At 43.1% G+C, this 72,089-nt stretch overlaps 1 protein-coding gene across 1 annotated transcript; it reads left to right on the top strand.

Moving 5' to 3' along the window:
• The first annotated feature begins 28,934 nt into the window (after positions 1–28,934).
• Positions 28,935–41,758, top strand: LOC128460302 (bcl-2-modifying factor). Its single transcript, XM_053445430.1, has 4 exons — positions 28,935–29,071; positions 31,973–32,218; positions 33,546–33,778; positions 37,372–41,758. The coding sequence occupies exons 2-4, from the start codon at positions 31,996–31,998 to the stop codon at positions 37,486–37,488; spliced, it is 573 nt and encodes a 190-aa protein (XP_053301405.1). The 5' UTR covers positions 28,935–29,071; positions 31,973–31,995; the 3' UTR covers positions 37,489–41,758.
• Positions 41,759–72,089: the final 30,331 nt, after the last annotated feature.

Genomic DNA, 72,089 nt, shown 5'->3' on the forward strand with positions numbered 1-72,089 from the left:
CTCACGACAGCTGCCACTGTTCCACACAGCTATGCCAAACTCTCTGCCATACAAAGCAGTACTGGATGCTGCAGCAAGGGACAAGAAATGCAAAGTCTTCCAAATTCTAGAAATCTATTTATTTGTACACATACACACTTATTTAAAGATGATTGTAAAGACAGATTATAACTTAATGCTGGTGGTAACATATCAACTTTAAGTCTATTGAAAATGAGGGGCCGTACTAGGTGCAATCCCAGGGTGTGTTGGAGGTGGGGCGGCCTCTGTTTGGAATAACTGCTTCTCACTTGAAAGTTCATCAATCAACTACTAAGAGACAAATGACTTCAAAGAGACTCAAAACATCTACAAAGACAATTCAAAACCACCACAAGCACTCACACAGAGACAAAACGACTACAAAGAGACACAACACAATTACAAAGAGGTGCAAAACGACCACAAAGAGACAAGAAACAACTACAAACAGACGCAAAATGACCATAAAGAGACTAAATCAAATTACTAGGAGACACTATCAATGAAAAAAGACACTCAAAAGAGCTACAAAGAGAATTAAACACTATCACAGACACTCAAACAGAAGCAAAATGACCCTAAAGAGACACAAAACAATTACAAAGAGATGCAAAATGATCATAAATAGACTAAATAAAACCACACAGACACCAAAAAAACCTAAAGAGACATGAAATACATGGAGAGACTCAAAATGCAACTGCAAAAAGATGCAAAATGACTATAAAGAGACAAGAAAACAACGATAAGGCGTCTCAAAACAACTAGTGATTCAAATTACCATAAAGAGCTAAACAAAATCCACAAAGTGACACAAACTGTCAACACAGACACACAAAGCAACAACAAAGGGATGTAAAAACAAAACATAAAGAAACAAGAAATCACCACAAGGAGACAAAACAACTCCTGAAAGATTCCAAATGATCATAAAAAGACAGAAAACAGCCACTAAAATATGCAAAACAACCATAAAGAGGAAAAAAAAAACTTGACAGAGATGCATAATGACCACAAAGAGACAAAATGACCATTAATAGACAGCGAACCACCACATAGATTCACAAAACACCTATAAAGACTTAAGAGAGAGACACAAAATGACTACAAAAAACACAAAGAGACACTAAGCTTCTGCAAAAAGATGCAAAATGACCATGAAAAGATCCACAAATACCAAAAACTGACACAAATTGTTCACAAAGAGACACAAAACCACTAAACAGAGATGCAAAATGACCATAAAGATGCACAAAGTGGCTTCAAAGATACATAAATGAATCCAGAGACTCAAAATACAGACAGAATCAAAGCATCCACAAGGATTAACATAAAGAGATGCAGAATTAAAAGATGACACGAAATGTCATCACAGAGACACAGTTAACCACAAAGAGACTTTGAACACTCACACACTTCCTATCTATAATCACCGCTGCAAACACAAAATGAGCAGAGCACGGCAAATTTCTAAATACTGCACTGAAACCTGCCATTGATGTATGACTTTTCATTAGTTTTTGGCATTGGAGGGCTGTGGCACAGAGGAATGAACTTAGGTTTCGGCTTCAAAGTTTGTAAGTAGGATTAAGTAATAGTTTTTTTGTTAATAAGAAAAATATATTATGTTTTTTATATCTAATTAATCGATGTAAAAGCAGCATTAGAATGTTGTCTTTGGCCAAGGACAAAGTTATTGAAACTACATATTGTCAAATTTCCTTGAAAATGTAGTCAGATGGAAATATAAAGTCACATAAAATGGAAATACTCAATTCAAGCATCTAGAATTGTACACAAGTGTGGTACTTGAGTAAATATACTTGATTACAAAGTGTAGATTCCCACAGTCATGGTCATGCTAGTGTTCTATAACAACAGTTCCTTCACTGTCCACAAGAGGATTCATAACACCAATTATTATAATTAATGGTGACGTATGAAATGTGTTTTTTTCATATATCCGTGAGCTTTGATTAATGTTGATTCTTCCCATGTGACGATTATGCTCAGAACATGTGACCTTGTTAACTTCCCCGAGAGCAAATATTTCTGCTGAACCTGCAGGAGACATTTTTGGGGTTGAATCGTTTTGGACCTATTTTTAGAGGTTGTTCTTTTATGAGGGATGAGGTGTAATAAAAGCTCAGATGACGCCCCCCCACACCCGTCCAAGCATCCCACCCAACACAACCCCACCCTCAACGGACCCTTTGATGTTACAGCTCGCACCCCCACCCACCTCCATCGAGAAATCCTTGAACCAACCATCTGTCTCGCTAATAATGTCCGAAATATTTCTCTTTCCCTCGATGGTCATTAAGTCCACATTCTCCCACCGTTAACCTCCGGGGTCAAAATGCTGTTGACGTCACTGCAGTGAGTAATGGACGTTTCTCTGTTTGTTCACCTTTTGACTTGTGGGACGGACACCTGCGAGACAAAGAGCTCGGAGTCCAGAGCGCCGGAGGAGGAATGGGGTGGGGTGGGGGGCGGTTATTTGGTTTGGGTAGCAGGTGTGTGGGTCTGTGTGTGTGCGTGTGTGTGTGTTGTGTAAAGGAGTGGTCCCTGAATCCCTTCCAAACTCAGCAGGAGTCGGCAGCGCTCACCGAGGTGTGAAGTGGCCCCAGCCAGGAGTGGATTATAAACCTGGCCTGCATCACAATGGAGGCGAGGAGCAGCAGGGGCCCCCCCCCCCGCTTTACAGGTTTTAGCAAACAAGTTAAAATGCACAGGAGGGTCCCTCGTGCTTCCTAAAGAGCTGCTCTGAATAGAGACCCGTTGTTTGAAATGATATACAATTAAGCCCCCCTGGAGGAAAGAGGAAAGGTCGAAGTGCAGGTTAAATGAGACCCTTTATAAAAGAGCAGGTCATTAAAGACAGGTCGGACTGGTAAACAACGAAGACAGATAAGGATGATTGTGTAACAAAAAGGACATTTAGATTCTCCCATTCAGGCTCAAATGTCAATTGAGCTTTAAATGATGAGCTTTTTAAAACTTAATCTCACCTGTTCTATTGTTAAACATTGTTTCAGTGAGTTAAAAGAAAACAAAAAGGATCAGGTGGGTGTATCGGATGATTAGGAACAGGACAACCTATTATTTTGTTGAAGAAATATGAAAATACAAACAACATAAATTAAATAATACACACAAAATCAGTGAGTGAAAATTATAATGTATCTATTCTTTGATATAGCACAGTGCAGGTATGAAGCATGAAAATAAATAAAATAACAGGTGCTGACTGGTATAGTAACCTACATAGAGAGTCATTGTAAACAGTGAAAAGAGAAGGAAGAAGCCATAAAAAGTAGTTTTTTTATCTTGCTTTACTATAACTTCGAAAGATGAGACTTAAAAACCGTGTTTCTAAGTTCCTGTGGTACATGAAGATACTAAAGTAACAATGACAAAAACACAATGATACAACTGGAGAAGGGACACGTGACTTCAAATAGAAGAGTGTTAGCAATTTGTATGACACACAAACATGAGGCTGAAGAGTCTTTCACTAAAACTGCATCAATTGCTGTGCTCCATAGTTGGTCGGGTGTGACCCATATTTGTGGGATGACTCACGCTGTATTAGTTCCAGGTCAACCACCTGTTATAAACGCCCAAATATGAAGCTTTTTTTTCTGATGTGGTAACTTAACCATTAAACAAAGTCCCTGCCCACGACCACACTCTTTATTTCCCTTTCCACTGACATCACAAGTATGGTTTCCCTCATATTAACTAAATCGTATAGATTGCTTCAGTAAAAACAACTGACAACATATTTATTTGAATTATTTACATATATATTTTTAAAGAGAATGTTTTCTTTCTGTCCTTTCAAAACAGACGAGAGAAGAGCTCACGTTAGCCGACACTGTTACCTGTCACCACCGCTCCTCCTCACACTATGAACTATTCATGGGATGTCATCCAGGGAGAGTGAGTTCAGTGAGTGCTGCGCGGGACACAGGGCGGTGAAGGCATGGCTGGCACGCTCCACTGGCTTTTATGAGCGTCAGCTGCCATGGGCATCAGATGGTGTGATAACATGACGCAGGTCAATCCTCACCGAGGTCCTCTGAGACACATGAGGACTAATGGATGAGGGTTAAGTTGTGAGGTTGTTTGTGTGTGTGTGGCGGTGACCTGCGAATAAGGATTGTGAGACGTTAATATAAGGCACTTGTATTATTGTGGCCTTATGATATACAATATGGAAAAGTACATTATGGTTAAATTATTTAATACTTTTATTAAATAGTCAGCAGCCGAGAAAGAGGAAATGAGACGGAGGAGAAATAAATACTGAAGATATTAGTCCAGAAACAAAGTAATGACTAAACCTATATAATAGGGGAGAGCGGGGTAATGTGGGACATCGGGTGATGTGAAACTAGGCAACGGAACACATTTGTGGTCGTGTGACTAATATGTTTAAAAGCCCCTCCCATTCCCCCCTTGCCATGAAGGATAAGTTGGTGCAGGTGCTGTGGTAAGTATGTTTTTTCGCAAAAATGTGTTTTTTGCATGTAAAAGTAAATGTTCTTGCTTTGAACTTAATTAACTGTTGTGTCAAAACAAATTGATTCAGGTAGAACAAATTATATCATACATGTTGATGAACTTCCAACATATAAAACCATGTGATTGATAAGAGATGTTGTTTTTCTAAAATTGTGGCTTCGGGGTAAAGTGGGACAAATGCTGTGGGGTAAAGTGGGACAGTGTCTCACTTTACCCCACCATGAAGCACAAGTTAAGTTTAGTCTTAAACATATTTTAGTGTTATATTACATTATATATGTTTTATTTTTAATGTCATTAACATTGTAGAAAAGCCATCATGACAGGAAACTATACACCAGGAAGACAACCTGGGGCCAAACAACCCTCGCAGAGATGGAGAGTGCAGCCGCTGAGGTCATGCAAGGAAAGAAGTCCTTAAGAAAAGCTGGAAGGGATAGAAATATTGATAAGACAACCCTCAAAAGATTCATAAAGAAAAAAGAGAAAGGGAAGTAAAATCAGTAGCCAGGGGTGCAGTAGCTGAGGTAAAGAGAATATTCACAGATGAGATGGAGGAGCTGGCCAAACACTTGAAACAACTAGCTGACCAGTTCCATGGCCTTGCTCCAGTTAAGTGCCGTGAACTGGCATTTGTATACGCAGAGAAAAACAATATCCCTGTCCCTGTGCAGATAAGCTAGGGTGTGCAAGAGATCACATGAATCATAATAATCATAAATGTGCTTAATTGACCAATCCCCATGATTCTGTTACTAGTCCGATATAAGTGGTTGTCAATCTAGCTGTCGGGATTTTAACTATTACAACATGTGTTGTTATGGTATTTTTAAAGTGGAAAAAGTAAGTGGACCACTTTACCCCGTAGCTGGGGTAAAGTGGGACACAAGACCACTTTTTGTAAAACAATCATATTTTCACTGCCCTTTGTCCTGAAGACATTCTGATCATTTCCATTGCTAGAAAACATCCTGAATTAATGGGAAATGTGTAAATTTTACTGATATATCATTTTAGCTCGACTAGAGGGGAGCAAATGTAAAAAAAGTCCCACATTACCCCGCTCTCCCCTACAGTTCGGTAAACTGCAGTATACTACAGTCTAGTGCAGTAGCCTACAGTATATCTTTGCTCAATAGTATAGTAGGATATAGTATAATAGGGCAGTTAGAACAGTACAGTAAAGCACACAACAATAACATATTACAATACAATACACTGTAGTATAGTATATTATAGTATGTACAGTACAGTATAGCATAGTATATTAACGTATAATAGTATGGTATAGTGGGCCTTTACTATAGTATACTACAGTATAGTACAGCACACCACACCTTAGTACACTACACTACAGTATAGTACTGTGCTATAGTATAATACATACAGTACATTCTATTTTAGTATTGTACAAGAGTTAAAATTGATAGAGAGCTCAAACACTCATGTGAATAGAGTTTGTTTTCGTTATTTTCAAATGAAAACATATGAATGTGTGTTTCATCCAAATATGTTCAGAATCTGCTCACTGTTGTTTTCAAAGATCAGTAAATAGATTGTTGATTGGATTTTGTGGGTTCTTAAAAGATAATCAGAACAAACATCTGTGCCACATTGATTATGTTTTTTTTAATTTTAGATTTGAATAATATGATCAAAAAAGAAGTTAGATAGGAAATCAATCATTTTGATTAACTACCTTTTCAATATTGTTAAACTGCTTCAAGTGACATATGTAAACAGTTAACTTGTTTACATATAATTCATCATAAGTATAAAAGGCTAATTGTTCATTATAAGTGTGACATATTTACATGAGCCTGAGAGACAAATTGTTATTGTATGAAGAGTCAACGAAGCTAAATCCATTTAAGTGTCACTGAATTGGCTTTTACTTTCTGTTGGTATAAAGGCATGAAAGAAGAAGCACAGACAAACATCCACTCAGGCTTGTGTGTCTTTTGAAAATGCTTTCCTGCGCGCGCACACACACACGCCTACATGCACACAAACAAACACACTGCCTCACCACACTCAGCCTCCGAGCGAGAGAACAGAGGGAGGAGGGGCGATGAGAGGATGATGTCACCTTTGTAGACAGCTAAGCTGAGGCTTGAGATAATGGTGACATTTCAGGGGAGGTGATGTCATTCTTCCACTGCTCCTCCTCCTCCTCCCTCTCTAGCCTCTGCTGTCCCCCTTCCCTCCCTCCCTCCCTCCCTCCCTCCTCTCCTCTCCTCATCCTCGTTGCAGGTGGCTGGCCAGGCTCTTTAAATCCCGGCACAGGAGAATTAGCTTCTGAATAGGCACAGAGCATCCAGGCAATGTGAACCCACCTCCCCCTCTCCACACTGAGCTGTGCTCGTGGCTGTGATGTGTGGGACTCTTAATGTGTGTGGGTGTACTGTGGGTGTTATGTGTTTTAACGTGTGGGTGTGTGTATGCATAGGATTCGGCCGCTCTCTCTTTGGCACCGTTTAACAGGCATCTCTTTCAGGATGTACTCGGGTTGAGTTTCATGTCAATTTGAACCATTTGTTTACATCACTTTAAGCACGGGCATGTGCCAGCTTGTGCATAGACCTGCATGTTGATGACAGCTGCGCGCATGCACGTGTACGTACACAGGATTTCTGCCCTCCGTCCCTGTTGCCCATTGAGACCAATCAGGCGGAGAGCTGCCAGGCTGCAGGGCTGGTTGGCACTGAGCTCCTCACCCTCATAATCTGCTCATTAAAGGTTTCCTTATTTCTCACAAGCACTATTACTCCCCAAATGTATTGTATCACACATTATAGTCAGTGTGTACTTCACACAATCCTCTTTTCTCTCACCAGAATTGTAATATCGCCGCCATCAGGGAGGTTATGTTTTTGCCAAAACTTAATAGGTTCTTCCTCGACCTGTACCGCATCCTACCCCACCAAGGTTTGTGGAAATCCTGCCTGTGGAATTTGTGTTATCCTGCTAACTATCAGACAAACAAACAAATGCAGATGTAAGAAGAAGAACCACAGAGACTGATTCCCCTTCTCACCATGTCGAAGCGATGTTTCCCATTAATGATCCGTTCTAGACTGTGACAGCCTGACATATTCAAATTTGTTCTGCCAAGGCTTCATAATGAATCTAATTATTTACTCCTCTCATAATAACAGGAGCTGTGTGAAGTGGTGTTTTGCTCCGTTGCTGCATTGTTATAGTTGTGTACGGCGCATATCTTCTGTGTGTGATGGCACAACCTATCTTCCAGAAAGTTTTTACTGTCCACGCAGACCTCATAGTTAGACCTCACATACGAGAATAGGTCTAGAAAAACTATTACTTCACCATTTTGTGTAGCTGATAAACCTAATCATAAGGTTTGTTTTAATCTAAGGGCTTGGCATGGGTATACGCTCTACTGAGTCCAATTCTAGTATCATATAACAGAGTCAGTGTATCCTTCATTCAACCTCTGCTGCTCTCCTGATGTCTCCTTTAAAATCAAAGACAGCAAATTATATAGAACAAAATCCAAAACAAAAACAGCAGATAAAATAATACAACATCATTTCAAAGTAATGGCCAAAGAAAAGGCTAACAACAAGCAATAACAAATAATTATCCAGCGAAGGATAAAGAGCATTTTTTGAGAGATGATTTAAAAACAGATACAAAGTGTGTGTTTCAAACAACCTCCGTTTCTAACCTGGAATGTATTATATCACATATTAAAGCCAGTGTATACTTCACAAAACCTTAATTTCCCTCTTGAAATCCATTATATCAGTATGAATGGTTTGGGTTTAAGAGGTTTAATCCACTCCAAAAAAAACAACCTTGTGCTGGCTGCAGACAAGTGCACACTGTGGAGGAGTTCTACACAAAAAGGATTCAGAAACAGAGTCTAATATATAACATCAACAATAACACATGACTCTTACAAACTGTTGTACGAAAAAGGCTACTTTATTTCCCCGTAAAGTTTAATCTGAAGACATATTTTTAATCCGAGGAGATTTGGTTTAACCCACTTCAGCACCTTGGGCCGACTGCCACAGATAGTGATGCTTCAAAGCCCGGAGGCTGCTGCACCTCTGGTCCAAAGCTCCGAGCTGGAGGCTGCAGCTCACCACCAGTATTTTTTATCCCTGACAAAACTCACCGCTGCACTTTCACTCTGCCAAGTTCTGCTACACGCCGCCTTTCTTCTCCTGTTGAGAGGACTCAAAGCAGCGTGAGTGAGCTGTAAACAAGTTCCCACCCCCCACCCACACTGCCACACACGTGCACACGTACACACACACACACACACACACACACACACACACACACACACACACACACAGAGAGACAGAACAGGCTGTATCTGGGCAAAAAGTGCTCTCTGGAACCGTGAGCATCTGTCTTATCATATGATTGCTGCTCGTACGTGTCACGCACTTGAGTCACGGGGGCACGAGGAGGCTTCCCTTCACACCTACACAGGAAGTCGAGCAGGAACAAGAGAGCATGTTTCAGAGAGAAGAACAACTGCCCACAGACGATTATGTGGAGACGTGACCATGAGCAACAACAAGGCAGCATGGCAACTAAATAACGCTGACCTGTAACACAAGGCTTAAACGCTCCGCTCCTTTAAAAAAAGGCACATTCTGTTTACATGTATTACTTTATTTTTTCCGTGAACAAATTTGAGGCTGCACACGGCACATTCACATCAGCGACTTTTAAATCGAATATGGAGTCAATATTTGACTTTCCTGCAGGAATCATTTCACTTTTTAAATACATTGCATGCAAAGTACAGTGTGTTACGTAAGGATTATTATCAGCTTCCTTCCGGAGCCGAGGGGTTGTTTTTAAATACGTGAGCTGTGCAAGATTCAGAGTGTGCTCAGTTAAATCCTGTTTGGAAAATCAAACGCTCCCCCAACGCCGTGTTTTTCTTTTTCATCTCATTTGACCTGGTTGTAATGTTTTGACGTGCACCTGCAAGAAGAGACACAAGCAAATGAGCGAATGATGACACGCAACATGATCTTTGCATGATACCAGTCAAGTCAACTGACTGATGAAAAAAAAACTCTCTCCGGCGTTATTCTGAAGGAGACACGGTGGAAAATATTTACTGTACTCTGAAGCAAAAGGAATTGACTTTTCCAGAGCATTGGCAGAATGTGAGAGTTGAAACCTTTCAGTGCAGAGAGCTCCTGAGAGGCTGCTGGTGTGTAGCGTGCAACAAGCTTTCACATTAGAGGAGTAACTGCCACGGCTCCCCGGGGAACAGTTTTTAATCCTGAAATGCAGAGTTGAGTTGATATACATCATTTTCAATTTGATTGCCTCACCTGATGTGTGAAAATTGTGTCGGTGACTAACGGGATGTGGTATCCATTATTGAAACTTGAATATACAGCAACCGCCTGAGCTCTTGCGTAGTAAATCATTCATATATCGGTGGCTTTTGACATTAATAGAGTCATATCTTATGGTCCTTTACAGAAACGCAACCAGATTTCAGACGTGACCACTGGAGAATGTCTGAAATCTCCTCTCAGAGGCGTTCACAAGAAGATATACACTTTCTCTCAGATCGGCCAATCTGAGCAGTGTGTAGGACGTAATTTATAAATTTGTGTTTTTGTTTACAACACATGAACACCAGGGGAAGGCCTTTATCAACAGACTCTCTCTTGACCTCTTCATCTAATCCTGAGATATTTGTTTTATTTTTGTTTTTCATTTCTGCGTCTGTCTCAGGACTGAAACATCATCAACGCTGTGAATCCTCCGGAGAACCTCCATCTTTTTTCTCACAAACGCTCATTCGGACATTATCCAGAGTTTTTCCTCAGGGGTCGGCAGGGGAAACTTTAGAGAATGTCCAGAGCCTCCCACTCGGATGTTTGTGTTCTGTCAGGAGATTATTCCGGAGTTCCGTGCACGACCAGAAGCAGCTACACACATTTGACTCGTTGAGAATTTCGAGGAAACGACCTGCGTGTGACATACAACGGGAGCTTGTATTTTTAATTTGCCAAAACAACAAGCAGGTGCGTTTGCACATGAGGTACCTTGAACGCCTCTTTTTTTGGTAAACACACAGTCAGATGTAATGACAGATGGCAATTCTCCATCCAGGAACCATCTTCTGTGATACCCTGGTAATGTTGAACACAGGGTCCCCCAGGACGCCCTGCTGTCAGACTGATGGACTCATTAGACAAGTGTAAACGTCTGCACGGGGCGGGGCCTGCGTCTATCACAGGCCCCGGGCTGTTTGTGACACAGTTTACTCGGGATGGAGAGCGGGAACACTAATTAAGATGTGGAGATATTCCTCAGCACCCGAGGTGTCACCGAGGTACAAGCAGCAAATACTCTCAGGGCTCCTGTTCAGATTAACAAGTGGCAGCGCAGGTGCATGCCAATCAATAACACTGTATCCACTTTGAACTATCTTATGGTTATTAGATACTTGATTCATGTTTAATAGATCAGCCGTGAGACATTAATCACAGACAGGGAAAAACATGTCTTGCATATGCTGCGTCTGTCTGGTTCATTGGTTCTGTGCCTTCTCAGTTATTAACGCTCCGCCCCCGCAGGATGCAATACGTACATGACCAGTAGGGGCAGTGTAAGGGCAGGTACTCGCCATTGTAAAGATATTGTTGATTTATAGGCCTCACATACAATCAGTGATGATGCCACGATCACTTTTTCTGCCATTTTTTTTTTTAAAGTAACCATATATGGTAGAAAATGGTTATTATAAAGCTCTTTTCCAATCTTATCAACAACTCAAAGCACTTTACATTGCAAGTTGCATTCAGCCATTAACATGCACATTCATTAAGCTTCTACATGTGGAGCGCTGTTTCTGTCACACACCAGTATTGCACAGCAGTCAGGAGCAATTTGGGCTCAGTATCTTGCACATTGACCTTCGACCTCCTGAGCCCTGAACCATAGCTCTTCTAGGGGTCGCCATGTTTACAAACCCTGAGGTCCTATACCGTCTGGTTTCTGTGGTGTGTCCTCTCGTGGAATACTCCAGTAACATGTTAAGTGCACGTACGAAGTATGAAAACAATTAAACTTACAAAGCAAAGGGAACTGTCTCTATTAAGCAAGTATATCTCGTGTGGTATCTCCTCCTTCCTCATTTTCTGTTGCTTCACGTTGATGTCTCAATGCAACGTGAGAAACCTTCTATTGACTCACTCACATGTTTAATTGCAGACTCGATGGCTTATGAGAAAACAAAGAAATTAACAAAGGGTTATGAACCTCTATCTCACAGTATATAAGAAGCCACCAGGCACCGTGTTAAATTAATAAATCCATGAAATACATAGGTTTTGGTTTAGTGTTATTCAAGTAGTTTTTATAATCGGTTTAATCTCAAATTTGACAGTGTGATCTAAAGTTTGAAGCTAACAAGGTGGCACAGCCTTTGTACTATCACATGTCAGAGCCTTAAAGGTCTAATCCTCAGTGACCTCACTCGTCACTCTGCAGGAATGTTGTGATGCATCGGTTTTGGCCCTTTACATCTCTGGGTCCCATTGTTGGCCATCTGAGCTGCGGACTTTCCGGTGAACCCCCCCTTGACATGCATGGACACGGGTGATACCGAAAAAGAGTCTATGAACTGCAGGTGGCTTCTGAGAGGTCACAGGGTTCTCCGAGGGAGACCACAGAAGAGCTGCTTAGAGGGATGACATCACCTAATCCCAACGCTGAAACGCCTCAATCACCACAGGAGCGGAGACTCTGCCCTGACGTGTGTGTGTCCGTGTGCGTGTGTGTGTACGAGTGTGTGTGTGCGAGTGCGAGTACTTGGTCTTGATCCTGATGTCATTGTGGCCCCAAAGCCCTGTCCGCCCACCTGAAAGAGCGGCAGAAGTTGTCTTATTGTTCTTCTATTCCTGTCCGCCCTCATCCCTCTCCCTGGACTTTCTGTTGAGCAGACATTTATTACCTCGGCTAAATCAGGGCGAGGACTTCAAAGAAGACCTGTGAGGGGCTTTTCATCGGGAAAAGCCCCTCACAGGGGATGTGGATGTGTTGGTATTCTGATAGTCCGGTTTGGAAAGATGACGTTTGAGTTTGGGAATCTGCACCGTAAGAAGTTCATGATTATAAACTTGACCCAGCACTAAAAATACCAGCTCAGGATTCAGGTTTAAAATTAAGATTCGAGATTCGGTTTATAAATGGAAAGAGTTTGAAACTAACAAGGTTGCACAGCCTTTGCATTGTCAAGTCCTGACTTCAAAGGTCTAATCCTCGGTGACCCGACTGGTCTCGGCCAAAGTCCCCAGCATTCCTTAGGTGGATTTCCCCCGCACCAGGTTGACAACACTCTACAGGAATGTTGTGATGCGCCGGTTTGGGCCCTTTATATCCCTGGGCGGGGCTGCGGACTTTCCTGTGAACACCCCCCCCCCCCCCGATATACGTGCACACGGGTGATGTTTGTGAACTGCAGGTGGCTCCTGAGGGGTCCCAGAGGGAGACCACAGAAGAGCTACTTAGGGGGGATGACATCACTTAATCCCGACGCTGCAGAACCTCCATCACCACAGGAGCGGAGACTCTGCCCTAACGTGTGTGTGTAGTGGTGTGTGTGTGTGTGTGGTGATTCTGATGTTATTGTTGCCCCAAAGTCCTGTCTGCCCACCTGAAAGAGCGGCAAGAGTTGCTGCAGCTATTTCGGTTCACCCTCACGCCTCTCCCTCGACTCTGTGTTGAGCAAACATTCACTTCCTCGGCTAAATCAGGGAGGACTTCAAAGCCATGTCTCCAAAAATGATTACTCTGACGAAGTGTGAGGGCTTTTCATTGAAAAATGTGTCAGTGTGTGGATGTTGTGGTAATCTGGACAGACGACCTTCAAAACCCTGAACCAGCATTGAAAACACCAGTCTAAGGGTCTGGTTTAAAATTCAGCTTACGAGAAGGTTTATAAATGGATGAGAAGCTATTTTTATGTTGTTTTCCTTCTCACTGAGAAATACAGCAAAGAAAGATCATTGGTTGGTTGACGATGACGCACTTTTGCTCTGAGATCATTGTTGGGCTGAAGGTCTAATCAGCTTTTAGCTTTATACATCATTGTGTACATTTGAATGTTTTAGTGTTTAGAACAGCTGCAGCTTTCACTAATATCTCAAAGTGAAAGAGTAACACATATTTTCACTTCCTCACAAGAACTCGAAAACATAAAAATAAATGAAAGGAAATAATAAAATAATCTTGTCATGGACGTTGTCGACGATGATGACACGTGATGGATAAAAATAACAGCGGCGTCTGTGAAGGCGTAAAAATAAAACTCAAAACTTGTTTGGTTTTGTCTATTTTTGTGCCGCTTTATGAGAAACGAGCCGATGCCTGCTTCCTGATCAAGAAGGTGACAGTTTCACAGACAAGGTGAAAGGTCACCTAATGCATGTGACCTCCGGGGCCGCCTAATAATCCTTCAGCATTTAAGCCACACATGTGACTTTAGCTGTGGACTTCTGGGCATCAGAGGCACCTACAGGGATGACACATTTTTACTCACTTAAATGTAAATCACACATGTTTAATTCTCTTATAACCTGTTTCTGTTGCTGATCATTGTGTAGCCCCGTAACAGCCGGCATCGTCTGGCTGTGTATCTCTCCAGACTCCGCTTCGTGTGGAAGACACTGTAATTAAGTGATGGTGTCATCCGTAACACAACCCTTCTCATGGCTTGTTTACACAACTTCTTTTGATCTCACACCAGTTGTGCTACCAGACGCCGCCGCGCTCGCAGGGAGGGGCGGGGCACACGCCGATTCAGAGAGACGCCGCAGACAAACAATGGAGAGAGTCATTCAAATCAGTAGCGTGCAATATGAAGCATGAAGGTTCGTGTTAACAGGCGAGAGACGTTTTTATTTACACGGCTTGAACCGAATTGATGTGGATGATGATTTTGAAAACTGTTGCTCGTGAGACAAATTTGCTCTCAGGTGTTGTTTTTCCCTGACAAGCATAAAATCCATTCATGTACAGGATGTAGTGTAGCTTTGACAAATGCATAGACGCCACTGTGCATTCAGGGGCATGTTTATGTGTCTGTCACGTATTTACAGTGAACCGGCTTACTCCTACATAACGGTAATCATTTTGAGCATATAGGCAGATGGACACTATCTCTAATCAGCTGATGTAAATGTGTGGCACGAGGCACAATGTGTGTTTTTAAGCCGTTTTCAGAAATGAACTCCGAAAGAATATCCAGAAAATTGGTCCTGGACATTTTCCAGAGAGAGGAAGCATCTGGGTTCCGCTGCTAAAATCAAATTTTTGTTTACAGGACATCAACACCAACATCGGCTATTGAATCTCCTTGTCTTTCCAGGTTGAAGTCTTTGTCGGTGTCTGCTACGTGCACGGCTCCTGTTTATCATCCTCAGATATTTGTATTCTCCCACTTTCGTATCTGTCCTCATGTTAGAAACGTGATCAATAAGTGCACTCGCTTGATGTGAATGTTCCGGACATTTTCCTGCTGCACTTGAGAATTACTGGAGACTGTCCACCGCAACTGATTTGGACAATGGCATTCTCACCGGTAATTTAAGGAGAATGTCCAGAGTTGAGTGCATGTCTGAAAACAGCACACAGGCCTGAGGGACATGGGCAAGAAAGGCCATTAACGCCCTTTAAAAAAAAAAACTGTTTCAGTATTTCTTATCGGCTGATGTACTGTAAGTGCATGACTCGGAACCGGATGTGTGATATTTGGTTGACAACTTTGAGGGCAAGAGAGAAAGTACCCAAAACTCAGTTTTTTTAACAGACACACAGGAAATGAGGTCATCTCCTCTGCCGAGTCATTATGCACATGACATCATTGTGGGTTAAACTCGGAACGGCTCCCCTGCATTGTGTGTGTGTGTGTGTGTGTGTGTGTGTGTGTATGTGTGTGTGTGTGTCAGGAGGTAATCTGGTCTGTGTGATGCCACTAAGGTCACGGACAAACTGAAATGTAGGACAACAGTAATTTCACGAGTGATAAATGTAACGTATTCTAAATCATCAAAAAGAAATCTTATAAATAAACTATAATTATTACACAATATGTTTACATTTGTATCTGCTGCAGCTTTGGTTCAGCGGTAGACGTCTGCCAACAATCACAGATAACTATCCCAGTTTTTTGTGTATGCTTTATTTTGTCCCTGTTTTCTTTTGTCAGTGGCAAAAACTTTAAATTCTACATCCCAGTTTTTGGCTTCAGCGACAGCTCTACCCAACTCCTATTACTCGCAGCACAAAATATATTCTCCCTGTCCTCATTGCACCCAGATCTTTATTCTCCATTCTTTCCCTGCTCGAAAGCAGAGGCAGTGGCGCTGACAGTTTCCTCTCTTCAAAGCCCCTTTAATGGCACGTCAATTCCTGCTTCCCCTGGGACGCTGACGGGGGAAGATGAGGAGACTGACTGTGACTGCCGGCTATAGAGGACCAGCCGGCTGCAGCTCACATCCACTACGCCAGAAATCGACTCATCCACTCTCGAGCAGGCGGAGAGACACATTCGCCCGGGTGAACTCCTGAATTTAAGGCATGGCTGTCACGAGGATGTCTGGCTGTGTGCGCGCTCTCCGGATGACGATCGTTTGATCCGGATGAAAACGCTCGGAGCAGAAGATAATGTCTCCAGCCATTACTCCAGCTAGTGAGGTGCCTACCTGGTGTATTCTATTATTAACCAGAGGAGAGGAGGAATCTCGTACAATTAAATGTAACTGACATGGGGAAAATCTTCATAAATATTCGATGCAATTTCTCGAAAGCCCCGAACACTGCTCATTAAGTCATCATATTTTATGCTCCGGCTTTGAACACGGATGGCATCTTTTATTGCCTTGAATACATTAAAATTGAGCTTTTATTAATGTGTCGCTCTGCTCAGACATGACATAGACTGAGGTGAAGATTTTAAGCCAAATTAGAGGTGTGAAATTCTCTGGTCCAAATGGAAAGATTTCAACCACTTCCCAACAGTTTATTATAATGAGATATCGTAGAGATATTCATGACCCCCAGGAGATGATCCAAGGAACTCTGGTGGCTCCCTGACTTTTTACTCTGAACCTATTCAAAGCAGGTCTTAACAACTGTCCTGACCAATCACGAAAGCCAAAAAAATGCGCGTAGTAGACACGTCCTGGAAGCATCAAGGGTGCATTTGAGATCCAATGACTCAGACCAATTTCAGAGGTGACCACATTCTTACAGTAATGTGAACACAAATGTGTCTGTGGTCACATTGAAGGACCACCTGCACAGCTGATGTGTGAGCTGCTAAACGTCATCTTTGACCTATTTGTACATATCTATGTGGTTTCAATGATTTGATCTATTTGTGGCCACCTCCACAATATTAACACAACTGCCCCATACAGATGTTCTATCTTTTGTTGACATTTCTGGTTTAAAAGTTACATTTCTTTGACAGCCATAAGATGATAGTGGTCACGTCATGTTTATAATTCATTCGTGCTCAAATCAGGACGAAGTCTGATACTTTTAGGGATCATCTCAACGATCAAAAAGTTTGTTTAAAGCTTCGGTTTATGAGTAAATATCTACCAAACCAACAACTACTGTCCTCATCCTCAGCTGAACTCAGCGGCTGCAGGCTACATTTACTGTAGAACTCTGACACATGACACCTCATTGACTACACTTACTTACACATGTTAGTGTTGTCTCAGATCAAACATGGAAAGTGTGCACTTGCTGCTAATGAGCATCCCAACATATGACAGGACTGGTGGACTGTCACAATTCTACCACTGGCTAATCTGCTGACTTGACTTAAAAATGTAAACTTTTATCTTCCTATATGATGCCCTTGGTTCCACGCAGCACTTTTCAGTCTGAATGCCTCGTGTGGGCAGCTCACCACAGGTTGCTAGACTTGTTGGTGTGAATGCACTGAGACGGCATCAGTCTTGTTAACGCGTTAGGAAAACATTTAAACATTTTTAGTACTACTAATGGTGAAGTCACAACAACTCATTAATTCCCCTTGGACATGAAGAACAGGTGGTCCTGTCTTTGCCACAGGTGTGTTTCTCAAACCCTCCCTCCTGAAATGAAGTCACATCTGTTTGAATGGGACAATGGGTATCATGGTACCAAACCCACCGTGGCATACACAGACTGCCAACATCTGGTGCCCATGTGCAGCGGTGACAGAAAGCCGCATGTGTGAGGCTCAGTCGTCCAAAACAGCAGAGCCCGTGGGAAAACGAGGAAGGGAGCCAGTGTAAAGACAGTACAATTAATTTGCAGCTCAGTCATGCAGCCTTCTCTTTCTTTCTTAAATTGACCAGAAAATAGAATTCCTCAAGCATAAAATTCATCTGTGGCAATGGGATCATTTCTCAACACCGATTTACAAATTCCAACAAAGCTGCCGCTGAGGGGAAGGAAATCGTCAGGCATTGGAGGTGCAAGGCATGGTGGGTGTTAGTTAAAATGCTTTTCACCGTGACTCTTGTGTGCAGACTGAGCCGCTGAATAAAGGCTGTCTAATTAGGAAAACCTTAAAGCGACTCAAAACATACCCGGGACTCACACAGCTTGGTTACCGAGTGTGTGCCTCCCAGATACTGTAGTTTTAGGGGCGCATGCTGAGCGCCTGTGTGGCTCGCTCAAGTGCCACCGCTTTAATGTGAGGGGCGCTTGCAACTGACGAAATGGGCAAAGTGTCCTCAGATCTTCAGAGGCGCCGGGAGATCAGAGGGGCGGCTGTCGGACCTCCGGGCGATCTTCGGGCGGCACGGAGCCGCTGACCCCCCTGAGATGCACAAGGTCTAACCAGGAAGCTGCGCCATTGTGAGAGATTTCAAAGAACTCACCGGCTGCTCGATTGATTTTGGGTTTGCTGTGTCTCCAAACCTTATCTGTGAGGTTATGTGAACTTCTAGTGGGTCTTTAATGTCTGTTAATCCAGGGGAGCGGAAAAAATTGATTTGACTGATAAATGATTTTTGGGGAAGTTGCAAACTAGGTCAGAGCTGCATGAATAAACGAGAGAGCAATTAGGGCGACCAGGTTCCCAGCGTTTATGATGTAAAAGTCTCTTTCACTGAGGAGGATGGTCTTTAATAATACCACAGCTACAGCAGTGTATTAATGCACCAGGGTGATAAGAACAAGGTTTGGAAGATTAACAGGCAAATACTATAGACTTCTTTTAATATGAATGGATATTCTATATGTAAATCCTTTCCTTGGCATTTCCTGCTCAAGTAATTATATGCATGGTAATTCAGTGGAATCAACACAAGGGGAAGGGCATGTGTGTGTGTGTGTGTGTGTGTGTGTGTGTGTGTGTGTGTGTGTGTGTTTGTGTGTGTGTGTGTGTGTGTGTGTGTGTGTGTGTGTGTGTGTGTTTGTGTGTGTGTGTGTGTGTGTGTGTGTGTGTGTGTGTGTGTGTGTGTGTGTGTGTGTGTGTCTTAGTGTTTCAGCGGAAGAGAGGATTTTGCAGTCTATTCACAGACCTGTCCAACACTTTTTCTTTTATTCTTCTCCTCTATCTGCCAGTCCTCTCCGGCTACAGCAGTGATGTGCTTAAAATGCTGAATGTGCATGTGAGACAATAGCTTTATGTTTTATTTCCTGGGTTCACCCCCCCTGGCTGCACTGTATCCAATTAGCTTTACACAGACAGACAAGGTGATCCTTTACGGGCCAAACTGAACGGAAAAAAAGAAGTGGAATCGGTCATTTCACGGATGAGCACAATGCACCGGTGATCCCTCCCTGGAAACCTGAGGATATGTAAATCCCTATAGCTTGGGGGGTCGGGGGAAGGGGGGTGGGGGGGGTGATGTAATGCAAAACAAAGAAATGTCCAAAAATCATGACACACACCGGCTTCTGGAAAGTGCCTGGTCTGATGAAAGACGGCGCCAGGGTATTGAAAGGGAGGATTTATGGTCCCTTAAAAATGCGGCTTTAATTTGGGTGAGTCACCGGATTCTTCGGGCCATTTGGAAATAGCCCGCAGTGGGTTGTTTGTCTTGAAGTCATCCCCCTCTGACATTAATGAGGCCTTGGCAAAGAGAGAAACCAACACTGGCGACCTTTTACAAGTTAGATGAGGGTCTGTGCAGGAAGTAAAAGAGCGTGGCGCTGACCCTGTTCTGGTGACCTCTGCACATTTTCTTGGAGAGGCTGAAAGTTCACGCATCCACTTTGAAGATCAAACCATCTGATGTCTGATTTGTGTTATGATACAGGGCCGGCTAGTCTCTTCCTTTAATCTCCGCTGCACACATCATGTAGACTGAGCTCAGGTCCCAAGAGCTGATTGTCATTTTGACAATAAGTATATGTTGGAAACTAAACTTCTAAGGTCTCATAAAAGTACATTCCCCTACGAGGAATCGTCCTGTGATAACTGATAAATGCAAAGGGATCTTTATCTCCCAGCTCCTCGGGCTACTGAGGACCCTGGGGACTTCTAATAGCGATTCATTGGGGAAATAGATATAGCTTCTATCATACATATACAGCAAAGCATGAATAACTCAAGAGATTGTGCACATACACATAAGTACAGTACGCCTGGGAGTCGTAGAAAGGGTTAAGTCATATTGTTAATTTAATTGGTCGGTTAAAGGGAAATTTGGAGTTTGACTGATACCACTCTGACTATTCAATATGAAGATGGGCCCAGCAGCCGATTAGCTTAGCTTTAAGACTGTGAACAAAACTGGCCAGGCTCAATCTGAAATGCAAAAAATAAAATTCATCAGTACACTCACAGATTAATATTCAATATTGCCTTTGTTCAGTTCATACAAAAGCAGGCAACCAACAGAGACTCGAGACGAGATATCACATTTTAATTATTTATGTTAATTGGTGGAGGTGCTTCATCTTTCTCAGCGGTTTTCGCCATTGACTGTATATAAAGTACAGAATATTAAATAATCCTTGTGATGTTTTTCATCTGAATTGTACAATTGTTTTTTAACTTTACCCTAGACTTGACCCTTTGTATTTAAATTCTTTAGATTTACATCTTGAGCGGATCCTCTCTAAGGAGGCCGCCTTGTTTTTTAAGTAGTCCAGACTGGAGTGACTAAACACCTTTGGAGGTTTCATGACAACTGAAGGCTACCACAGGTTCTCTCTCATGTTTGGAAGAGAAGGGTCAGGTAAAGGGTATTCCGCTGCAACATGCAACTTCACCACTAGATGTCACTAGATTCTACACACTGAACCTTTAAGTTTTATTTCAATTTAAAGGCAAATCGTCCTCAGTTTTTATTTGCTTACCAACTGCAAGCTATAGGCTAGCTCACTAAATAAACAGAGAGACTGTGTCCAAATTCAGGGGCTGCTTCCTTTGGAGGACTCGCTCTGGTCCACGGAGGATTTACTATTTACAATAACCTTAGAAGTCTATCCCATCCTTACTGCAGCTCGCAATGAATCCTGGGCTATTTCGTAACAACAAGGAATCTTTGGTTGGATTTGTTTGTTGCTCATGAACGGAAGGACGCCTTTCTCGGCACATTTGAGGGAGCCTTCGAAATGGGACAGCCTAGTTCCTCTGCCTGGACGCCATCTGTCTCGAAGGACGCGGCCCCTGAATTGGGACACAGCTTGCGTCTTTGGCCCCGTTCTCACCTGACTTTAACATCCATCTTGGGTTGATCCAATCAAAAGTGCCTGTTAGTGCCAGGTATGTGTTTAGCTCAGCATCTGACTGATCTCAGACCTCACCGGGAGCTGCAGTGCTCCCCCCCCCCCCCCCCACCCCCCTCTGCAGTCTCAAGGCAGATTTTTACTTCACATCTGTTGTGTTAGACTGCAGTAGTTTCAGTGAGGCGCACCCACTGAACTGTCGAGTGAGTGAGTGCGTTATAGTGCGGTAAAACGTTTCACATCACCTCACTCTGGGGAAACATCATCTGTCAGCAGTTTTTTTAAGACTCGTGCATTGACTTCTGCATCCGGTGCATTAAGTGATTATTCCTCCACGTCATTATATTAACAAAACTACTTTGTGGCGGGTGTGGTCTATCACGCCATTAAAATACTAATATAAATATTAGCTAAACATCACAATTCAAAATGAAACGCTCTTGCAGCATCAACAACAGAGAGCAGCATTTATTGTTACAAGCAAAAACAAATTCCCTAATATACATTCAGTTTATCTTCCAACCCAAGTCATTTGTTAGAGACCTATGAGCAATTTCTGTGTTGGATGCTAATGTTGTTTTTACTAATCATAGCTGTATAATGTTCCTGCCTGAGTGAGCTTTTGCCTGCAGTTATGTTAAATTAGGCAGTATGCATGGCAAGCTCAACTCGCGGAATTATTTGAGACCTCCTCTCCCCCAACTCATTAACTATTCAATGTGAACTCCTGATCCTGCGGGGTATTGACATAAATTCCCCACACTACTGGAGCAAGCAGTTCTGAATGTTTAAGAAGACTCTGCAAACCCCGGCCCGGGCTATCTTCAAAAGCAAAGTTTTTCAAAACAAACTAACCATTTGCTTAATTTGCGTCTTGCATCTTGCCCGGAGAACACCCCTTGTCAAACGCTGCATTATTAAGTGAAAAGCTAATTAAGCTTTTTCACTGGCCCGTGTCCATTACAGGCGTGACAATAACAAGCTCATCAGCCGGAGCACTCGTGTTGTTTAACAAGTTGTTGATCACGAGCCTTAATCCCGACACGACGAGGTGGACTTGTTACTAGGATCTCGTTCTGCTCCCGCCCGTCTAAACCAATCCCGTTTCAGGAGCGCAGTCTTTGCCTTTGACCTTGGGCAGTGGATTTCCTCGAGGGCAGGGTGGCCACTCTGGAAGTTGAACGCACTGGCTGGAGGGGTGGAGGAAAAACGGAGGAGCGAGTGCTGAGGCAGGCAGAGAAATGTATGAATGACTGCAAAGAGAAAAGGCACGAAACCAATGAGGCTGAGGAGGAAACCGGGGAGCCAATCACAGAAAGCTTCTCCTCTCCCCCTCCAGCGTCTCCCTGACTTCTTCTCCTGACTGTTACCAGGTCACTGTGCCTGCCCGCGCCTCTGAATAATCTGTTTCATTGGGTCAGTGTGCCTCTCACAACGCGCCTGACTGGCTGGCTGGGCATACGCGGTTGCTAGGGAGCTCAGCCAATCCGAGCAAGGCGGAAGTTTCCCCCCCGGTTCCTAGGCAGGTTTCACGTGCTGTAGATGTTTTGGCGGGAGAGTGGGAGAGCACGAGCGGGAGGGGCGGCAGCCGAGTGAAGTGGAGCATGTGATTGTGCGCGTGTGTGAGATCGAGTGTGTGTGTGTGTGTGTGTGTGTGTGTGTGTGTGTGTGTGTGTGTGTGTGTGTGCGTGTGCAAGACAAGTGTGCATGTTTGCGAGCGCATGCTCATTTTGCCCTGCCTCTTGCTTTCTGATGCAACATCGAACTGTGTCTCCTGGGCTACTAGGGGACCTTGTTATGTTTTTTTTTTTTCTTCCTGTCCTCGCAGGAAACGAGAACCAATTGCTGTGCTGTTGCCATCGGAGCGGGGAGGTTTGTTTTCTCTCCACTCTCATCCCTGGTACCTCCCCGTCGACAGTTACCGTAGAAACAAGAGCAACTCCATCTCTATTTCCATCCATGTCTCCTTCCTTCAATGATTCTGCTTGCTTTTTTTAAATCCACCGCACAGCAGCCGCTTATCGACACTTTAACAGCCAATGAAGTATTCGGAAAGCAGTGTGACATCTCTGAAGAGGAGCTGTATAAAAGCAGAGATGTAGAACTGCAGGGGCACATGCTGCGGCACATCACAACGCGTACAGTGGCACCTGAACTTCTGAGCTCGGTCGGAGCTCAAAAACGTGTCGAGATTGCGCGGTAACAAGATTAAGTGACTCGGTGTGTTTATTCAGAAGAGCTTGGGCTTCCTGACTCTAAATAACAAGCTCATCCACCACCCCCCCCTCTGCCCCCTTCGTCAACAGAGCAAAGCAGTTCATCACATCTGACAAGGTCTCCCCAAAATCCCATTATTGCCACTTGCGTACACACAGAGTCACAACAAGTAACACTATCACCAGGCAAGGTGAGAACTCTGCAAAACCCTGGATTATTTCCAGTGACAGTATATATTTTTTTATACTAAAAATACAAACCTTTTCTCCCACTTCCTACATCAAATGCATGACACCAATTAAAGGTTGGTGCTATTGGGTTTTTGTCGTTTACATAATATGCATATTTTGTGGATTTGTCGACCGCCTATCTGACTTTCTGCCCCATCAGGTTTTGTTGTAGCCATTCTACTTTCTTTGACTCAATGTCTCTGGTGAGTATAACATTCAGAATCGATGGCCAAAAACTACAAAAATAGGAATTAAAATGTGAATAACATACTTAGTTCTGTGCAACACAATTGCAGTCTGGTGGTTAGCACGAAAGCCCTTTGTGACCTGTAATTTAAAAAGCTGTCGGTTATCACTCAACACTTTCACTGCCAAAAAAAACCTCACTGCTCAAGTCATGTAGTTGTTTGACAGTTTCCCAGGTCATTTGGTGAAACTGATGTATGAGTATGTCTGAAAACACTTAGTCATCCGAATCAGAGTAATGAGTCAAACGCAGCTGGGCTTCCTGTTCAGTTGTGACTGAAGAAGCAGTTGAGTCCTCTTCAATGAATAGAGAACTGTCTTCATGACCAAACACGTCTGGTCGGCTTTGACTCACGGGTCCCAGGTAAAATGATTTGTACATGTGCATTGTATATGTTGTTATATGAGGGTATGAAATCAAAGAAATAACAGGTAAAACCTCAGTGGATTTCAATTTGCCCCCAACATATCCAACAATAACAATGTGATAACCAGAATCTAAGGCCACAATTGTTTTGGATGCTGCGCTAGTGTCATAGCGGCCATGTTGTAAACAGCCAGTGGTCTTTAAGGCCATTAAATACATGGCAACATGTGGATGGTGAATTGAAATGACCTCCTTGTGTGTTGTGGTCGTCTCACTTGAACTATTGGCTACACTGCCCCCCCCCCCTATAAACTGCTGACCTATGTAGGAGCCATCATTGTTGTTGGCGAACAGACACAATCTTAGCTGCTTGTCGTGCCTCCATCACTCACTGGTTTGTATCAATTTGGTTCGGCCACGAGTGAGACATCCAGCTTCCGTGAGAGGTCACAAGCTGCCACACCACCTGACAAATGGTTTGTTTACCACCTGAGCTGCCGCTGCTCATCATCAACTGCTCATTTACTGCAACTTGTCATCACAGCTGCAAACTGAAGACAAACTGAAAACCACGATATATCAAATTCATTACCATACAACACATCAACGACAGCTCGCTCAGCTTTGTTTTCTGCGGTGTTTCATTTAATTCATGGCATTAAAGTGGTGTCAAAATAAGCATTGTCGTAGGGATGTGTTTCCCCCGGGGTGGTTCTGGGCTTCAAATGTGTTACCTTTGGATGAACTCTAGAAGAGCCGCATTCATTGGCTGAGTCCCCGCTCTACCTGTGGTTAAAATCAAGACGTGTTGACAGGATGGGCAGGAGGAGGGGGGGGGGAGGCGGACAGCGGTTGCCAATAGCCTGTGAGAACTTGGCATCTGTCACGCAACTTCACAATCGAATTTTTTGCGAGAACCCGTCTCCCCAAACAGGGATTTAGGTGGATAATTAGATGGTGGTGAGATTGAAAACCATAAAATTGTGATGCGAAGGTGCGTGCGTCACATGCACAAACACTGATGGAGCTGTTTGGGTGCGGAACGGATTTGAAGATTGAAGACAAAGCGTCTGGACGTCAGGCACCATTAGGGAAAGAGCCACAAAGCAAATTGTATCATTATGCAGTGAACTTTGAAAAAATGTTCAACATCCAGAAGCCTTATCACCTCGGCTGGCAGCTCGCAGTCAGAAATAACTCACTGTGGAGAGTTTGTGACTGCCTCACTGGGGAAAATTGCTCAGATATAAAATGGGCTGGGACACTTTGTCTGCCACTGCACCTGACACATTAGAGGTACCGGGAGTTTCAGTTTAGATGACAAGTTCTGAGTTCAGCGGCGACACTAAAAGGCTGTTTTCACTCTTCAAAGGGGTTGAGGCAGTGCACTTCAAAGCAAGAGACAGCAAATGACTTAAAACAGCAGATGAGATTGCACAATGATGTTTGTGTTTCTCAGCGTCTCGCGTTGACAGCGCATCATGTTATGTTCTCTGCCAAAAACAGAGGGAAGAAAATTGTATTTGCAACACAAACGTGGCTCCGTGTTCAAACAGACCAGACTTCACCAAACTGCAGTTAGACTGATGAGGAACTAAACCGTGCCGCGGAGTTTATCGGCGATGAGATAACTGACTGTGACTGAAACGCTCTATTCTTGGAGCTATTGTTTGTGAACGCTAATTAGTTATTGATAAAGGGAACTCGGGGGAGAATAAAAGCGATGAAATACTTAAGGGCGATTCGATTTTTCTTTTTTTTTTCATTACGTTGTTTTTCAAAAGCAGCACACAGCGGACTAATTAATTTTTGAAAGGTTCCACCTCTGAAAAGTAGCTGTAAATGCCTGAATACCAGATCAGAACAACTGATGTTTTTCACTTTTAAATTCCATTGGGATTTTTTTTTTTTGCCTTCCATTTATTTTCTTCAAAAGCTGCTTTAATGAAACACTACTTATTTGTAATTATAATACAGCTCTGTCCTTCGAATCATTACCATCTAATCTTTACTCAACAATAGATATATTAGCACAATTATTTGATGCCAACATAAAACTTTGGCTCATCTAAGTGTATTTGTATTTGACTCTTCAAGTCCCAACTATGAGCTTCAATGACTATCTCAGGTTTAGAAATCTACTAGAGCCAGCGGGTCAAAAAGTTACATGAAGAAGTAACAATATTTGTATTGGCGAACATTCCGTTGGCTTACTTTACCATTTTTACTTTGTAACGTAACTTGTAACTTCTGCCAGCCCCCTGGTAAAATGTCTGCAAAATGTCTCTATGAGCAAATATGAGAATGCAGCAGGATATAGTGAGTGGACATGCTGATGAAAATTTTAAGCAGCCATGAAATTGGAAGATTACAAAATACCTCAGGATGAAAAAGAGGAGACGTTAAAAAAGATTTTGACATTGAAAGATAAAGAGATTTAAGAGCTATTGATGATAAGGACCAAAGTTGGTTTGGCTTTAAACAAAATCATTTTAATTGCAGAATTTGTACATCATGTCCTCCTGCCTCCTGCATGCTCTACCCATAGAAGCCACACCTCATCTGAATGTGCAGGACATTTTCCCCCCGTTGTTATGAATGCAAAGATTTTGTTTGTGAGGCTGCAGGATGCAAACTTCACCCGCAAAGACTGGATGTCTTAAGAGCAAAGACACTGAAAGATGGAGCTATCATCGTCTGTTCATGTCCACCGACTGCTTCAGTCTGCATTGACTGACAACTGAGCAGATTTACTGTGGTTTACAGCACAACCCCCATTAATCAAACACACACAGTGAGAGCGGCAGTAAAGAGTGAGCGAGCAAAAAACAACCACCATCTGATCCCCTCCTCCAAATTTTTTGGGTGGGGTCCCTCTCGCTGCGGCGCTGAAGTTGGAGGGGGGGTTGGGAGCTGTCAAGCAGGAGATTAACCAAGGCAGAGGCAGGAGGGAGGGGGGGGGGGGTGTTGTTTGCCAGGTTGCCTATAAACTTTGCACGGGTTGGAGAAAATCACACTTCGCACATTAGCAGCTGTACAACAACAGAGAGGAGGACGGCGTGAAAAACACAACATCCGTGAGTCGGGCTGACCACAGCTCCACGCTACAGCTGCAGCATCTGCTTTCATCCAGAAGAATCGTCTCCTGGGAAAAGATCTGACTCACGCGATGGATTGAATAGTCTCACTTTTTTTCTTGCCTGGCTGTTTTGCACTCGATAACCCTGATAGATCTGGCTTCATTTCACTGAACTCCCCCCCCCTTCTTCCTCTTTAGAGTGATGCCATGCAGAGGGCGTGCCCCCCACCCTGCAGCCAGGGTCACCAGCCGAGGCTGCTGTTTATTCCACTGTCACAGCAGATTCATCAGAGGAGGAGGCCATGTTTAACACTGGGTTGCCCTGGGGGGGGGATGAAATGAACTGAACTGACACTGGCTCAATGTTTACATCAATGCATTGTCGATCCAGAATGCATTTAAGGGCATTTGAGTTCTACTATATGTTATGTTATTTTTATATTATTTTTCTACCATGTGTGATTATTAAATCTCTGAATCTGCACAACCCCCCTCATCCCCACGACGACCCCCAGCTCTTGGGTGGTGGGTGCAATCACTCCACCAGGCAGCGGCTCCCAATCAGCTGAGCTGGGCGCTGAAAGCAGTCACATGCCTCATCTGGGTTTGTGTTTTTTTTTTTTTTTCTTCTTCCCCCTCCACGTGTCAAGATACACGGAGCAGAAGGCGGGACAAAAACAAACCACCCGATTGGCCAGCCCCGTGTCGCCAGCTTATGGTTGCGAGGAGGATTGTTCCCTTAAAGGGCCACACACTGTATTTTTATTTTTCCACCCTCAACAACAATACAGCAACAGCTCGACATCTTGTGCAGAGACCACTGGCATTCGGTTAAAATGCTCCATAAATGACAAACGATGGTTTTATTGGCTAAGAATTACCAGTTTTCAGCTGGATGAATAGATTTTACTACATATGTATTAAAAACTAATTCGAGATATTTGCACTTTACTTGACAATTTAAATTTGATGTCGCTTCCTGATCACAATTCACATTATTTGACATTGAGCTTTTTTTTTTACTTGACTAGTGTAGTTATGGCTGCATATGAACATTTTGCATATTAAACACACAAATAGCTTAAAATATTGCATGTATGTTGATAAAAACCTTCATTAGATATATAAATAAACATAAATTCAGCAACATCATGAGGATTAAAGTTGCTTAGGCAAAGTAAACAGTGTGAGAGTCACAGGGACCAGTGATTATTTCTAGGAATTCAAGTGGATGTTGCAAATAATGATATATATATATATATATATTTAATATATAATACAATATTATTAACCCTAACCCTTTTGATTTAGGTAAATAATCTCAACAATGCATTATTAGCTGAATAAACATTTAAGATGTTTTTTTTTCTGTAACCTGATTTTATATCCTTCCACTGTGCGGTATTTGCATAACAACTGTGTCGCTGACTCGGTCCCTTTCACGTTGCGACGGAGGGGCGTGTCCCGGCCGTGTGGGGCGGGCCACTTCGACAAGAGGGGGGCAGAGGAGGAGAAGAAGAAAAAAACAAACCCGACTCGACTCAGCAAACATCCACGAGTGGCTGTGATGCACAGAGGGGATACGAGCAGCTCGCGCACAGTCCGGATAGGAGACACGGTACCGGGAGGTTGTCAGGATTCCACCGATCGCCACGGAAAGCGCGTTTGCTGGCGGTGAGTGTCGCGGATCCTTTTGGTGCTTGTCCTCACATTTCAAATGTCCCGTGCTGGGTTTTTTGCGGGAGTTTGAGCTCCACGAACCGGGGGAAGCGGGGCTCGGGCATGTCCTGACAGGAGCCGGAGGTGAGGAGCCTCCAGGCTGGTGGCACACGTTGGAAAGCATGTCTTTGATATATCCACGTCCCGGTTGGTTAATGTTCATTGAGGTGTTTCCTTTCATCTTCAAAGCACAAAGTGATTATTTGCGCGTGGATTCTTGACGTTCCGGCTGATGATGTTTTTCCCGGGTCTACAAGTCACCCCCGTCGGTCAATGTTTTTTTCATTGTCATTATACAGTAACAACCCAAAGTTAAATTGGCCCCCCCTCTTGTTTATTTCTCGCATAAGTAGCTAATATCGGCTCCGAGCGAGTGGAACGTGCTGTTATCTCAGAGGTGTTTGTTTTGGGGAAGAGTTGTCTGAGGAGAAAGTGTCATTGGAGGAGTCACAACACCGGAACATAACACAAACAGAGATCAGACATCTTTCTGAAATGCGTCTTACTTGTTTGTTTGTTTGTTGTTGCCGTCACAAGTAAACAAATAAGTCAGGGTGGTCGCGTTGAGTTGCAGCCACTTATATTAAAAAATATGAGAGAAAAAAAAGTTGAAATTGTTTTAATTGAGGACGTTTTATTATTAGTTGTGTCCATGTCTCAGCGTATCGTGTGCACTGGTTTCCTCATTAGAAGAAGTTAGGGATGTTTTTATTTTTATTTGTATGTCTCAAGTCCCAAGCGGTCGAACTTGGCATGTTTACCCCGGGCACTGTGCTCCTGATGCGGTTAAAGCTGCACCGAGTCCCCGGTGGACATCCGGAACCCACATACTGATAATTTGAAACAACTTGCTGTGAAATAATATCAATTGTTTTTAATTGTTTTTTGTGCAAATTCAAACAGTTTTGCATCATTATTTCAAAAATGCGTACCCCGGCATACCAATTGAAAACATTGAGGTGTGTGATTAGCTGTGTCCTGCTTGGGCTCCATAGGGATCTGAATTGCCTGTTAAACATGGAGACAATGGGCGAAATAGCAGCAGAGCTCTCACCTTGTTTGCAACCCACCCCCACCCCCACCCAACAGCCCGAGCAGTGGATGGAGCAGAGCCTGGTGCACAGATGGAGCAGCAGAGGGAGCCACTTAGTGCTGCAGCTCTGAGCCTCTGTCCAGCACTGAGGAGGTTGCCAGGCCTCGCTGTAGCCCCAGGCAGAGTGTGTGTATGTGTGTGTGTGTGTGTGTCTTTCTATGAGTCTGCCACTATGGTAATCTTGCCAGTCCTCTGTCCAGCGCCTGTGGAAATTGAAGACAGGACTCACATTGTCGTTGACACGCAACACAAAGTGCACACATTTGATCTCAGTGGAACTTGCTGCACAGTTGCAGACTTGCAGAGATGCCCCTGCAGCTTAGTTTGCTTTAATTAATCTACTGCTTAACTTGCCTGGAGGAGAAGTTGCTGTGCTAAATTTCAGCAGAGCCCAATTACTTAGTTCACACTGGCCAATTGGATCAATTTAATTCCCCCAATGCCCTGGTAACAATGAAGCCCAGAGGATGTGTGGTTCAATATTGTTTTTTTGTGTGTGTGTGTACCAATTAATAGTAACGCGGCCTGGCTAATCAAACAGTATCTTTCCCACAGTGGTTCAAGGTGTACTTTGTATGACATAATGCAACGAGACAGGCTCACAAAAAGACATAGGTCTGGCCGCCTCTCTCTGTAAACACAATACCAGTGTATCCAGTTTCAACTTTGTGCATTTGCCAGTCCACCCGGCCCATTTGCCTCCTCTTGCACAATAAAAAGGGAAAGACAGACACCCTCGACAAAGCCACACACACACAAAAAAAGAAGATGTAACAGTAGTTGAGATTGTGGCGTGCTGCCAACTAGGAAGAGAGTGCGGGTGTTTGCTTTCGGCAGGCGCAGTTGAGGACGGAGCGAAACTCGTTATCTCCCTCGTGAAGCGGCGGCTGCGTGCGGCACATGACGGCACACAGCCAGAAACTTTGGTTTCACTCACAGACCACCTGGTGCTCAGTGTGTGTGTGTGTGTGTGTGTGTGTGTTTGTGTGTTGTCAGAGGAGACACTCTCCAGTCATTGTGTGGGCGAGAGCGAGAGGAAACGGTGAGCACAGGTTTAGATGTTGAGCAGCAGAATTGTGCAGGAGAGACATAATCCCGACTCGGCCCCATAGCACACTCCTCCAGATTAAGGTAATTTAGATTGAGAAAAAAAAAAAAAAAAAGCCTCTGCGGTTGATCCTTTAGCACTCGGTTACATTTTTGGCACAGTCTCTATAAAAAACGTGCCAAAATCGGAGGGTGGTAATTCTGGTGTAGCATTGCCCCCCCCCCCCCTCCCCCTACACACAGGGTGTCTCCATACGTTTGGCTCCTGTTGTGACTCATCACTGTATGGAAAAAGAGAGATGGTGGCTGCAGCTACATCTGCCCTCATGTATGTTTTTTGGGGACGTATGGATTTCCATTGGCAGATCCATCTGTGCTTCTGACACCATTCCTCTGGTCTTGTTTGTTTTCAGTGTTACCTCACACAACATAAGCCTCTTAGTGGGCATTATAATGACTAATGATTTATTTCCATTTAACGTCGACTGGGTGAGATAATTTTTTCCATCTGCCAGAGGGCAAAGTTTCCACCGACTTTTTTTTTTATTGCTCTTGAAACAAATCACACCCCCATATTTCCTCCCAGAAAAAGATCATAAGCACGTACATCCCATGTGGGTCCGGTGCCGTGTTTACACTGACAAAACAACACAAACATGTACACAAATCTAAAGTTAGCATCTCGTGTCCCCCCCCCACCCCCTTCTCCTCTCCAGGGAGTTTACCGCTGAGGCGTCGGATGGATGATGAGGAGGAGGACATGTCACAGCCCATCTCGCAGCTCTGGGGATCGTCCTTCAGGGACGTCAAATACGAAGACCGAGCCACGCCCATCTCAGCCGGACAGGCCCTGGCTGCCGTCACCGCCGCCGTGCCCACGTCGCGGGGTCACAACAACAACAGCATCGGCATCAACACGCTGCCCTGCAGCTTGCACTGGCAGCCGCGCATACCCTTTCACGGTAAGGAGGGATGAGAGATTTTGACCCCGCTGAAGTGATCTGGGATTATGGATTTAGAAACTGAGTCTACAGCAGTGGATGATGTACACGCAGAGTAACCTCACACTATTACTCCTTCCTTTTGAGTGGTAGGTTCCTCTCTGGGAATCGTCCCCAAGCAGAACAAAATGAATGAAACTCTGTCTCTAACTTGATAATCAGAAGTCTTCTTTCTCGGGCGATGAGACAAACTAAATTCCATTTTGAATTATTTCCGCAAAACAGAGTAAATATTTGTTTTTCCTTATTACTCTGAGATTCCCATTTAGGATAATGAGAATGCTTAGAACTTAGAAAAACAGCCCATTCGAAGACACTGTCTTGTTTGAGTTATGAGGATTTAAAAGTTCTTTGGTTTAATAAAATGCTGTATCCTATTAAAAACTATTTGAAGAGTCAGAGGGGGCCAGTGCAGGGCAACTAAAAGAGGAGTTACTTAAATATGATTTATTATAATCACATTCCTGCCATTTCAAGTTTTTTTGCATATTAAATTTGCAATTCTTGAAAGAGTCTGACAATACTTTCATACATAGGTAGCCACATTAATATGTTAATCGGATTTAATCCAATATCGTTTTTCCCCTCTTCAAATCAGTGCGACAGCGGCCTAATCGGATTCTAACCAGTGATGCAGCAGGAGGCCGCTGTTGTGCAACAACGTACATGTTGTTCTGGGTTTAAAGTCGTCAATACATAAACACACCGCTGTCATCACCTTGTCATTCGTTGTAATCCAACCAGCAATGGAGGTCATGCACTTGGCACCGCGCCATTTTTCTTCTCGACACATTAACAGCACGGTTGCAAGGCCTCCTGCGTCAGACATCATCAACACATAAAAGTTATTGTTTTCCCTCCGAGTGGCATTACTGCAGAAGAGCCTGCTCGAGGCAACGAGTGAACTCAATGACACAACCCACAGAAAGGCAGAAGTTCACTGAGGCTGTTGTTGAGTTAATCAGGTGTTTTGAGTTCTCCCACCTACAGACACTCACACACTCTCTCTGTGTTGTCTGTGGATTCTTCACTTGTTCTTTGAGTGTCTGATCTTGTAACGTCTCCAGCCACGAGAAGATCAAACCTGACACGGCTGAGTTTGAGTAATAATATTAGTAGTAATAGTTTTCTCCCAAAGGTTTTTCACCGTCTCGTCTATGATCAAATAGAAAAACATATTAGTACCACTGCATTCCACCGATATAACAACAACAACAACAACAACTTCTGAGTATCTTCGAGATCCAACAAAGTTTTTAAGAAGCTCGATTTGTTTTGTTCCTCTCAGGCAGCGCTGGATTACGTTCACATTTCCCCGCTCACTTTGAGCCAATGGAGGACCGGGGAGAGAGACAGCATGAAGAGGAGGAGGAGCAGGAGATGGAGGAGGAGGGCAGAGGGGAGGAGGATGAGAGGATGGCAGAGAGGGCGGAGGAGCAAGCGGGGGTGAGCGTGGAGGCGCAGATCGGACGCAAACTTCGGGAGATCGGAGACCAGTTCCAGCAGGACCACGTTGAACTGGTAAGCCTCGCCTCCCGGAGCAGTGACCTTACGTGACCTCAGCCTCCTCGGTGCACGCAAGAGGATTCATCAGATCCTTAACACATGAACAGACATTAAGATAGATTTAACACATGTTTTAAACTTTCATTTTAAGAATGCACACACCAGGTTCTAGATGTGGGGCCTTGCACTTTACTTGACAACCTCAGAGTGGTGACTCCTGGGATTTGGGATCTCACAGAAAGGTCAAACGTGGAGGTGGACCTTCATGTCAATACTTAATACTTATATACTTATAACCGAAGGGGCACAGCCTGTACTTGAACTAAATTCTGTCAAACTTTTGAATACGTGTCAGTTTTAATTTGATGGGAACAACAGGTACCTGGTGCCAGTTTGTGGCTCCATCCTGGGAACAAAGCAACAGAACATCTTGTGCAGGGATTTAAACACTTTCTTGGCCTCAGTGAAAGGGAATAAACCACTAATAAGTCAGGGTTTAGTTACTTCATACTGAAAACGAGGACAACTACTTTCAAGACAACTAATGTCATCTGAATCTCTCACTCTCAGTATTTATTATTAATCAGCTGTTTGGAGTTGTAGCCAAGGTTGTCTTTGTCTTCTATAAACACAGAAAACAGTCCAGGCAGAGTGTTATAGACGATGCTGTCATTACAGACAATAGGAATACTAGTGGATATTTCCTGTACTGCAGACTTACAGAAAAACCAACGAGTGAACTCCATGCCCTCATCTGTTTTAAAGGCTTTTTTAGAAGGAGGAGATGAAATGACTCCTAATTCCGACCAGTATCCTTTACTCTTCTGTCTCCACTTTGGTTTTTAAAGGCTTTTTTTTTACTCTTTTCTTTTACCTTAAAAAAAAGAAAAAGAGAGACGATTCTGCCCTTCAGATGAATTCTTTACACCACATGTTTTTCAGACTTGTGTTTACTCTGAGGGAACTGGGCTCAGTGTTTGCGAAGCTCCGGGGGGGGGGGGGGGGGGGGAGGAACAGTTGAGCACACACACCCTGTCTGGTTCCCGGCGTGGGCTTAATCATGTGTGGTAAAACGTCAGACTCCCACACATGCCTCAGCTCTACCTCGAAAGACCACAACGTGTGTGCAGTCCCGGTGTGATTGATGGCGTGTCACCTGTATCGCTGTTTAAAGGGGAAGCTAATGGTCTGACTCAGCAGATCCACTGGTCACATCACTGCAGCCCTGGTTAATAAGTACACACATGTACCCAGGGGGTCGGTTTCGAGTTTCTTATCTGTTTAGCCGTGGGGTCTATGTTGACAACAAGGTGTGGTCTATATGTTTTTTAAACTGGCGTTAGAAAAGGCTCGACAAAAAAAATGCAAATAAAAGAGAAAGAGAGGTGTGAGAAAGAATTTAAAAAAAGTGATAGTGGAGGAGAGGTGTTGACTTTGCAGGTGAGATCGACGCCCGCTGTCACGAACAGGAGAGAGAGCGGCACGCACGTCTGTGTCTGGGTAGACTGTGTCGGCTGTTTATTCGCCCCGTCTAAAAATAGAGTCTGACTCACACACTTATAGACGCAGCCAGTAACATGACGGCTACCCACAATACCTCAGTTGTCCCGTTGGCTGCCTCAGTGTGTGTGTGTGTGTGTGTGTGTTGTGGTTTGCCTGTGTGTGTGTGTGTTTAACTCTGTGGCGGAGATAAGAGAGAAAACTGTCTCTTTTGTCTGGCGTCTGCTGTCGAGTTGGGTTTTAAGCTGCAGGTTTGTTTTTCTGATAAGTGCTGGTGCAGGGATATTTTTCAAAGAGGGAATATAATCATGAGCCACTCATCATGATATCCAATCACCCGTCTCGGTGTTTGCAGCCATTGTTTGACAGTTTCACTCGTTTCTACAAGTAGACGTTGCCGGTGCGGGGGCTCCCGTGTGGGTTTCTGTTTATGTCGAGCTCATTATATCGGTGGTTTGAAGTCTTAAGCGTCAGTTTGGACATCTTAAGCTTGACAACTTTAAGAGCAAGAATGCACTGAGAGAGATTTCTTGAACGGTTTTGGATGAATTAAGCGTTTAAAAAATGAAAAAAGAAAACGCGCCATTCTCCTCTACCTACGCAGCTTAGAGCAGAAGGATGAGCCCCATGTGGAACAAACCGGCGTGCTGTGTTTAAATAAGCTCAGCAGTGTAGAATTAAAGCAATTAAGGACAATTAGGGTTACATTTAGCGGTGCCGGCTCAATTCAGTTAAGTCTTGCTTGTTCTGCATCAAATAGCCTGTGGCAGACCCTGATTGCCGGGCCTGCCAGAGACCTTGACGGAGCGAGAGCAGAGGGGAGGGGGGGGGGGGGGGGGGGGGAGGAGAGAGAGAGAGAGAGAGGGATCGTAACATGAGCGCTTATGCAACAGGCTGCAACATCCCCCGACTGTTCAGAGAAAGCCAGCGGGATCGGGGCAGGATCAGAGATGAGGAGGAGGAGGAGAAGGAGGAGGAGGGGAAGAGGGGAGGTTGCAGGATGCAGCGAGGAACCCCTTCATCTGTCTGACGGCCACAAGGGTTACACACACATACACACACACACATACACAGAGACAGGAATGACAGAGCTGGGAGGAGGCAGCTCCGTGGGTGGGAGCGGTTTGGTTTCCTTCACTGTGTCTTGCTAATGATCCGGCTGACTCGGCCGTCAGGAGAGAGCCGTGATGAAATAGACGGCGTGCTCTCTGAAAGCGTTTCGCTGTGAGCGTCTTGTTTAGAAGTGGGAGCTTTAATAAGAGTCTCGAACCTGAGAGGAGAGCATAGAGTGATGTCATTAACAAGAGTGGCAGCTTGTTATCCAGGTCATTTCATTTCAAGTCTTTGGGTTCATGAAACATTTATTAACTAGATAAAAAAGTACATACTAATTGAATAAGGCCTCACCAAATCGTACAAACTCTTAGATCCCTGTCCCCTAAAAATGCCTGAGATTTATTCTGCACCTAAGACGGGTTCTTCCCTGACCACATCCTTCCATCAAGTTTCCTGTTGACTGGGACATTTTTGCATAATCCAGCAAACAAACAAACAAACAAACCAGCCCCGACATTTAAATTCACTAGGTCCAGATTTTTGGGGGATCTGCGCCAAATATGTTCAACGTTGGATGAACTTTGACCCACGATATATCTGCTTCACCTTCGTGTGAATGAATGTGTGACCTTATTATTCAGTGAGTTCCTCCCAGACTCCTACCTCATCAAGCGTGGTGGTAACCAGTCCGGTTGTTTTTCGCGTAATCTTGCCAACAACGAAGCAAACGGGTGAAACCACCAGGTCCTCGGCGGTGGTGGTATCATTGAGCCACTGCACCAGATACTGAGCTGCACAAGTATCAGTGCAGGATGTGCGTGTGACAGAAATGTTGTCTAGACACAAGCTACTGTTGTGGAAACATCCAGTCTTCTTGGTCATATGGTTTTATCTCACAGGGGTTTACCACAGGTCACAAGGCCTCTACCGACACCTGTAACCAGATTGATTTTGAGTCTTAAAGATTCAAAGTATTGCATTTCAAACATGCGACCCTCCATGATGGTAATAACGTCTCTAATAATGTCTTTTCTTTTTCTGTCTCCCTGTAGTTCATGAGGCACCAGAGACAGAACCTGCCCGTCTGGATGCGATTCACCGTGGCCCTGTTCGGCTTCCTGTTTCCCAGAGAGGCTCCGGTGCCGCGGCTGAGGGGGGAGCAGAGATGAGGGGACCTCCTGCTCGGCCCCTCGCCTCGGCCCTTGATTTCCAAAAAACAAGGGACCAGACTTTTTAGAGATGGCACTGTAAGATGGAACACGGGTTTGGATTTTGTTTTCTAACTGAATATGAAGACGACATGAAGAAAACTCGGTCACCGCTGGACGGAGACTGAAGACGAATTTCTTTTCCTTTTTTTTCCTTTTTTCGGGGGGGGTTGTTTTCTTGTTTTTTCCCGCCTCTCCAAGAAGAAGCCATTGTGTTTGAAGAGATATTTTCGAAATATTTGTAAGATTACCTATTTTGTACAGTAAACTGCTCTTTTTATTTGGTAATTCAAGTCTTGAAGAACCCTCATCAGTCCAGGGAATGCCTTATTCTCTCCTGCCACAGTACATCCACGCTTTTTGCATCCAGGACATCACCTGAACGAGATCGATCTTAAAGATTTGGCCACTTGTTTTTTATTTTTTGGCGATACACTGTGGACGTGGACAATTCTGTGCTGATGTCACTGACTTAAAACCTTGAGGACTCGGGGCACATTTTTTTTTATTTATTCTCAGAAAAACAATAAGCCCTCTGCTTATCCTTTACTGTTCCGCACTGGCTAATTTGAAAACATGGTTGTGATGACATTGTTGCAGATTTACACACTTTTGTTGCACTGTTGGTGTTTTATCAGCTTCCACTATAGACGTAGGGACGTTTTATCAACCTGGCGTTCTCCATCAGCCTCCGACCACTCGTGTTAGTAGAAGTGGCGTCACGACCCACAGCGTAGATTTGGATTTTGTGGATTTAACCCATTAAGACCCAAGGATGGCGAATAAGAACATGCTCTAAAACTTTGGGGGATTTTCCCAAAACTTTTATTTCCAGCCTCTGAAGCAGAAACATGAAATAAAAAGCATTTGACAGTGGCTTTCATTGTATATCATTTGCCATTTCCATAAATTCTACAATTTAAAATCTTTAAAAACGTTTTTTGGGCTGAGAGCACTAAGAAACAAACAAACTACATTTTCCCATAATTCATTTAGTCTTAAAGGTGTATACACGCATATGTCGCATCAGGTCTTGATGGGTTAAATCATTAATGGACGCTTACTTGAATTTGGGTGTACTATAGGTTTCAGTCGAGAACAGGATTCAAAGTGTTGATTCCTCGTTGTCGACTCGCGATCGTGTGCATTTCCGAGTGTGTGCAGTAAAAGTGAAACCAAATAAGCACAAAACTCAAATCTCCCTCGTGGGATTTCAATCAGGGAACGGGAAACAATCAGATGTAAAGCTGAAAAGCTTCGGATCAATTTCATCCCTTTCTAAATCTTTTCAGGATCTTCTTTCTCTGGCCGAGTGGACAATCGCAAATTTCGCCCCCTGTGGGAGAGACGACCTTTAGGAGCGTTTTTAGGGCTGAGCAATATTCAAGCCAGTGGGAAGGAGGAATAGAAAACGTAGGGATCGGCTGCATTTGCAATCAAACTGACGTCAGTGGAATACGTCTCTCTCTTTACGAATACCCTTGCGACACACCTTCTGGTTTGAAGACACAGAGATGCATTTTGATTTGATTTAATTCCAGGTGTAAATGTCACGAGCACTGATTCAAACCCTGTCGTGCTGATACACGTATGAGAAATCTCACGTTTTAATCTCCTATTCAAGTGCTTTCTTTCACCAAACTGCCAGTGGTACATTTAGCCTCACAGTTAAAAAATAGCTTGTGTATATTTCCGAAAAAGCATTTTACAAACACACACACACACACACGTGGGAGACAGTTAAGTGATCTAAACGTGATAGCTGCTACGTTAGCATTTCGCAGCGACACAGCCATTTGTAGTCTTTTGAGACTTTAAATAAGATGTTCAAAAATTCTCATTGGATGTATTCTTTCAGTCTGTTGTAGATTCATGATATGAACTTTTGAAGACACTGATGGGTTTTCTCCTGCTTTATGTTTTCTTCAGGGAGTAGTTAACCTCCGTGTTAAATATGAAATGTGTTGGCTGTCATTCCGCCTTCGAGTGAAAAACATTTCTTCAGACTTTTAAAAAAACGTTCCGAAGCAGCTTCCCTCAGCATCATCATGGAAGTGAAACAGATCATCAGGTCCAGTGTGAAGGATTAACAAAGGGGTCTATCAGCAGAATTTGATTATAATATTCATAATTGTGGTTTTATTCATTTGCAATCACCTTAAACCAAGATAGTTGTTTTTTTCTTTTGCTTAGAATGAGCTGTTAACAACTACAATGGGAGTGGCTCATCTTCCGTGTTACTACATTAGACCAGACCGAACCAAACAAACTCAGAGGGTCTTCCACATCTTCTTTATTTCATAAGTTATTCGGCCAAAACTGCTGTAGATTGGTGTCGGTTGGAGGCCACTAAATCCTACACACTGGTCCTTTAACCGTCAGTAGCTGAACCAAAAGTTTGTTTCCTGCAAACACTGATCGCTGAGCCAGTTCAGATATTGTGTTGCACTCTGGTCGTCAGTCCAAAGCTTTAAACCCGTTTAACTACTCCCTGTCCTTATACTGAGAACACTTTGTTAGATTACTTTTGGAGATAATTTATTCTAATTTATTTTGTGTATATTTGCTCAGTGCTACTGTATAGATGACTCTCTCAGTGTGTACAGTCCAATTTTCTTCTCCTTGTTTGTGTGCATTCGGTTGTGTATTCGATGCCTGTGTGTAGGGGAGGTCGGACTGAAAGCCACGTGCCTCGTGTGTCCTCGCACAAACCGTGTGAGTCTCTCTTACAAAACACGTGATTAACAGACAATCAAATGTACAAAATGTGCCTTGTGAATAACAGACCCCGCCCACATCTTCATCATCCCCATCAGCATCATCAACACTCGGCAGACAATTACCCAAAAGTCACTGGTCACGGCTCTTGTTTCACTCGGGCTCCGTGAGATTAACGTACGGTAGAGTCGGCACGAACAGTACGTTTGTTGTGCCTTTTATACGTAATAAAAAACAACAACAACAACAACAGCATAAATCTGTGTGATTCCTCACATCAGCTCACGAGGCACCGGCTCCACCTTTGACATCTCTCAGCACGAACGGCAGGTCCCACCACGCAGAACCTCCTCGATACCGAGAGACAACTGTTTGCAATCCATGTGCACTGTAAAAAAAACAACAACTATTTTTTACCTGTAAACTGTATTTTGCACCTCTCTCTTTCTACTCCTGTGCTGAACTTCCCTTCCCCCGAGAAAAATCAAATGCTGGTTTTTCGTGCTTTATTATCTACAATCTAGTAGGGCTGCGGGTTTACATTTGAAGGAGGAATGAGCCACCGTTTTTTTTTTTTTTTTTTTTGTACGGGAGCTGGGTTGAGCAGCCACTGGGTCGGTGTCACTGCTACAACCTGGACTCACGAGAAACATTTAGTTATATACGTTCAGCCTTCAGTGTCTTTGCTATCAAATTTCTTCAATTGTTTTTTTTTTTTCAAATATCCAAGAACGAGTGCATCTTAACTGTCAAGTGCTGTGATTTGGTGTTTTTATACATTTGACATGAATTTGACAGCTACTGTTGCCATGTTTATAAAATTTTATCAAAAACTTTTTCCATGCTTTTTTGTAACAAGACGGAGAAAGAACTACAACACGACTCTTTTTGCTTTTCTATGATTGCTTTTTATTCAGTGCTGCGGCAATTTTTCAGATTTCGGATATTGCCAATTCTGCTGTCACTCTCAGTTCAAGGGCTTTTTTCGATAAATGTAAATGGAGTAAAAATGCATGTCCGACATTCCTGAAAAAAAAATGTTCTGTATCCTTAAGGGTTTGAATGTAATTTAATGGAGTGAAAAACCACAATATCTCTTTTTAATACATGGACTGAACAGTGGAACTTCTCTCAGACTCCTTTTCTGTGTTTGAGCGGAGGGGGTTTGTACTGTCCTCACGGCGCTTTCTTTAAATTCAGAGTGGTCTCAAGGATTTCACATTCATGTGTTCTATGAAGTGAGACCCAGTCCAGATGTAGCAGTTCTTTTTCTTTTTCGTGAAAGCATTGGCTGTGTCATCTTTGGGACTGCTCTGTGTCAGCTGCACCGTTTTCCAGACAGCGCAGGACGTGGAGCGATGGAGGCGGACCGGGGATGTTTGTTCTTTTTTCTAGTGCAATATGCTGTACATAAGAGCTTGGCTCTCCAAATCTTACAACTTCTCTTAAGTTCTTTTGTTGTTCAATGGGTACATTGCTGTTTTTTTCATTAAAACTTTATGGACAATTGAAATGGCCTGTGCATCTTTTTCTGTAATTACTCACAAACAAGCAAAGAGTACTCTAACGTTGGCTCCAATTACTGATATTCACTGGTCTCTGACTAACCAACTTTTTTAGTACATGAATGACTGAATAGTGATGTGTCATTTGTGAACAACACTCTTCTCAACAGCTCTTTGGTAAGAACAATTGGCAAAGCTGTTGGATTCTTGAGCCGTTCCGTTAAACATTGTGCCAATATTTCATTGACCTGAAGCCAAATCACTTCCCTTCACGTGAGCAGTGGGAACAGAAGATTGATATCCCCTTGTACAATGTTAATAATCCAGTTAATTGACTTTAGGTCAATCCAAATGAGCCATTTAATGCTTTGTGACTACACACAAAAATAGTATTAGTCAGTTGTCTAAGATGGATTCTGATCCAGATTGATTCTGATCTCATTCATAATAGTTGACGTGGCTCAGTCGATGACAGATCAGCTGGATGTGAAAGAGACAAAGAGTTGCTCACAAACGTAATTTAGTATCCCCCCTTTTACACAACACACCCTCACACATCAAATTCCCATATGCTTTGCTTCTATTATAAAAATATAATTATTGTTATAGTTTTACATCCATCATCTACAACACTAATTCTTTTGAGGGTCGAGGGCTGGAGCCAATCCCAGCTGACATGGGGCGAGAGGCGGACAGGTCGCCAGTGACTAACACACACAGACAAATACATTTCCATATATTTATATAGAGCACATTCATTTTCACATTCACAGACTGTCAGAGGCCTCGGCCAAGCTGGGATTCGAACCGCAAATCTTGTTGCTAACCACTTGCTAGCCACTATATCATCGTGCTGTTCACTACAGCTCCCTTTCTACTATAGATATCATGTTAATTCTATTTTGTCGATCCCAATATATTCGGATTCATATCATTTTCTGCATGTTAACTTTTTGTATTTTTTAATTTAGGAACATTTTACCATTAATTATATGGAGGGCCTTAAATATGCCCACAGGACTTCCTGCCTCCGCAAGCACCGAATATTATTAGTTATCTTGTCATTTTCTTCATATTTTTGATGGTTAAAATAAAGAAACATCTTAATAAAAGAAACCAAAGTAAACAATAGACCTCAAAGTGAATACTTATCACCAAAATTTCCAAATTAATGAGACTATTTCAAAACAGACGGCCAGTCCGAACCACGTGGACATTTTAACCCCAAACATCGTCACTTAAATTGGATAAAAACCTCTTCTATGAATAGACACCACTGGTTTAACCCCACTGATGGTCCCTCAAAAGCTAACTCAGCATGAACAACAGCAGAAGCATCTCACGAGCCCCAGAGGCCACGATGGAGCTCAGCGCTACGTTTTTTTTTTGTTTTCATTTTAAACATGCTCTTGCCTCCAGGGGGGGAGGCGGGAGGGGGGAGAGATGCAGCCCAACATAAACTATGATTCACTTTTTGTGTCACCGTGTTTTTGGAGTGATCTCCCCCAGGCTGCTGCTTTGTGTAGACAGGAGCAGCAAGGGAAGGTAAATGTGTGTGTGTGTGAGAGAAGGCCTGCGTGTCACGCTGCAGGGCCGGGGCTGATATGAGTCGATGTCCTGATGTGTCAGAAACTGTTATGGCTGTTTTCACTATTCACACAGAATGTCCAAGCATGTCCCTGCTTTGTCAACAGTGCGTTCAGGTGAGAGAGAGTCAGGGAGCGTTTGAACACGCACACGGCAAACCACTCGCAGACAGGGGCGACCTGCCCTGTATTCGCGTGGGGCGGGTTGACTGGGAGCTATGGGATAATTTTGGATTGTCACATTACTTGAAAGGAATAAAGCCATATTGTCTGTGTTTCCCACACTGGGAGAACACCACACCGAACATCGAGCTAATGAGACGCTGCCCTGTTTCCACTCTCATTTCTTATTTTAGAAACATTTGATGCCCTCGATTTATGTGAAACATAAGGCAGTAAATAAAAAAGACGTGTTACTTTTTTTTATTTTTGTTTTTGTTTTCCTCAATGTGTGCGCTCTAGGCAAAACAACAAATCGCTGTGAAGAATTTCGAGCAGACCAGTAAACACATCTTCATACAATGGTTAGAGATGAAAAGCAGGCGGGCTGCCGAGGGAGGATGAGGATTCTTCTACCATAACTGGAAACTCGGATCTTTCTCAGCAGGTTATGTTAAAGCTTATTAAATAAAAAAAAGTCTCCCAGAATGCACTGCTAACACATCCAGGCTTTATGTTGTAACCACAAAACAGGCTCTGTATCCCTCCTTAACCCAACACCAGCTGGAGAGAAAAGCCTAGTCCCCCCCGCGGGACTGCTGCTGGTAAATACAGACAAGTGTGTGTGTGCATGAGAATGTGTGTGTGTGTGTGTCTTCAAGGAAAGAGAGAAAGAGAGAGGGAGACAGAAAAAAAAAGGAAAATGGTAAAGGGTGGGGGGTGAGGGGTGGCGAGGGCCTGCTTGGCTCAGCAGTTTTCTCCACACACAAAGACCTCTGTGTTCTCGTGGCCGGGCGCTGGAGGAGACGCCCTCATGATAGCCCGGTGCCTATCTCGAGGGTCACGCCTCGGCTCCAGCAGCAGAAGAAGCTCCAGTCCCCGGCTCTCTCTCTCTTTTTTTTTTTGTTTAGTTCTGCCTGGGAGACGTTAACCCTTCAGTGTCTGTCTGTTGCCTGAGCGGCACAATGCGAGGTCTTTCAAGGACCTTTTCTGAGTGCGATGGACATTGGTCTTTCATGGACGTCCTCGACTAACTCCATTCGCCATAAAGAACTGATTTCCAGCATGTTTCTTTTGTCCAGTGTTTTGCAAACTTTCTGAAAAAATACAAAGCGAGAAGAGAAACTAGTTCATGATACAGAACCTTCCTATAGTTTATTTATCCTCATAACAATTACAGAAATTGATTGTCGTGGGTTAAACCCATTAAAACAATATAATCTGACTTAAGCCTGTAAAGGGAACGGATACAATCGGATGTCAGTACCGGGTCCAAGGACTCTGCAGGAGATACAAGTTTTTTATCTGCTCCGGCAGTGGTGTAAACATGACACCTTTTCTTCAAAGCAATTTGGAACTTAACATAAGTTAAAGCATCTCTTATCCTGAAATTGACGTCATGTGTTAAGGGAGTATAAATCTGCAACAATCTCGTGAGGCGACGACAGAGTGATGACATTTCCATTATCACCTTCCCAAAGCTTTGTGTGTCTTACAGTTGCTGTCAGGGGAAACAGGTTATCACAGGACGCAGCTTCCTGCATTATGAGTTTTCAGTAAGAAGTGCCTGATCTCCAGAGGTCTCTTCTTCTCCACCACCTACATAGTTTTTTATTGATGCATATATGCCTCAGGCCATGCTAAACATCTGACTACAATATCACAGAAAACATGAAAACATCCTAAATGTCGAGTGAGGGGCAAAAACATCCTTTTCGGGTGGAACAGAGAATAGCACGAAGGGCAGAGAGGGGCCGTTTGTTAAAAAGTCATCATACGGAATCATAAACCCCAATAGGTGGGGCTCCATCCTCTGAGGAAATGAACTTCCTGTCCGCAGAGAATAGGTCGTGCCGCTCTGAAAGGGCACACATGTCAGGTGTAGCGCTCCAGCGGGGTGTTCGTTCAAAACACGGTGCAGCTGCAGCTGACGTGGGGGTGGGGGGGGGCTCGGGGGAATAGCGTGACTTCCCTGGTACACGAGCCTGTGCTCTGTGGACCATGTTGAAACAACTGACTCTCATCCGGACACCTACCTGTTTCTTTGGAGGCGGGCACATCTTTTCATACAGAATAAATAGTAAATGGAGGTTAAACAAGGTTTCTCTTGTTCTCCTCTGACTCAAAGAGCTGTACACAATGAGTCAGAGGAACCCATTCACACACACATTTGAATAATACTTCTGTTTATCACACACGGCCGGTACAGCCGTCAGGGGAACGTCAGTATTCAGGCCTTGTGTATACGGCTGCGGGTGTTTTTACGAATTGATTTTATCTTCATCCACGTGAACCTCGTTTTACAAAATATCTCCGTCCAGAAGAAAACACCAAAACGACTACCAGTGCTGATGCCAGGGCCAGTAGGTGGCGATAACGTCTCCATAAACCGATCCGTCAAATATCAGAGAGGAACACTGTAATTTTCGGCAAAGCAGACGCATCTGAAAGTCTGCAATGTGGTCCAGTGATGCTAAATTAAGCTTCAAAACTTATGATAAAACCTAGCAGTGCTAACAAAAAGTAGAGAAACCAGTATGAAGCCGCCATTGTAACACAAAACAACAGTTGACATGCCTGAAGTAAACTGTGACGTCATCTTTTCCCAAACGGTCAGTTTTACATGTACACACAGAAACACACAAACAGGAGTTTTTTTTGAAAGTCTGTACTTCGGAAGGTGTTTTGAAAGAAGTCCCTGTTTGTGGAGGACAGACCCAGACACAGAGGTAAAAGTTTGTTTTGCAAATGTTTCGCTTCAGCGAGGAAGAGGTCTCCGTGTGTTGCGCTGACACACTGCAGGACTGCAGATTGGAGGTGCCAGGGATCAAACCACGACCTTCTGATAAGTGGACGACCCGTTCCACCTCCTGAGCCGCAGCCCTGATTGTTGAAAACAAGATAAATAACCAGAAATATGTAAATACAGTTCTGTTAAAAAGCTAAGTTCCCAAATTTAACAATGCGTCAGTAACCTCAGCTTTTAAAGCAGATTCATAATAAGTGTTTTTTGCATCTTGTACTTCAATGTATTTTATTTTTACAGCCATCGCAGTATACTTTTTTATGGCACGTGGACAGAATGGTATAGACCTTTTTTATTTTTTTCTCCACGGATTGTAATGGGCTAGACAAATCCAAAACACCCTACGTTTGTAGATAAAGTATTTTCCTATATGAAACTATCCATAGGCCATATTTGCATTTATTCCAAATATTTTCAAAAATAAAATGATCCCTGAAATCTGCCTTTAAACCAGACTAAAAACGTTAAAGCCTTTTTCTCAACATGACTGCGTCTGTATTTACTTCTCTCTCCATTTGATGGACAGAATCAATAATTGAAATCCAAAGACTTGGAAGCACGACACCAAAAGGCTGTCTGAGCTTAAGAGTCTCTCGCAGCTCAAGGTCAATAAACTCCATCGTCTTGTTCAGGGCCGCTCGCACAAAGCTGAGCCGACGCTTTTCAAACATCGTAGATTTGGGTTTGTCCCCCCCCCCCGACGTGACCTTTATCTGTAGAAATGCACTCGCTGCCTTTTTCCAGAAGAACAACAACAAACCTGCAGGGCCACACGTTACTGTATCATGACTAAAATATGCAATCAAGTAAAAAAAAAAAAAAATAGCCATGAGTCATGGTTACATAGTCAGTAACGTTTGCAAATTAGCAGCGGCGTTCTTTGGTTACCTGGCTCCGCTCTGACTGAGCCACGCTGCCTTCACTTTACAACCACAGCCCCTTGTACACACACACACACACAGACACACACACACACACCACCAACACCAAATAAGGGCGGGGAGCAGCCGATCCATCTCCCCGGGTGATAAAAGTTAAATACAGCCCATGAGTGGAGACATGCCTGCAGGGGGACTTGGTGAAATGGGCGTCCACTATTGTCTCTGTCATGTCAGGCCTGTATCAGGGAGGACAAACTGCTGAGATGATAAGTGGGTATTTATTTGGTGGTGACTGCGGTCTAATGCGAGACAGATGAGTGATGAAGGGCTGCAGATAGTCAAACAGACTCTGGAGACTAAAGAACACGATGTCTCCGTCTCCCTGGGATCCGGGGGAGTTACGATACATTTAATGTGCCGTGCTGCACGGAGACGTCACTCTGAGTATATTCACACGTAAAACTGGAGTGGAGCACGGTCGGCCCAGCAGTCCACTTAAATTCCACACTAAAGTCTGTCATATTCGCCTGGATACAGTCATGGAACTATCAAAGATGCATATAAACAGTTGATTCCCTGCTGAATCCGCAAGATCTCAGCTTCAAAATGATCGTGGTTACAGGTTTAAAGATCTGTTTGTTACTGTGCGATGGCCTATGAAATCAGATTTCACATACTGATAGATATCAGTCCCCTGAATAGGCCTTATTTCATGGAAAATCAATAAAGATGTTTTTTTTAAAAAGCCCCTCGATTTGCCGTGCTGGAATTTATTGGGTTCCTTCTTGAGTCAAATGGTTGATAAGTCGTGACATGTGATTTCTGTTTCTGGGTACAAGCTCTGTTATTTTCCACATGGTCCTTTGCCGTGTCCCTGCGCCTGAACTTTGGATCTCAGATCAGAATCAGAATCAGAATCAGAATCAGAAAGTATTTATTGCCAGGTAGGTTTACACCTACAAGGAATTTGCTCTGGTTATTGGTGCATACAATGAACATAGAAACATAAAAACATAAAAACGCAATAAATACAACACACATAAGAAAAGCAATAAAAAGAAACAATATATATTTACTCACTATTTACTTCTTATTTACTCCCTTTTTCTAATAAGTAAAATTTGTTTAGACATAAACATATCTAAATAAAAATATATAATAGACAAAAGATATAAAAAGTGAAGTAAAAAGTGAAATGCAAGATGCAAAACAGTGAATAGATGGTGGAATAGATCAAATGTGACATAAAAACCAAGTGAATCTTTTGCAGGTGAATGCTGACGTTAGCTAGCGAGACTTGGTTGAGCAGCAGAGAAGCAAGAACTGTGTGAAGAATGAAATGATGTTGATTAAATGAGAGTTGAGTCAGATGTACTCAGAAATGTCCAATGTCCTTTTTTTTGCAAAATCCTGCTGAAAAACCGATGGAGGGATGAAACTATAACTTCCTTGAGGTAATCTCAAAGTGTTGGCTCCAGACTTGAAGGGAAATCAACACTCAACACACACATTTATTGAACTCAATATTGATGCATATATTTGATCTCATTACAAAAGTACTGGTGCCATAGGGACATATAGAGTGTTGTGTTGTTCCTCAGAGGGTGAATGTAAAATGATTAATGAAACCACTTGATGCAGGACAGGAAGGTGAAACCAGACGAGAGGCTGAAAAGTACAATAGACAACCTGGCAGCGGGGGGGGGGGGGCGGGGGGGGAAACAATCCATTACAAATACTGAGAGGTGATTAGGGAATAGGTTAGTATGAGATTTATTTAGTCAGAGTGAAAGGGCAGTTAGAGAATAAATGAACTGTGACAATCAACTGGTCGAGAATTGCGGTACTTACAGCTAAATATCTAAATATATCATGTTTACTGAGTAGTAATGTTCTTACTGTGTATAAAAGTGTTGTAACTACTCAATTCTTGTCAACTTTTATTGCCAACTTTTTTTTTTACAAGGACAAAGTATAAGGGGCATGATGATGAAAGACGACAGAGATTTCAAGAATAAAGTCGTTTGAAAAAAAGTTGCACAAGAATAAAGTTTTTTACAAGGGTAATATCAGAAGACCCTGTTGCCTGTGTTACAATGAGGAATGTGGAGCATCTTGTTAAGTCATACAAAATAATCTAATACCACATTCTCATACGTATTGTGAATTTTGTGTAAGAAGAAAGAACCACACAGAGTTGAAGGAAATTGCCTCTTTTGTGATATTCAAAGGAGTTTTGAAGTTTCACATTGAGAGTGGGTCAAGATTTTGGATCCAGTGAGAATGAAAAATATTTATTCTTGTAAAATTCAAACTTTATATTTCGTAAAATTTGGATAATTAGGACTTTATGCTTGAAATCCCAGAATTGTTTCTCTTCGACATGGCTCTATTACTCTGCTGTGCATTACTGGCAGACAGATCAACACCAAGCTAGAAAATGATTGTCACACCTATTTCCATTGTCCAAACACTTGTTTCTCTTTGTCCGATACTGAATTGGCATCTGTGATCCTGCTATGTCTCTTCCCAGAAAGTTTTGTTCATGACAATCTGCTTGTTGGACGAGGGCCCGACTCTAATGAGCGTGTTTGTTGACTCTGCAAACAGCCACACATACTTCCAGAAACCCGAGGTGGTGGCAGTATCACTTTACACGCTGACATAACGACTCGGTGAAACCACGGCCTGCATGTCGGGCCCATGCGAGACATGTAACCAATCGTGAGAGCATGTGGTGAACGAGCTTTTGGAAAAGCGACAAAACAATAATGCGTGCGTGTGTGTGTGTGTTCGCCCGAGATGAATTATATGCAGGTAGTGAAAACAACACACGGGTTGTGTGTTGTTTACAAGCAGCACATGCAGACAGATTTATAGAAAGCATGAGTCTGATGGAAGTGATGGAGCAGGGGACGGGAACAAAGACGCTGACAACGTGATTTATTAACGGATAAACGAGAAACAAAATCCTTCCAGTGAATTAAGAGGGCAGCAGATTAGCACATTAAAAGCAAACGCTTATATTGTCTTAAAACGCTTTTTGTTATTATCTGTTGTATATGGATGTGTAAATGTTTAGTGTGTCTATAAAGTGAAGAGAGCTTTACTTGTGTGGTATTTTATTTATTAAAGGGGCATGCCACCATTTATACACATGATCAGTTTCTTCATGATTGGTGAAAACGATCGCAACTAAAATGCATCAGATAGGTGATGTCCACTTGTGCACACAATGTATATAGACTACAATATACTGTATATTTGTTTATGTTTAGGGTTATATAGGGCTATTTATTTATATATACACATTCTTTATACAACATAAAAGATCTCTCAATTCAATAATTGGACCATTGCTTCAACGCAGAGCTGTGTGCCTCGATATCTCTCTCTCTCCTCTGTTACTCTCAGACTGACCATGGCGGCACCAGGAGACATCCCACCCACTTCAATGCACCGTTAAAACAGCAGGCAGGCGGACCTCAGCTTAACAGCTGGCCTGCTCTGTGTGTACAACACACACACACACACAAACACACAACCGATCACCTCCAAAAATATATCATCTGGAGATATGCTCCCAATTAACATTCACCTATTGTTTGGTGAAAACCCGTTGATGCTTTATTGAGTTATTCTGTACAAATACAGACACAAAGACACAGAGAGAGACGGGGGGAGAACCACATCCTGCTTCTGGCTCTGGCAGTTCTGGAGAAAAGTAACCCTGATGAGGTCATAGTGATGTCATCAGGGTTACAGCGAAAAGTCGACCTTACAAACTGACAGTGTGGAATTTGGTTGCTGAACAGGGTTGGAGAACAACCTGGACCGATCACATGGCTGACCCCTGAGCTGTTTGCAGACTGGAGCTCACACATGACTGGAAAAATGGATTTCACCTTTCAGATACGTTCACAACAACGGGAGAATATCTGTATAATTCAGGTAAGGTGTCTGGGAGGCAGGATATTACAACTCGTTGCAGAGATCCTGATTTTGTTTACAGCTCATCTTCCAAAGCTCTCGTCTTTCCAAGTGAACATCTCGGTATGAATCTTCTTTGTGTATGGCCCCTCTTTCTTTATCTTGAGATGTTTGTATTCGTCCAGTTGAGTGTCTGTTTCCTGTTAGGAATGCCAACACGCCCACATGCTTGCTGGGACTTTTCTGGACATTTCCCTGTTGTATTGTCACATGGGTTCCCTCTGACGTGTGGGAAATGTCCGGAGCAACATTAGCGAGACGTAAACATGCACACTCATGCTTACTGGTAGACACCAGTCAACCGGACCTGCATGTCTTTGACATGTGGGAGGAAACCAGAAATCCCAGACAGACACAGAGACAACATACAGACACCACACAGCAAACAGTGACTCAGCACTGACCCGGCACAGTGTCAGTGCTGAGTAATAGAAGCATTTTCACAGCAGATAATGAACTGAGCTCAGATTAATCCTGAACCCTTTGGCTGTGAGGCGATGGCACCACCGTGCCGCCCCCCCAGAGCAGCTGCAGACACATTAACTTACACGCTAATTATCACATTAATTATTTAAAAAGTGGTTTGTGATATTCTGCAGACATTCAGTTTAAGTTACTCGGCCTTAATCAACCTCAGGCCTTAGATGAACCAGAACTGAGTCATCACCAGGCTACAGTGCAGTACAGTATTGAAGTACAGAAGTAAAATGTATAGGATAATATAGGAGATTTCCTAGTGGATCAAAAATAAAAAGCCACTCATGAGCAAAGCGAAAATGAGAAAATGGATTATTTAACCTCTTGAAATTGATTCTACTATTTTTTACCATCATCAATATCTCTGTGGTTGTTATGTATTTTGATTAATTACTTTACTTTATTGATTGTTATTTCTAATGGCTCTCCTTCGCTGCCACCTGGAGCAGAGGAGCTCTATTAGAACTGTAATATGATGTGAAGGCCAAACAATGCGAGCAGTCATCATGGCTCCTCTTAAAACACAGATCCTTTCCCCTCCAGTGTTTTCATTACAATTACTCAGCCCAACTATAATTTCCTCCGAGCGCTCTGACATATCGGAGGTCCCTGCATTAGCTGCGGCCTTAAGAAGTCCACTGTAAACTTAAGAGAATATAAACTGAGCTCTCTCCGTGTTTAGCACGATGAACGGATATGAAATATTTCTTTCGGACTCATGGGAATGAGGGGGGGGCGTCATGAGGGAACTCAAGACAAGTTATTGTGTTTATAGAGCAGCGAGATTGACTGAAGCAGCGGGTGATGAGAGATGACATTAATAGTAAATGTGATTTGGATGATATATGGGAGAATAATTTTTTTAAACTGTCCAATAATGTCTGGTAGTATTAAAATACTGTATGATGAAGTGAGACATTGAAAACATTAAAGAGCCTCACAAAGAACGAAGTTTAGCTCTTTGCATTACAAGTTTGTGTGTGAACTCATTTTGGTATCTGCGTAGGACCATATCTAAACATGAAGCAAAGTTTGTGTGTGTGTGTGTGTGTGTGTGTGTGTGTGTGTGTGTGTGTGTGTGTGTGTGTGTATTCTCCCCACTCCGTGTACATTTCAGACAGGTATGATCACTCAAGACTACAGACTCTATATAAGTGGACGACATGACGGCTCCACAAAAGTCAAGCCAAAATATAGATCGCCCCCTGGTGGCTGGCTGCATTATAGGTCATCAACCCCGGCGTATTCATACTAGCAGATGGGACGTGGACCACACTAGTAAAAAAAAACAATGTAAATAGATTTCTCAGACATATTTCGTGTCATGGCGGCATCCGTCTGAGTAGCTCAGCGTGTTTTTTATGTATTGTTTGGGGGGACAGTTTGCTGTTTTATTAGCATTAGTGTGAAACTGGGGAAGACGCGCATCGAACCCAGCATATGTGCAGCGTCTATGCAACCAGATGAGCTGGCGGGCACTTCGTTTTAGTCCATAGGAGGAAGTGGAGGCCTAGCATGAATCTTTATATATCTATTGTTGGAACTCAGCAGACTAGAAACACATCACATTAGTGTAAGCCCATAGTGTATTGTGAAACCCAAAATAAGCACCTGAGATTTATGGGAGAAGTTAAAGGTCAGACATACTGTTGTTATCACCAGTTAGACCCCTGAACACCAGCATATAGCCTGGATAAGGGTGTGTGTTGGTGTATGTATGTGTCTTTGTGTGTGTGTGTGCCCGTTCCCCTGCCTTTACTGCCCTGCTCTGCAGCTGGAAGAGCGGGGGGGGATAAAGGCATTGTTTTATATGTTAACACAGTCTCTCCCGCTGAGGTAAAAATAGTCCCCGGCTCTATTCTCTCACAGCGGAGCCAGCGATCGCTCAGCCAAAAACAATATTTGGACATGGCAGCAGATGTCCCCAAACAAGCCCAGTAGGACAGGCCTGCGAGGGGAACTTTTGGCATCGGCCGACTCCAGGGAGAGGAGCGAATGAGCGGGAGACAATGTGGTTTATGAGTGCACTCGAGAAAGAGAGAGAGAGAGAGAGAGAGAGAGAGAGAGAGAGAGAGAGAGAGAGAGAGAGAGAGGAGCATGGGCGCCGGCTTGTATCTGGGCTCGAGACCCTCAATGAGAGGGAGAGAGATTTATAGATGATGAAGGACCTGCCTTTTTAAATGAAGCGGGGGATAGTTCATGGGGTTCGCCTGCTTATCCCTGGCCCGTGAGCGTTTCTTTGTTTTTTGGAGCTGAGAGACAGAGAGAGGTCTCCCGTGCTTTCTTTGGTTTAATGTGCTGTAATTTCTGCACACTGGGACAGAGAAGGACAGGAAACGAGCACTAATTCTTGCCTTTCAAGACACAGATAGTCTGATCGCTGTCGGATTTCCCTGGCGGTGAATTCCTTCACTGCTTCTTTCTGCTGCTCATCTGTCTCTCTTTGTAACAACTGTATTCACAATGGTGTTTCTCTAAAAGATCTTTGAACGATGCAGCTTTATTCTCCACAGATTGGATCGAAAAACAATGAAAAGCCAAGTCATAGTCAACCTTTAGCTTCTGACAGGTAAAATCACATTGTTACATATGGAAAGTATCATAAATTATACTCATATTACCTCAATTAAAACATGACACAAGTTTTGGCAAAGAGAAACCCGCCCCCTAAAAAACATAAAACACTCAGAGATGCCTTCACGATTTAAAAATGCATCTTCACAGTGTCTTTGTTTTGTTTATTGGAGAACAGTGATCTGCCTCAGTCACCTTCCTCTTTCAGTTAACCCTTCCAGCTCCCGTCTCTGCTGATCTACGGCAGCTGCTGAACTCCTGAGAGACACAAACATGACTCTGCACTTTGTCGGTGCCGAGGAATAAACAGATTTCCACAGTAACTGATAAACTGACACCAGATCAAGTCATGTTTTTTTATTGAGGATATTTGTGATTCTGCTGGGTGGGATGGTCGCATATTTATCTTGTTCTTTTTAGAGAACTTTCTCACAGCAGAGAGTGACACGAGGAAATCTCTTTAAGACTTATAGTAGACAAACCCAACTGAGTGAGTTAGAGTTGCATATATCTCAGAATAAAAGCAGGAAACATTAAACAGGCAGGTAAGCTGTTGCTGCTGCTCGACCAGTCTGGTCTCTTTGTGTTTTGCCATTTCGAACATGCAGCATTAGAAAAAGTTTGGGGAATAGATTTGGGAGCTTCCACTGTGAGAGGGGCTTAGAGAGGGGGCATTTGCTGGCTCCTACAGCACAACAAATGGTTTGTGACAAAGTTGAAATCGGGTTCAAAACCGCTCAAATCTTGTGTCAGCTAGATTTATCATTAAAAGCACCTTGATAGTGTAAAATCTGTTTCATTTGAATGCCTGCTTCTCGTCTATTTTGACTATCTTTGCATGTCACTGTGTTATATACACTTGTAGCTTTACTTGATGCCAAAAATGTGGTTTAGCAAGAGCGAATGTTAGATGGAAAAACAATTAGACTTAATTGGGACTCTGCAGCTACATGAAAAATGCTGCTTTAAATGTGAGAGATTTATGAGATAAAAACATGTTCAGTCAGCATTATGGTTTTCAAAATGTATGTTTTTCCTTTATTTCTTGACCCCATAGGGTAAAACTGTGACCTTGAAGAATTAAGAGTTTGGTCAGAATCCTATTTGACATTTAACAAAATGTTATTTTTCCTAATGCATCACACAAAGGCCCTGATTTGTGTACAACAACCACTCAGTAGTTAATCAAACATTTTCTTTATCCAGCTACTGTAGATAAGAGAAAGAAATATATACAGTGAAAGTCTCAATGGATCCAACGGATGCAGGCAGATTCCTCCTTTTCCATAATTCCATCTCCCATTCGTCACGTCTTTTCTCAGGACTTCAGTGGACACCTCAACAGCAGTAAGAGCTGCGCTGCCGACTTTCCATCTCAATCAGCAGTAGATCGGTGAGAGAGAAACCGACACCACCTCCAGAGACCGTCAGACAATGGCCCATACATCAGCTTTTTACCCCCCCCCCCCCCCCTCGCCTCCAGCAGGCTAACAAACTGTGACCTGGACCTGGCACTCTGACATGGCAGCCGTTCAAATCGACGAGCTAAGAGACATTTGTGCTACATGATCCTGTTCTGGCAAGATCATTATGCTTCCAACACCGCTGCCAACATGCAGAAAGAGCAGGGACTGCAGGCTTCACTCACTGGAGCCAGCAAAGACACGCAATATCTAATATTTTAATTATTATCAGTAGTTCGTGATCAGAGCTTTTATTTTTCAAAGGATAAACACCTTGACTGTTCAGCATGTCAATTATAATCTATTTAATCAGTCAGTAATCAAACAAACTTCTCAGAGGGATGCAAATAAAAAATACTACACCCACTCTGCATGCAGTCATGAATATTCAACAGGTTACATTATTATTTTTTTGCGATTTTAAATACAGATGAAGCTGATCATTATAAGAGGGAGGGAGGGAGGACAGCAAAATAAAAATACAAGAATGTAAGGGTAGAAAGATTATCCACCAGCAGCAATGAGCAATTTTAAAGTCCCACGAGAGTAGCTCATTATGTCGCTAAGAACTCTTCTTTGTTGCTGGAAATTACATTTTTAAAAGAATTGTTGTGATAGCTTAAATGTAACACAACACCCTCTTTGCTCGTTTGGTGCCTTGAATCTATGAATATGCTAATGAGACCCCCTTTTCCAGCCACTGAGCCCCACCCACAAGTGGACAGGACTGGTTAGTCAGGTTTAACTAAGTAGTATATACACACAAGTATATAAATGTCTTTAAATAGTTACCATTTAAAATGATAGGCCACACCAACTTGTTGCATATAATTGCTTCTTGAACATATCTGCCCATTTTGCTAAATTCTGACTGCAAATTGTATGGTATTTGTGGCCAATGGATGAGGCTGAAACTACTTTGTTGGCCTATTCCCAACCAAGGCTTAAAGATATCTACCAAGATATATGATGACTGGACAAACTCAGAAAATAATTCATTCACTGCCCCACGATTATCCACATGTCTGGTTCATTTCCAATAGAAATGTGGACTTTCACTCTCCCAAGGCTACACGCCATGTTTGGTCAAAATCAAACTTCTAGGCTCTTTTCATTTCACTGTTTACATGAGGCAAAAACTTTGTTCCCATGCTGTGACCTTGACCTTTAACTAAAAAATCGATAGCACAGGTCTCGACCCTCCTCCCACACAACTTGCCAAGTTTAATTCAAACAGGGTGAAAACCTCCTGAGTTATCGCTGTGACAGATACAGAAAAAAAGCAACCAGACACCACTGCTTAGTGATAAGAGCGTTGTCCTGCTACCCTGTCGCGCAGGTTTGATCAAATCACATGAGGGTGTCCCTCCTGGGCCCGGGCGAGACAGTTTTGTAACACAACTTTGCGTGACATCAACACGGATGATAGAGTTGTTTTTCACTCAGCAGCGGATCCAACCAGCTGAACCAGAAATACGTGCAGGTTTTCTGAGGTTTAAAATTGTTGTTAATATTTCTAGGCGCTGCACAAATGATCTTGTCGAACAAGATCCTGGAACCGGCCCAGGTGGGTTTTCACGTCACAGCTGTTACTTTTAATTGCACGGCACCAAAAACAGACAACCGAGGCTGGAACACAATGTCGCCCGTGATCCACAGCTGTGTCCTGCAGTGACATCAGGAGAAAGGCAGAGAGAGCGGAGGGAAGGGAAGAGAGGGTGAAGGAGTAGCTCTCATTGTCAGCAGGCCAGGTTATTGTTCACACTCCTTCGCATGCAACCCTCTGCCTGAGGCCTTTCATCATCTTGGGGCACGTGAGCTACAGCCCAGAGGTCCATTTTATATTGGATGAAAAAGCCAGTTGGCTGCAGCTCACTGAAGGTCAGGAAGGAAACGGTGACAGAATGGTCATGTGTCGGACTTCAAACAGAGCTCAGGGCTGTATAATAAAATAGTTATTTGATTTTAGACATTACAAAATAAGAAAACTCAAAGTTGTGATATGCATCAATTGGTGCTGACTGACTTAACATCACGCAGTTTCTGATTGTCTGTTCAATACGTTTCTTGATACCCTCTAAAGCAGACTGGTTATAAAGATGGACGACATGACGGCTCCCCAAAAGTAAAGCCAAATGTTTTGATTGCCCCCTTGTGGCTGGCTGCTGTATAGGTCATTAACCCCACCTCATCCATGTTAACACATGAAACATGGACCAAACTAAAAAGTCAAAGTACATGTTAAATATTCCAGTTTGGTTTTATTTAGATATTTAATGTTTCAAAAAGGGGCGAAACTTCAAGATTGACAGCGACTAGTGATTGGTTGAGTGCATATATTGGCAGTACCTCTATTCCACGGCTCCATCCCCCGATCCATTTCTGGATAGTGGGAGGAAGTGGAGACACGACGTCCATCTTTATGTCCAGTCTCTGGTCTAAACTCAAAAATAATCTTAAATCTGTTCCCCGCTGAGGTTTCTACAGCAAAGTTTTTCATTCCTTATCATTATATTCAATGTTTGATGTGACTTTTGGGAACAACCCACCAAGTTGAAGCGCATGTTTCTGACTTTATCTGAAGAGTTTCAACACCATAGAATTAAAACAACATTCACTTCATTTAGGTTGCCTTCGATGAGCCTGTTAATAATAGGTGTGGTCATGAAATGTCTGGAGATTCAAACAGCTCAGTTGTCGCGTTAAACCTGACACGTTAGTATTAGCTGCGTCTGTTTCAATAGGCTGCAGCTGAAGTGTCACACCGTGTGAGAGTTTTCTGAAAGAGAGAAAATATCCTTGTTATGATCTCCAGGGGTTTGAGTCGTTCACTGCGAGAATACCAGACAAAGAGAAACGGGTCCAACCACTGGCCCTGATGTTGACCCTCAAACACCATATGATGGGTTCTGGCTTGTTTCACAGGAGACACAGAAGTTTTGCTCATCTCCAGAGGAAACAACATCTGGAATGTTTGCTCTCAATGTGTTTTTCTTAATGGGGGTGATGGAGTGTGCCATTCCAAAGAATTCTAAATTTCATCAACCTGATGACTATTGTTAGTGTTACACAACATATGTAGTAATTATTTTCCAAAATGTTCAAACATGTTTTGGAAATTAATTTGATGCATTTACTACTTCCTCCTACTATCCAGAAAACGAAGCCAAAATATCCAGAATAAGAAAATCATCTGGTCGATACTAAGTGACTTTCGCTAAAGTGGAGGAGGTACGCTTCATGGCCTGCACTCAAGCCAGTCACCAGGGGGCGATAAAGATGATTCAGCTTCATTTGTGCAGAGCCTTCATTCTGTCCATATCTTTATACAGTTAATGGTTTTAAAGTGAGTAATCCAAGTTTGCTCTGTGTTTGTGACTTTTTTTTTGTATTTTCAGCTCTTTCCACTTAGTTTTGAGAAGTGAATATTTTATCCACTCTGTAAATAACAGAATAACCAGATGGCTTCTCTGCATAGCTATTGTTTCTCCCAGAGGATTAAAAGGCCACCATTTGTCTTTCATTATTCACGCTGCTGCTTGTGCCGTCTGGGATTCTACTGCAGTTTAACAGCCACTCTGAGCAGAAAGAAAGACGTTACATCAGGAAGACGATGGCAGCGGCCCAGAAGAAAAGAGGCAGTAGGAAAAATATGGGGAAAACTAATTATATCCAACAAGCTAATGGTAAAATTGCTTTTAGAATTTCAGTGGACACCAGTTCAATAGGTTCTACTTGATTAAATAGTTTTGAGCTCTCTATTATGAACCATGCAAACAATTGTCTAGTTGCACCAGTAGTAGTTGGAGACAGAGCTGCTGTGGACGAACAAATTGACAATAAGTCAAATTACTACAGCGAGTTTTGGTGCCGATTTTTCACTTAATTTCAAGAAAATCAGCAAAAGAAATTGAAAATTTCCCATCGCCATCCAATTCCCTTCAGTGAGAATTAGGAGGTGGTTTGTTTGGTTAAACAGTCGCAGCCACTAATTAAATCTAATTGCTGCCATTAAATACTAGGCAGATGCCGAGGGCGTTAGAAGATGGCACGATGGTGCGATCTGATATTTTCCTCCGATACAACGTTCTTCATCTCGACTCCGGAGCAGAAGCTTCAGCAGAAGAATGGTTCATGTACGTCTTGATTTGTTCAATATGTTTCTATTGTCACATTTCCCATTTATCTATTCAGATACGACAGAAAACACATTTTCACTATGAGAATAAGATTAAAATCCAAAATCATAGAGAAAGTGAAAACAAGAACTATGACAAAATGCATAACATTTTTGAACCGCAAATAAAACCTTATGATTGTCAGCTTGACTTGTTGCACTGAGATTATTAATAAAGTGTTGTGTCCGTCAATCTGTCACTACTGTTGACATTACCTGTACAAACTTAAAAAAAAAAAAACAGGAAGTAAAGCAAGAGAGACACAAGGAAAAACGTTTCAAAATAAAACAAGACATGAATATGTCACCGGAAAGAAAACCATCCAAATAAAAGAAACAAAGTTTAAACACAGGGGGAGGTAACAAACAATGATGGGCAATCAAATGGGCTTAAATGTATTTGCTACTTTAACATTGTGGGGGCTGGTAAATGACAGAGGCTTTGTTTCTAAACAAGCAAAGATACTTTTGTTGTGCATTGTGCCACTTTGAGGAAACTTAAGGCAATAGCTCCAAATGTCTATCTACACATTCAATGCACGACTGACTGCACCTAATATGAAGTTGAAAGTACGGCCACAAGTCATTAACAGTGTTCTCGTCTTCCTCATAATAAAACATGTTACGTTACTAAGCCCTTGGAGACTATACTGACTTCTGACTAACCTGATTTAAAGGAACTTTTTGAATATAAATGACACCAAAGCCAATGTTTCCCCAGTGTGAGTCGTTCTTATGAGAAGAAAACCAGCGCTGACAGTCAGGACGCTGAGTGATGTGGGAGCTCGTCCTGGCTCGGCCTTAATTCTGTGTGGAGAACATTAAACTTCTGGTTGCTCAGCAGGGCACGAGGGAAACAGCCTTTGGCTCCGCAGACACTTACAAAAGGCCAAAAGGGGAACGGAGCAGAGCACACACTAACATGAGTAATGACATCCAGCTGCTGGATGCACACACAAGCACACACACACACGCACAAACACACACACACACACACACACACACACACACACACAAACACAATGTGAGAAAAACAACACGATTCAGTAGCCTGTCTATTCAAGAAACAGAATAATCATAGGTAACAAGATTAAAACAAAAACTGTTTCCTCTGTGTGACAACGCTAATATTTAGTTTTACCTCCAAAGCAAGAAACTACAGCAGTTGACAAGAAAACTTTTAAGATCCACAAATTTGGGGAAATTTGTTGTGTTGCAGCAGCAAAATAATAGACCTCAGTAAAAGTAATTATAAGAAAACATGCAATACAAACACAAGGAAATATAAAAATGAAATGGAAATAATGCATAGAGTGTCAACAGAGTTTATGCAGTGTGAGAATTTACAGATTGCACATTTATTGCATAGATAGAAATGAATATTGCACAGTCAAAAGAGTCAAACCTGAGCTGGATGTCTCACAGCTGCAGGGAGGATTTATTTGCCAGTGACGCTTCGAGCACCGTTAAAGCTCTTCCTCAAACTAATATACCAACAGAGTTGCCATCTTAAATACCCACAATCCATTTTGAACTGGAATTACCGCACTGAGGTGGGAGGCCTCTGCCAACGAGTGCAGTGTCCCTGTTCATATTTCCACATACTTTCCCCCCCCAGAAAAGGTCACTGTGACATTTGACCAGTGAAATGTAATCACTTTATCTTTTAGTCCAAGTGACAACTGATCAAAAGATGAAGAAACTCCCTCAAGCAGACATTCAAGAGGCCAAAAACAAGTTTTCTACTTTGATCATTGATGACCAAAATCTAATCAGTTAATCAGCGAGTCTAAGTTAATTGTGGCAGATGTAATGAAATTCCCTTCAGGCAGATGTGGCATTCACAATAACAAGAGGTCACTGTGACCATGACCTTTGACCTCCAATTGTGAACATTTGTGCCAAATGAAGACATTCCCTTTACCCGATTGTAAGATACCACGTTCAGGAAAAACATAAACATACTCTGTGAGGCCACAGTGACCTTGACCTTTGACCCGTGGCAACCAAAATGAAATCCAACCTCAAGTGAATGTTTGTACCAAATGTGAAAAGATTCCCTGGAGGGGTTCCTGTGATATTGTATTCACAAGGCAAAACTAATTGGAGGTCACAGTGACATTGACCTTTGACCTTTGGCCACAAAATTCTATTCGGGTCATCCTTGAGTTTAAGTGAATGTTTGTGCCACATGTAAAGAAATTTGCTTTGTGCATTCCCGATATATTGCGTTCAAAACAATGCAAGGCCATGCGATCTTGACCTTTTGACCTTAAACCACCAAAATATAATCAGTTAATCTCTGAGTCGACGTTTTTTGTAACAAATATCTTTATTATTGTGAGAAATGGACGTTTACAAAGATTTCCCAGGGAATAATTCATGAATCTTGCTGAAAATGATCAGACACACTAAGGGGATTGATATCTATCAGTGTTTGTACTTTGGTGCAGCTTGATTGAATTTAAGGGGACTATTGGGCCTCGTGGAAGGATACGCTCTGAGTGCGGTTCTAGTCACATATTGCAGTCTGCGTCATCTTGTTGAAAGTCTTGTGCAATGAGCTTCTTGTTTAAGATGCTGTGTTTGGCCTGTGGCTGTGGTTTGTTAATCATCATATCTAGTACTGGTGTTCAGTGTCTAGTGAGGCAGCAGCAGACACTGTAATTATGTGTGCACAGCTACAACGGCTTTAAAAGTATGAGCTCAAACAGGAGCATGTGTACTTCTGCTGAACAGAGACCTCACTGAACCAGTTTCTTAAAAGAGCTCGGACACTCAGACGCACCGGGGACTTCCCCTGCCGCTCTAATCTAACACATGAAGAGGGGACATCACTGTCCGCTGTGACCATCCCAACACAGAGATGCTCACAGCGCAGCACGACATCTAAAGAGTCTCAGGCCTCATTATGAGGTTGTCACTGTCTTGAGGAGGAGTGAAATTCAAGCTGACGCAGGAGAATTCTCCTCTATGCTAATTATTAATTTAAAGGGGAAAAGGAAGAAAATGTATGAGATTTTCCGAGCAGCCGAACTTGGAGAGGCCGAGATAATCAGTCTGTTCATTCATAGTGCTGCTGCTGTTGTTCTTGCTCACAGAAAAAAGAGAAGTAGAGCCACTCAACCAAACCACTAAGTGCATGAAGCTAAAGCAAGTGATAGATGTGTGACTGTTTACCTGGTGCAAGCCTTTTACAATTCCCAGTTTTGGATCAATAAAGTACATTTCTCTATGTATGAAACATTTTTATGCTTTTGCTCTGACGCTGCTTTCAGACAGGCACTGAGGGCTGAAATGATCCGGAGGCACTGTCTTTGAGAATTAAATTGTCGCAGGGCATTTTCTGGAACTTTTCCTGCCAGCCGCCTGATAATATGTCCGGAAAAATGTTGTCCGAGTGAGCCCATGTGAGAGCAGAGCAGAATTCACAGTGAGTGAGTGTGTTGATGATGTTGCACATAATGGACGTGAAACTGGAAAAATAGAAAATGGATGAGGATGAAAAAGAGGTGCAGGTTGATGTTGTCACCTGATATTCTCGAAATTGTCCTGTTAATGCGATTTTCGATGAATCTCTCAAACACTTCTGGTCTCAATTTCTCTGAGTTCAAGTCTGAAAACTACTTAAAATGCTCTGTATTTCCAGCTGCAGGGACTTTCAGGGGACAACTCTCCTCTCCTTCTCCTCTTAAATACAGGTGTCAAGATGATTTCTATCACTTCAGAGTCATTTTGGAAAGCTGCAGAGTAAATATTATCACTTCCAAGAGTCACAAATTGACAAAGATAAGATAAGATCCTTCATGAGTCCCACAAAGAGGGTAGTAGCCATGTTACAGCTGCACAGGGAAAAGCTAAATACATCAAAATTGCAGGCAGGCTGACTAATAGCCAAGTTTCCCTTTAAGTGCTGCAGGCTGGAATCTATCCCAGTTTGCTGAGAGGAGAGAAAAGACCCCGGAGAGGTGAGCGGGTCATCACAGGACACATGGACTTCTTGGGCGTATTTCAGCTGCGAGTGCCAAACGGATCATCAATCATTATTTGATTGTCCTCTTACGCTGCTTTCTTGAAGTATTTACAGTGTTTAGAATACAGTCACATAAAACCCACCGGAGTTAAGTGTGTAGATGTTTTGCGTTTGTTATGATACCGTGATCTCCTCCATCTATACAGTGAAAAATTATGAGAATCAGGGGGGGGAGCAGCTGTCAAATCCTGCAAAGCATGTGGTGCTAAATGTATAAACAGCTCACTTGCATGTTTGTCACGGAACTATGCAGGAGATTCACATTTAAAAAGCACTAAAACTTTGATGCAGCAGCTCGAGTTAGGAGCTCAGGTAATAATTTCAGTGTCAGCAGAGAGGAACAGGGTTTGGGGATTTGGCGCCACCGGCTGTGTCTCCGTGTCCCGGCCCGGGTCTCTGGCGGGGACGCGTCTTTGTTACGGAGCTGACAGTAAAAAAAACGCAGAGACGCTGTGAGATGAGATCAGAGATGGAGTGAATGCACATAAACAAATCCTTGCAGTGCTACCAGACAGTGTATGTTAAAGAGATAAGGGTGGATTAGTGTGGTGGGGGGGGCAAGAAGAAGAGAGGGGATATGTCAGGAAAATTAAATGAAACCTCAAATGGGCTGAAACTAGATACCTGATGTGATTTGTGATAACATGAAGGAGCAGGTTGGAGCCACGACTCTTTCATTTGTCTACGTCAGGGAAAACGAGTACGTGCAAGACGTCTCGAAAAACTATAAAAAATTCAACACAATTGACTTTTAAAGTACCTGGAGGTTATAATGCATCATCAGCAAGTAATATATAAAACATCATCATACTTGTACTTAAGTACCATCACATGAGGTAGTTTTATGTCTAAATGTATAAGGTGTGTCTATATGCAACTGTGAAGTCTTAAGTTTGTGTAAAATGATGGGGTTGGGTTTGTTACATATAAAACATAACAAGTGTATTTCTGCAAATAAAGTTATTTGGCTTCTTGCTGAAAGTTTAATGAGAAGTAAAGTAACATTTTCCATGTCTGTGTGTTGCATCTGAAGTTAGAAGGAGACAGTGGTTAGCTTAGCTTAGCATAAAGGCTGAATGCACAGGTAACAGCTAGCCTGGCGGCCTCCTGGGCCAGGTGTTCACCAAGAAAGATGTACACCAGGGACATTTACAACATGGACTATTTAAACAATGTGAAGTTTTCTGTCTGAACCCGAGAGAGATTTTCCGAGCCCAACCTTAACCCGACAGGTTGTCTGTTTTTTGTTTCCAAACCATATATGTTATATCCCTTATTAGAGGAATGTGCAGTGTAAGAAATAAAGAATGTTTGCCCAGCTCACATGACTGGACCCGACCTGAATAACATTTCAAAAATTTGGTCCAAACACCAAACTGTAATATGTTATATATCACAGTTTGTCAAAGATTAGGGCCAATTAAAACATTTTCCTGATAATGTATGAAGCTTGTAAAACAAAAGTCTTGTTCAACCAGTTTGCCAAACCTCGATGTGGATGTCAAAAGTCACCTCATCTCGTGTTTACATCGTTTCCTGATTGATTCCTCTTGTTTCCGCCTTTTCTTTTTGTGAGGCTAATAACTCTGGTCTCACTGGGGTGATTTTTGTAAACTAAGATTTGTTTATTTACTTTTAATACCGGGGTTTCATATTTTCATAAGATTGCTGCAGGACTGTCTCAGTATTACTGTGTAAACATGCAGCGCGCCAGCTGTGACCCCATGCTTGACCTCCTATAAACCCCTGACCCACGTCCCAACCTGCAGAAACCACATGTGACACATTTGACACAACCCCTCACGATCACTTACACGAGGGGGGAACGAAAACAAAATGTTGGTGACACCGATGAGGAGAATGTGTTGCACTTGCACACATACACACATCGAGAGAAAGGACCAAAACAAAGGGGGATATCCTGTTTTTCCAGAGCCCACCACTCCCGGAATAGCGCAGCACGGCGGGGGGGAGGTTCTTCATGCTCTTATCAGGGCTCACATTATTATGGTCTGTGTGGCGAGGGAAACATCCCTCGTTGTTTACTCACACACTTCCCTTTCAGGCGTAAGGCTGAAGTGGCAGCGTCGCCCCCCCCCTATGCGACTGGCGGTATCACCGTCGCTCTCTTCCTGCGCTGCTCTATCTCCATCAGCGTCCTCGGCTAACGTTACACAGACACCCACCCCCCCCCACCACCTTATCTTAGAGCAGGGGCATGTGGAGCAGGGTGTATTGTACATACATGTACAGACACACATCGCCTGCCACCTCTGCTTGTACAGCGGTATGCACACAACGCCACCCGTCACAGTTACACACTTGACGACCAGTGTCTTTGAATTCTGGCAGCAATGTTTTGAAAGCTGAAAAGAACAGTAAATAACAGAGTGGCACACGAGCGTACACGTCCCTCGTGCACACGCATATCTTAGTAGGAATCCCATGAGCAGCACATTGCTTACACTCACATTCACACACATTCACACACATTCACACACACGCACGCACGCACACCACACACCAGCTACACCCATATCTGTGTCCCTCCCCTGAGCACTTCTCACATCCACACTCGCTGATAGTCCGGTATGTGAAAGTATCGCTGGCTCATAACAAGCAGCTTTACAGAGCAGCTGCTGCCGCTCTGCCCATGTGTGCGCTGCTGGCACGCCTCACCCCCGTACGTAAACCCACGCTCCGGGTATTCACGGCATGCGATCTGGTCCACGGCGGGGGGGCACCGCGCACATGTGCAGGGGTCAAGGCGAACTCCAGCCGAGGTCAAAGACTCTGAATTTCGAGCAGCAAGGTCAAAACTTTTAGCCGGAGGGGCAGAAGGGTTTGAGATGGGATGGCTGCAGCGGCTACATTCCTTCAGGAGTGTGTGTGCGCTGCCAAGGTGAAGATGTGTTTTGAGAGTGTGTTGTGTTGCAAAGTTTGTTCTGATGGGACGACACTTGTGTTTGCTCTGTTTGGCTCATGGTGCACTTTCTATTTGCGCAGTTGTATGTTTTAAATGCAGAATTTAAATGCACAACAGCTGTTAGCAAGAGGGAGGGTCAGCAACGCTTGTAATTAGTCAAGGGTGATGTTGTTCTCATCCAAGAGGGGGGTCATGTGACAGGAGCCTGGCGAATCAGCGAAGGCAACGTTGTGAACGAAACGACCAAATCAGGAAGCGGTTGTGAGTGTCTATCGTCTTCAAGACTTTTCAGACTAAAAGGTGGGCCGGAGGTGATTGGAAACTTCCAGAGTTGCTCTAAAACTCTGGAGTAGTGTGAACACCAGGTGTATCCAGAGCAGCGCAGATTCGTCTGAAGTGTTGATGGATGTAGCCTAACAACCTGTATGATCCCACACCGGGGAAATTCCCTTGTTGCAGCAGCAGACAAGTCGGAATGAGGTAGACAAGAGAATGAAAAAATAAAAAAGTACAGAATATGTACATAATATTTATATATATATAACAAAGTCATGGTTTAAGTTGCTGGATTCAAGTTTGCTGCAAGTCAAAGCAGCTGAGCTTTTTATGGAAGCAATGTGCCCGTTTTTTCTTTTTGCAGCAGGGACGATTCGATTTGTCCTCTGTAATATGTTTCAGCTGCAAGCGTCTGAACATAGAGTCACACTTAACTTCAAGCATCTACATATTTACAGTACAAACAGTCTTAATAATCCACATTAAAGTTGCTCCTCTGAGCCAAACTGAAAGATCCAGACGATTCACATGACGACAGCGTGTGCACGCCCACACGTGCACACTGTTCAAATACACTGGTGCAATTATAGGCCTACGTTAGGTCCGGTATTTTTGAAAAGGTGAACACAAGTCGGTTTAATCAATGCAAACAGAGAGGCTCTCCCTGCTCGCCCCATGAGCCAAGGTCATTATGGTGGAGCAGCGCTGGCGCGGTGAAAGACTTGCACCTGTCTCGCTAACTGTCGGGGCCAACTGTTGTGGACAGACGGCCGTGGGAAAACTCGGGAGGGTGCAGCGCCGTGATGTTTTGTCAGCCTGTCTCAGCTGAGCGAGGAGATCATCTGCCAGCTGAGAGCGACGGGCTAAATTTACAGTCCGGTGAAGCACTTGACACGTCAAGTGGGCCTCAGCTCCATGTGTCAAAGATCAGCGAGCATTTGATTCTAATCAGCTGAGAGTCTTTTTAGACGGCGTCCTTTAATGAAAGCTTACATTTGTTTTTATTTACACGTCAATCCACTGATTCCAGGAATCTGTCTGCCTGTATGTGTGTATGTGGAGGATACATCTGAAGAGCAGTTCATCTTAACAGCTGTACATTTGGCATGTGTGTTGTTCAGGGTCCAGCGTCACATTTGGTGCAATTTAGACATGCAATATGTCATATATTTAAAAAGGAAATTTTGAATAAACAGGAAACCAGTGCTCTGTAGCAGCGGAAGTTCACAGCAGAGGCAGCAACAACTGATTCTCCAGATTAGAGTTCTGCATGCTGAGTTGAATGAACTTTAAATGAACAGGTGAACTGCTCTTTGTGCAGCAGCGTCGGTGCAGCCTCAGGGTTCTCTGGTCTGAAGCCAGTCTCAACCCACCACAGCTCAATTACTGCAGGTCCCTTCTTCAGATAGAGATCTGCAACCAGCATCAGCACAGACCAAGTAAACAGCCAGACAGGCAGGTTTAGAATGTGCTCTGCATTTGTCTTTTAAAAAAGTCTTGACTGGATGAAGGAGACATTTGAAACAGGAAAGAGAAGAAAAGCTATTGTCCTGAATTAACACGGTTGGCAGCACTGAAGCAATTACATTCGTTTTCAATAAGTGAAGGGCTTCCTGCACTTTTCAATGCCAGCCCATTATTTCACAATGCATTCAGCCATTTTTGATAATCACTTACAGTATTTCACAAACGCTGATAAATGATAAATGATTCAAAAGTGATGCGAAGCAGAAGCTGCAAATTGTTCAACTCCCACTTAATGATAGTTATTGTTGTTGCAGCGGTTCACACGAGGATGTCTCACACGTCTCCCACACTGTCTGAATTTGAACTGAGATATTAGACGTGTCTATCTCCAGACGGAGTTTGCGTGCACGTGGTCCACCACACTCTTCAAGACAATTGTAAACATCTCTGCAGTGACGTGTGACCCAAAAGAACAACCTCATGGGGATTTCAGGTTAACCGACACATGATGGTATTTCTCATAAGCTGAGTGCAAGATCACTCAGAGTGTGTGTGTAAAAGGAAGTAGTCTATTGTGTGGTTAGCTTTGTGAGGCAGCTCTTAGTCTCGTGTGTTTCAAGATGAATAGAAACTGGAAACTGCAACATGCTGCAGGATCAGGGAGAACACATGACAGGGCTAGGTGGATGCGTACCTAAACCAAGAAGGGATTTTGTTACTGTAGCGTGAATATGGCATTTACTAAATTATGATGCTACACTGGTGCTGAGCCTGTCAAGTTTAAAGATGGCAGCATTACTGTTGTACCTCATTGTGATTTTTAAGAAAATAGGTCCTTGATTTCTTCCCAGTGAAAACAGTGTCCCATTAGCTCCTGGTTTTTTTTGTATCTTTCCATCTGGCCTGAGTTTAAATGAGAACCTTTCAAAGATGGCTCTTGAAATATACACTTGATGGCTACATAGATTTGAATGTGCTACTAGGTTACTGCTAAAGCTAAATGCCCCAATAAATTAGCTACAAGTTGTATAAGATGTGAAAATAAAGAAACAACACTGTTGAACTGGCTTTGTTACAATACTGTTAAAAATGATGGACGACAGGACTAAACAAAGAAAAGTTTAATCATCACATCCAGAGGTTATCAATCTGAAGTGGCTGTAGGACTTTTTTCAACAGGATCCCATAATTGGTCGAGTGCAGTGCCAAGATAAAGTGAGAGTGAAGTAGTGAATAGGTGCCAGCAGAATAGCCAGGCCACAAGAGGAAGGAGTATTGTTCTTGGCACGGATCGAAACAGCCAAATCCAAACACCCAGATGGACTCCAACCGGCTCCAGCAATAATACACACACCGAGAGGGAATCGAGGTCACCTCAGGATACACGCTCGATAAACACACCGTGACTAGCTGTCTCTTTTCAAACACATCTCACAGCGTGTAGGCTGCGTCTGCCTCAGCATGCCGAGCTGAACCACTTGGTGAACAATTAGTTTCAAATCTGAGCGGAGACCAGGCCCTTGAAAACAGCATGAGTGGAGAGTTTTTAAAGTTTACAGGGAGCTGCATTCTGCATCAATTAGCAGAGCTTTTGACGGATCATGACCATGGTCCATGTCCTTGTTAAATTTATTTACATTAAATGTGGTTAGTTTTGTTTTCTCATTGCATGTTAGGTAGAGCTGTGTAGAGTTTGTTTCGACACACCTAAGTGGGGTGTGTCTACCTGTGCTGGACATCGATTGGTCTGTAGATGGGCGTGTGTTTGACATCAGCATGTTGTCACAACAGCTATTTTCTGGACTAACTTTTTTGCATAAAGTGCGTGGAGAAAAAGTCTTTCAACTGTTTAATTTAGTTGCCACTCTTATATCCGTGTGGAATTATGATAAGCAAAATGAATGTCCTCTTCATTCCAACGTTATTTCGTAAAAGGCAAAGATTACAAACATCCTGCAATGCTGTTGCTTCTTCTTCTTCTTCTTCTTCTTCTTCTTCTTCTTCTTCTTCTTCTTCTTCTTCTTCTTCCATTGTTTAATGCTGATTCAACTTCCTGCACTGGAAACAAACCATTCCATGGTTCATTTTGATCCAGACTGACAATTTTGGACTGCTGGTCCGGACCGTACTCCGAGGCACCTTTCACACCTGATATTTTGGATCGGACTAAAATGAAAAGTCTGAAAGGTTCAGACCGAACAATGTAGGTGTGAAAGCCTCATGAGTCCCCATTAGGATCTTGTCCTTGATTGACTTCAACATTTGTTTGTTTTTAATGTATTTTTGGGGCTTTTTATTGCCTTTAATGGATAGGACAGGGTAAGCTGTGAAAGGGGGGGGTAGAGAGAGATTTGGGGAGGACATGGATAAATGGCTGCAGGGCTGAATTGAACTTAGGCCTCTGCAGGTTGAGGCCTTGCCTCATTGGGGTGGCAGCTCTACCAGGTGAGCTATACTCTGACCTCAGGACATTTATTCCTTCAAATGTGTATCTAGTGAGAGAGCGTGCCAACTCAAACCGGCTGCTCAGATAATAAATGTAAATCTCCACACATAATGGTTATATGGTCAAATGATCCCATTCAGCAAAATGCATATGTCGTGACGAATGCAGACAGAGAAACAGACACATGCATGCAAATATAAGAAAGATTTGCAAGCCACAAAATGAGAACTCAATAAATTCTCACGATGATCCACACGTTATCCTCAAACGTCACCTCCAGTCAAACAGTCCACCACCGACCCTGTACACATCTATCAAAGTGTGTTATTGTGATCTTAACCCTGTGTGAGCCTTTCAGGACTCCTGTGAATGGCAGAAATGTTTTTCTCTCTCTCCATCTCTCCATCACTCGGTCTCTCTCCCTCTCTCTCTCTCTCTCTCTGTGTCGATCTCCACGTTTTTCTCCCAGGAAAACAAAAACTGCAGCAGCCATAGCGACAGAGAGCAAAGGAAGACCTGGCCCGGGCCTGTCACCTTTGGAGCGTCCTGATTGGTCGAGGGCCCGCCGTGTGAGCTTTGTTGCCGTGTGGACGGCGAGGCAGGCAGTTCTGTGAGCGTTGCCGTGGACGCAGCAGAGCCATCTCAGCAGTCCTGTCAGGGCGGATTCATACCGCCGGCTCTAAGCTGCTTTTCATCCGTGTGACACATTTTGTGGCTGGATAAAAAAGAACCATCAGTGTTACACTTCATATTAACTTCAGAGTGACAGGGACAAAAGATCTGCTGACTGGTTTGTTTATTGACGCTGTCAGGGAGCGTTTAAAACAAGGGGGAAATTAGATTAGATGTAGAGAGCGATAAAAACATCAGCTCTGGGTATGTTGTTCATGTACTTAATGAAATGTTATTATTTGGCTTTAACAATTGGTCATGCTTTACATTTTTGGGCCAAAACTACCAGTAAGTCTAGTTTGAAGTCTCTTATTTCTCCGAGCTGATCTTGATCTGCGTTCAAGATCCCCAGTTTCAACCTGCATGTGTGTTTTTTCAGCAGTTCAACTGGGTTTACTGTATTGCG

This window comes from Pleuronectes platessa, chromosome 17, assembly GCF_947347685.1.
Source record: "Pleuronectes platessa chromosome 17, fPlePla1.1, whole genome shotgun sequence".
Taxonomy (NCBI): domain Eukaryota; kingdom Metazoa; phylum Chordata; class Actinopteri; order Pleuronectiformes; family Pleuronectidae; genus Pleuronectes; species Pleuronectes platessa.

Bases quoted from the DNA above. Each gene is read 5' to 3' on its own strand.
- LOC128460302 (XM_053445430.1), top strand. From the start codon at position 31,996: ATGGATGATGAGGAGGAGGACATGTCACAGCCCATCTCGCAGCTCTGG. The intron at 32,219-33,545 runs GTAAGGAGGGAT...TGTTCCTCTCAG, and splicing joins GCCGCGCATACCCTTTCACG to GCAGCGCTGGATTACGTTCA. The intron at 33,779-37,371 runs GTAAGCCTCGCC...GTCTCCCTGTAG, and splicing joins AGCAGGACCACGTTGAACTG to TTCATGAGGCACCAGAGACA.